The sequence below is a fragment of the Argiope bruennichi genome, chromosome 10 (assembly GCF_947563725.1).
Source record: "Argiope bruennichi chromosome 10, qqArgBrue1.1, whole genome shotgun sequence".
NCBI classification, from domain to species: Eukaryota; Metazoa; Arthropoda; class Arachnida; order Araneae; family Araneidae; genus Argiope; species Argiope bruennichi.
Genome location: NC_079160.1, coordinates 86,349,874 through 86,421,962, shown reverse-complemented (window position 1 = coordinate 86,421,962; position 72,089 = coordinate 86,349,874). Strand labels below are relative to the sequence as shown.

Genomic DNA, 72,089 nt, shown 5'->3' with positions numbered 1-72,089 from the left:
ATTGAGCAAAGCATGGTACAAAAGGATTACCAGACGTGCCACTCATTGGATAGTCTAAAAACAAAATTTATAGTTGCCTAATTGCTTCTGGGATGACCGATACAATGCAGCGATACATTTTAAGAAAAAGAATTCATATTATATGATTTGATTGGCGCAGCGTGGCCAAATATAGGTTTTGTGCCAGAAAACAACCAACCAGCCAGCCAGCCAGCCAGCCAATTATATTAGATGCGGGATTTTTTAATATTAATTATTAAAAATGTTATTTGTTCCTTTGGTTTCGCCTTGGTGTCAAACATTTTCTAACATCTTGAAATTTACGAATATGTTTGCGTTTTACTAAAATTAATGTCCTTACTTATTACTCCTAACGAATAAACTCGTCATAACGCAAAGGGTTGTACATTTTACATGACGAGTATACTCTTTAAAAACAGTTAACCGGTTGAGAATCTTCAGATTTGCAGATAAGAGAAGATATCTAGATTGTTTTATCTTATAATTTCTTATATAAATTACTATATGCACATCCCTTGCTACATAATACAAACCCAGGATGCAATTTTGTAATTTTACTGTCCTGGGATGGGAGTTAAACTTGTATGCAAATATAAAATTTTCAGAGAAGAGCACAAATTTGATTTCCTCAAATCTTTGCGTTTCTTTTATTTGCAGTGCTTATAATCAAATGAATAGTTGGACTGATAAGATATCAATAATGTTAATACCCTCCCCCCCCAAAAAAACCCCTGAAATTTATCTATAGTTTTGGAGACAAAACTAAATATCAATTTTTTTTTCAATCTAGCACTTTATGACTTCGAATTAATATGCACGAAGAGACTAATTCATATTTTCTTTTGGCAGGTTTCTTTCGGCATTGGGTATCAATCCATAACTTTATGCAAGGATCATGTACCAAATTTGATGTTTAGATCATTTTTATTTTTGATTCATGGTCACTGTAAAATTAAATTTATTAAGGGTCATTTTCCAATGCCAAAATGACCCTGATCTTTTGAAAAATGATGATTTGATTCCCAGGATCGGATTATCAAATGGACAGAAAAGGCAACTATTTAGAGGCACTGCAACTTTTAAGGGGGAAGGATATTTTTTATGGTATAAGGGCATTTTTATTTATTTTGAGTAACAGGAAGATTGCATTCAAAAATAATCAAATTAAAATCAGCATTCATCCAAATTTCACAATGTGTATACAGTGGCTCCCAAAATTGAGTATACACCATGCTCTTTCTTCTTTAATTTTATTCTTTTTGATCTTAACATTCCTATTTATGGCTAATATTTATAAGAATGACAAAATATAAATTGGCAAATGTATTAGGCTAAAAAACAAAACGGAGGAATCAATAATATTTTTATTACAGTAATTTTTATGTCAAAGTTGCAAATTCCAAAGTCACAAAATTGAGTATACACTTTATAAAATATGCGACTTGACTACCATTATTTTTTTTTCAAGTGAATAAGTAAAATAGTTTTGTTACTTTAATTGGCAGCCATTGATTTCCAAGCGAAATCAAAAGTTTTGGTTTTCCATAATGAGCTCCAGAAATGAAACAAATGTTGAAATTTGGAAACTTGTTATTCGATTGTCTGAAGTTGGTACATATCTACGAGAAATTGCAAGGAAAATTCAACGCAGTCACGGATGCGTTCAAAAAATTATCCAGAAGTATAAAATGTATGGACAAATTGCTAATAAATTTGGAAAAGGAAGAAAAGAAATCCTCAGTGAAACGACCAAGGGAAGAGTTATTCGAAAGGTAACAAACAATCCTAAGGTGAGTGCTACAAAAATTGCTACATCTACTTCAAGAACAATTGGAAAGTGATTTTCTGCAAAAACAATTCGAAGAGTAATCCAAAAAGCAAATTATAATGGTCGCGTAGCCAGAACAAAACCATTCATTTCCAAAGTAAATTGAGAGAAAAGAATTTCATTTGCTAAAAGTCATATTTCAAAGCTCCCTGACTTTTGGAATCAAGTAATATTCAGTGACGAAAGTAAGTTCAATATTTTTGGTATTGATGGTCAATGTTATGTTTGGAGAAAGCCCAATTCTGAACTTTTTCCTAAAAACACCAATCCTTCTGTCAAGCATGGAGGTAGTTCACTTTTGTATGGGGCTGTATGTCTGCAAAAGGAGTGGGAAATTTAGTTTTCATTGATGGAATGATGGACAAAATTAAATATTTGGATATGTTGAAGAACAATTTAAAACAAAGTGCCCAGAATTTGGGTTTAGGGTCAAGTTTTCTGTTTCAACAAAATGAGGACCCAAAACATACAGCTAAAATAGTTAAGTTATGGTTGTTGCATAAATGTGAAATGCAATTGCACACCCCTTCTCAATCTCCAGATCTCAATGTGATTGAAAGTTTGTTGGTATAATTAGGTTCTTGTTGTTGTATGATGTTTAGTGGCACAAGGGCCATATTTGGCCATACTGCGCCAAGCAAATGGTAAAATAAAACATTCATATATAGGGGTTTTAATACATTAGTTAAAATCTAAAAGGAGGTCAAATAAAATTCTGTATAGTATAATAATGCAATACAATAAGATAAAACTTTTCTGAATGAATGCTAGATAAATGATATGAACATAATGACCATAAAGATAAAACTAAAACTCACAATACTAAATGAATATATAAAAGTTAATTGACTTTAAAAACTTAAAAATACTCAAGTTCCCTCAGGGGCTCACCTACTATAGGTGAGTACGGGTGTCCCAATCCCGAGGTACCCAGGGATCTTTACTCCCTTCAAGTTTACTCTCCCCTATGCCTTTTACTGTCTGCTTGATCCTTCCATCCCTCGACGGCAAGCGAGGGAGCTCTCCATGAGAAGCTGTCGCCGCTCTGTTTGCTTCTCGCTTCTCATGGACAGCCAAAACCCCACGTGTTTGCCGTGCGTGGCGACCCATTTGAAAGACGGGTGGTGCACTGTGGTCCCCTGTGCATCAATCGGCTGGTAGCTAGTCACCTTAGTGGCTAGTCTGCTAGGGATCAAGCGAAGGGGTTACTCCTTGGGCTTGGCGTTAAGGGTGGTCACTGTCCCCGGGGGTAACTCCCAGCGTATAGGTTCCGGCCAGCACTAAGGTGTATGCCGAGGCTGGAAATGACCAGAGCCGGTAATGGCCTTCCCTTGTTGGGCTCCGTGGTGGGTGGTGCCGTCGGGCCCGAATCGTATCCAATATCGTATGGCTCCTCCCAAGAAGGGTCCCTTTAGTGGGCGTCATTTTGTACCTGTATCTTCAAACTTAGATAATCATTTTGATAAATACTTTGTCTTGAAACGTATTTCCGAAAAAAACGAAACATTTGAAAGCGTGTCGCCATTTTTGGTACAGAAAGCGATCGCAGCAACAGTCGGTGATGTAACATCTATTCGCAAGGTGCGTTCTGGTGACTTGCTGGTAGAGGTTAATTCTCGTAAGCAAGCTCTCCAAATTCAAAAATTAAAAGCCTTGTCAACAGTTCCTGTCAGTGTCAGCCCCCATTACTCATTAAATATATCGAAGGGTGTTATCACTTGTGGGGAAATATTTAATCTCCCTGTAGATTTAATTACAGCTGAAATGAAATCCCAAGGTGTCACACATGTACAACGCATTACTATCCGACGAGATGGTAATGTTCTAGAAACCAAACATCATACCTGACTTTCAAATCACCAAAATTACCAGAATTTGTCTATGCAGGGTATATAAAATTGCCTGTCAGACCATATATTCCCAATCCTTTAAGAGGTTTTAATTGTCAGCGTTATGGACACTCTAAAGCAAATTGCCGCGGGACACTCACTTGTGCCCGCTGTGCTGCTAAAGACCACGATAGCCAGCAATGTTCTGCACCCGAAAAGTGCGTGAACTGTGGCGGCAGTCATGCGTCATACTCTAGATTATGCGAACGTTGGCAACTTGAAAAGATCCTTTTGATCCTTTTCGCTTTTATATTTTTAATATGTGTGGTTTTATTGTCGGACTTTTTTTTCCTTACCATTTGCTTGGCGCAGTATGGCCAAACATGGCTTTTGCGCCAAAAAAGCGAAACAACCAACTAAGCAACCATTTAACAGAATGCCCTATTTTTTGCCATTTCTTGCGTTATTTCGGAATGGGACGGACCATTTGTTGCGTTGTTTGGAATTTAAACATCTGTGACTTGGTAGGGGAAAATCCGCTCCCTGAACATTTTACCCCTCAGGGGCTCACCTACTACAGGTGAGTACGGGTGTCCCAATCCCGAGGTACCCAGGGATCTTTACTCCCTTTAGGTTTACTCTACACTGCGCCTTCTGCTGTCTCCTTTTTTCTTCTTTCCCTCGAGGGTAGGCGAGGGAGCTCTCCATGAGAAGCTGTCGCCGCTCTGTTTGCTTCCTGCTTCTCATGGACAGCAAATACCCCCACGTGTTTGCCGTGCGTGGCGACCCATTAGACGGGCGGTGCACTGTGGTCCCCGGTGTATCAATCGGCCGGTAACTAGCTACCTGAGTTACTAGTCTGCTAGGGATCAAGCGAAGGGGTTACTCCTTGGGCTTGGCGTTAAGGGTGGTCACTGTCCCCGGGGGTAACTCCGAGCGTATAGGTTCCGGCTAGCGCTAGGGTAAGCGCCGAGGCTGGGAATGGCCAGAGCCGGTGGCTGCCTTCCCTTGTTGGGCTCCGTGGTGGGCGGTGCCGTCGGACCTGAAATTTTATCAATATCGCATGGGCTCCTCCCGGAAATCTCCCTTCAGTGGGCATCGCAAAATACCTAATCTTTCTACCAACCTTCCACTTTTTGATCGTTATTTTATACTTAAACGAATCAGTGATAAAAACGAAAATTTTAATTCTGTATCACCTTTTCTAGTGCAGAAAGCAATCACTGCAACAATTGGCGAAGTGTCTGCAATACGGAAAATGCGTTCTGGTGACTTGCTGATCGAAGATTCTACGAAAAAACAAGCACAGCAAGTAATAAAAATGAAAGCTATAGCTCACATCCCTGTAACCGCTGCCTCTCACACATCTCTAAATTTTTCCAAGGGTGTAATAACATGTGGTGAATTGTTCAATGTCCCCCTTGAAGAAATCACTGCGGAATTGAAACCCCAAGGAGTGACTCACGTACGCCAAATTTCCATTAGGCGGGATGAACAACTCCTTCCCACAAAGCATTATATCCTTACATTTCATAGACCAACAATCCCAGAATTCATATATGCTGGATATATTAAACTACCGGTCCGACAGTACATCCCAAACCCTTTGAGATGTTTTAAATGCCAGCGATTCGGCCATTCGAAGATTAATTGCCGCGGGACTCTAACATGCGCCCGCTGTGCAGGAAAAGACCACGATAGTGAACAGTGTAACGCCCCCGAAAAATGCGTGAACTGTGGAGGCTGTCATGCGTCGTTTTCTCGAGTCTGCGAACGCTGGAAAATTGAAAAACAAATAACCTCCATTAAATTTAAAGAATCTATTTCGTATCCTGAAGCAAGAAAAAAAGTATTAGCTCAAACACCCAAACCTGGTGTGAGTTATGCTTCCGTTGTAAAAACACCCTTCTGTGCAAACTGTCAATGCACAAACTGTGTGAAATATAACTCCCAAACTACAACTGTCAAAAACTCTTCCGACTCTGAGATTGAAAATTCACCATCCAGTGCACCAGAAACTAGCAAACCAGTCCGATCGAAATCGAAATCAAACTCCAATTCTCAAAGAGCACTAAAGCTAAAGCTGTCAAAACGGGGACTTTCACCAAAAGAACTAAGAACTAAGTTGAAAAAATCTGCAACACAAAATTCTGTCGCTTTGGGACTTGCGACGAAAGGTAATGTCCATAAGGACTTAACGTCCATCTTTGGCTCACCTAAAAGTCCCGATTCCATTTCCCTCCATCCGTCTGACGAGGAGGATGAATTGCAAATGAGTTGCGATGTTTCGCCAACTCTTCATAACACTAGCCGTAATAAACTCAATTCTTCAGTTACTTAATGGGCACTTTCATTTCTTGGAACTGTCGTGGTCTTCGGTCCAAAGTTGTTGACATTAAGCATATTATTAATCAGCTCCATCCTGCTTGTTTTGCTTTTCAGGAAACATTTCTGAAACATGACATTGCTGTGAAAATCCGTGGTTACAACTGTGCTCGGAAAGATGCTAATACTGGAAATAATACTTCCGGTGGTGTTTGCATCTTAACGTCCAACCTGTACCCGAGCTCTCATTTAAATTTACACACCTCTCTACAAGCTGTGGCTGTTCAAGTCCATTTACGAACCCTTGTCACAGTTTGTAACATTTATTTGCCGCCACACACTGTCATCAATCAACATGAATTTAATAGTTTAGTGGACCAATTACCCAAACCTTTCTTGCTTCTTGGCGATTTTAATGCTCATAGTACTTTGTGGGGTTCGGAAAGCACAAATTCTCGTGGGCGACAGATTGAACAGTTTATCACTGATAACTCTCTCTGTCTGCTCAATAATGACGAGAAAACCTATTTCCATGAACCCACACGTACATTTCACAGTCTAGATCTGGCTATTTGCTCTCCCGACCTCTTTCCGTTACTCAATTTTACGGTTGGGAGTGATCTCTATGATAGTGATCACTTCCCCTTAATGGTCTCCTATGCTGATAGAGGTGGAGCGACTTCTTGTCCCCCACGTTTCCTATTCAAGCGGGCAGACTGGACTGCTTTCATGCACCTGGCAAGAATTTCGGAAGATATGGTCAGAACGACTGATATTGCAGAGGCAGTACAAAATGTAGTTGACTGCTTAATTGATGCTGCGAACAATTCCATTCCCAAAAGCTCCCCACGTCCGAGGAAATTCCCGAGACCGTGGTGGAATGAAGCTTGCCGCGACAGTCACCGCGAACAAAAAAAGCGGTGGAATATCTTCAGAAGATATCCCACAACAGATAATTTAATTGCTTTTAAACGTGCTAGAGCTAATGCTCGGCGTATCCGTAGAAAAACCCAGAGAGAATCTTGGATTCATTTCATCTCTTCCATCACAGCCTTTACTTCTTCGAAACTACTCTGGAAGAAGGTTAAAGCAGCTAATGGTATTTACAAAGAGTTTTCTATTCCTGTTCTGGAGACAGAAAATGGAAGTGTATCTTCCCCATTAGATGTCGCCAATGCTCTTGGATATGCATTTGCACAGGTTTCTTCTGATGATTCATATAAGCCTTCATTTGTAGAAATTAAGAATCGCGCACAACAGAAAAAGTTGTGTTTTTCTACTCGAAAATCCTTTCCATACAATTCGGAATTTAAATTGCACGAATTGCTAACGGCTTTATCGAAGACTCATGATACCAGTCCTGGTCCAGATGGAATCACATATAACATGCTTCGCCATTTGTCTGCCACTTCTCTTTCCAATCTGTTAATTTTATTTAATCGTATTTGGATTGAACAGAAGTTTCCATCACAATGGCATGAAGCTATTGTGATTCCAATCCTGAAACCCGGTAAGGACTCCTCTAACCCTCTTCACTATAGGACTATCGCACTCACAAGTTGTCTATGCAAGACACTTGAGCGCATGGTTAATGCCCGTCTTGTATTTGAACTGGAAAGGAAAGAATGCATCCCGTTGCTTCGAAGTGGTTTTCGCAGAGGAAGGTCGACATTTGATAATATTGTGTTACTTGAAACTCAAATTCGCAATGCATTTGTCCGTCGAAATCATCTGGTCTCTGTCTTCTTTGACATTGAAAAGGCCTATGACCGTACGTGGCGGTTTGGTATTCTCTCTGCACTATCAAAATTTGGATTTAAGGGAAATTTACCCATGTTTTTAAAACATTTTTTATCGTTGCGCACATTTCGTGTTCGGGTCGGTAATTTATATTCCGATCCTTTTATTCAAGCTGAGGGTGTTCCACAGGGAAGTATCCTCAGCGTTACACTTTTTATCAGTTATTTTAGTCAAATTCTTAATGTTTTACCCTCATCTATTCAAGCTACGTTATATGTTGACGATCTTCAGATCTCCTGCCAAGGGAGCAATATGCGCTTAATAGAGCGCCAATTGCAGGTTGCCGTTAACAAACTGGTAGGATGGTGCGATAAAAACGGGCATACCATTTCTCCTGAAAAAAGTCAATGCATTCACTTTTGTAGAAGACGAGCCATTCATTTGGATCCTTCAATCCATATTGGGAATGTTGAAATACCTGTGGTCAATGAAATAAAATTTCTAGGAATAATATTTGACCGTAAGCTCACTTTCCTTCCGCATATTCTACATCTGCGGAAGAAGTGTGACAGGTCATTAAATATTCTTAAAGTTCTTTCCAGAACCACTTGGGGAGCAGATCGCACTTCCTTGCTCCGAATTTACGAATCATTGACTTTATCCCGTATTGATTACGGATGTATGGTGTATGGCTCTGCGCGTTCTACGGTCTTGCGTAGACTTGACACTGTACACCATTCAGCTTTGCGAATTTGCTCTGGTGCATTTCGAACCTCACCAATGCAAAGTCTTTATGCTCTCTGCCATCAGTTACCACTTGGTCTAAGACGAAAAAAAGTATCTGCCCAGTACTACCTTCGAGCTTTGTCTATTCCAAAGCACCCCTTGTCCTCTATGACATTTCCGGTTAGTCTTCGAAGACTTCATAATGCTCGACCTTCCCACATTCTCCCATTTTTCGAGAGAGCTAAATCTCTTCTTCGCGATTCCGAGCTCCATGATAAGATGATACAGACTGCTGATCTCTTTTCCTTTCCCCCATGGAATATGCCTCAGTTTTCCTTTCTAAATCCCTTCTCTAGTTTTGAGAAGCAGAATACTGCTCCTATTGTCTACCAGAATCTCTTTAATTCTCATCACTGTCAGTATCTAGATTACTTAAAAGTTTTTACGGATGGTTCAAAGTCAGATGGTCATGTTGGTTGCGGAATTGTTTTCGATACTGATATATTCAGTTACCGCCTAGACACATCTCTTTCAGTTCTATCTGCTGAATTATTGGCAATTTTTTATGCTCTTCAGAGGATTTCACTCTCTTCTGAGCGAAAATTTTGTATCTATACTGACAGTATGAGCTCATTGAAAATACTGTCCAGTATTCAAAATCGGATTCATCCAGTTGCCGTGGAAATCCTAGATCTTCTAAGGATTCTCGAAAACAGGGGGTTTGAGATACTATTTTGCTGGATTCCGAGTCATGTTGGAATCGCTGGTAATGAGCTCGCGGATAATGCTGCAAAGAGTTCGTCTTTGCTTATACAGAGAGACATCCCATTTAATGATGCGAAAAGTGCAATCCAACGTCATTTTTACTCACTCTGGCAGGAGTCGTGGAACAATCAAATTAATAACAAACTTCACACGATAAAACCTTTTATTTCTTTCTGGCCTTGTTTACCAGTGCGAGAGCTAGACGTTAAATTATCTAGACTCCGCATTGGCCACACACGTCTTACACATAAACATCTTTTATTCGGAGATAGAGCTCCATTTTGCACGAGATGCAAAGTAATTTTAACGGTTCATCACCTTTTGGTATTCACTCATAGACATCTTTTGTTGGGTGAAAGATGTCCTTTATGCACATCATGCAATGTTCATTATACGGTTATCCATATTTTAACCGAATGTTACTCTTTTAATCACCATCGATTACTTTTTTTTGGTGCATCGTCACCACATATTTGTGACTTGGTGGGAGAACGTCCCCATTGTAACATTTTTAAATATTTGAAGACCATTGGTTTTTACCCTCACATTTGAAATTTTTTAGCTTTTATATTTGTTCCGATTCTTTTATTCTGGACTTTATGCTTTTAAGAACATTTTTCAATTATGATATTTAAAATTTTACCTTTTATTCACAGCTCTAACCACATGTTTTGGCGCAGCATGGCCATGTGTGGCCCTTGTGCCATAAAAACGGAATTAACAACAACAACAACATCACCTTTTGGTTGAATGTCCTAATTTTAAACATCACCGTCTAAGTTTTTTTCATGCTTCAACAGTGGACATGCAAATGCTAGTGGGGGAACGTCCCCATAAAAATCTTTTTAAATTTTTAAAAGCAGTTGGTTTTTATCATCTTATTTAATATTTCTTCTTATTTTCATTTTTTTTACACCTTGTTGATAATGTTACGAGACATTGCAATGTAATTTTGTCAATTAGTTTCCACTTTTACATTTTTATTTAAGACAAGTATTTAATATTTTAACCATAGGTCTGGCGCAGTATGGCCAGGTATGGCTCTTGCGCCACTAAACCTTACAATCCAATCCAATCCCCCCCCAAAAAAAACCCCTGAAATTTATCTATAGTTTTGGAGACAAAACTAAATATCAATTTTTTTTTCAATCTAGCACTTTATGACTTCGAATTAATATGCACGAAGAGACTAATTCATATTTTCTTTTGGCAGGTTTCTTTCGGCATTGGGTATCAATCCATAACTTTATGCAAGGATCATGTACCAAATTTGATGTTTAGATCATTTTTATTTTTGATTCATGGTCACTGTAAAATTAAATTTATTAAGGGTCATTTTCCAATGCCAAAATGACCCTGATCTTTTGAAAAATGATGATTTGATTCCCAGGATCGGATTATCAAATGGACAGAAAAGGCAACTATTTAGAGGCACTGCAACTTTTAGGGGGGAAGGATATTTTTTATGGTATAAGGGCATTTTTATTTATTTTGAGTAACAGGAAGATTGCATTCAAAAATAATCAAATTAAAATCAGCATTCATCCAAATTTCACAATGTGTATACAGTGGCTCCCAAAATTGAGTATACACCATGCTCTTTCTTCTTTAATTTTATTCTTTTTGATCTTAACATTCCTATTTATGGCTAATATTTATAAGAATGACAAAATATAAATTGGCAAATGTATTAGGCTAAAAAACAAAACGGAGGAATCAATAATATTTTTATTACAGTAATTTTTATGTCAAAGTTGCAAATTCCAAAGTCACAAAATTGAGTATACACTTTATAAAATATGCGACTTGACTACCATTATTTTTTTTTCAAGTGAATAAGTAAAATAGTTTTGTTACTTTAATTGGCAGCCATTGATTTCCAAGCGAAATCAAAAGTTTTGGTTTTCCATAATGAGCTCCAGAAATGAAACAAATGTTGAAATTTGGAAACTTGTTATTCGATTGTCTGAAGTTGGTACATATCTACGAGAAATTGCAAGGAAAATTCAACGCAGTCACGGATGCGTTCAAAAAATTATCCAGAAGTATAAAATGTATGGACAAATTGCTAATAAATTTGGAAAAGGAAGAAAAGAAATCCTCAGTGAAACGACCAAGGGAAGAGTTATTCGAAAGGTAACAAACAATCCTAAGGTGAGTGCTACAAAAATTGCTACATCTACTTCAAGAACAATTGGAAAGTGATTTTCTGCAAAAACAATTCGAAGAGTAATCCAAAAAGCAAATTATAATGGTCGCGTAGCCAGAACAAAACCATTCATTTCCAAAGTAAATTGAGAGAAAAGAATTTCATTTGCTAAAAGTCATATTTCAAAGCTCCCTGACTTTTGGAATCAAGTAATATTCAGTGACGAAAGTAAGTTCAATATTTTTGGTATTGATGGTCAATGTTATGTTTGGAGAAAGCCCAATTCTGAACTTTTTCCTAAAAACACCAATCCTTCTGTCAAGCATGGAGGTAGTTCACTTTTGTATGGGGCTGTATGTCTGCAAAAGGAGTGGGAAATTTAGTTTTCATTGATGGAATGATGGACAAAATTAAATATTTGGATATGTTGAAGAACAATTTAAAACAAAGTGCCCAGAATTTGGGTTTAGGGTCAAGTTTTCTGTTTCAACAAAATGAGGACCCAAAACATACAGCTAAAATAGTTAAGTTATGGTTGTTGCATAAATGTGAAATGCAATTGCACACCCCTTCTCAATCTCCAGATCTCAATGTGATTGAAAGTTTGTTGGTATAATTAGGTTCTTGTTGTTGTATGATGTTTAGTGGCACAAGGGCCATATTTGGCCATACTGCGCCAAGCAAATGGTAAAATAAAACATTCATATATAGGGGTTTTAATACATTAGTTAAAATCTAAAAGGAGGTCAAATAAAATTCTGTATAGTATAATAATGCAATACAATAAGATAAAACTTTTCTGAATGAATGCTAGATAAATGATATGAACATAATGACCATAAAGATAAAACTAAAACTCACAATACTAAATGAATATATAAAAGTTAATTGACTTTAAAAACTTAAAAATACTCAAGTTCCCTCAGGGGCTCACCTACTATAGGTGAGTACGGGTGTCCCAATCCCGAGGTACCCAGGGATCTTTACTCCCTTCAAGTTTACTCTCCCCTATGCCTTTTACTGTCTGCTTGATCCTTCCATCCCTCGACGGCAAGCGAGGGAGCTCTCCATGAGAAGCTGTCGCCGCTCTGTTTGCTTCTCGCTTCTCATGGACAGCCAAAACCCCACGTGTTTGCCGTGCGTGGCGACCCATTTGAAAGACGGGTGGTGCACTGTGGTCCCCTGTGCATCAATCGGCTGGTAGCTAGTCACCTTAGTGGCTAGTCTGCTAGGGATCAAGCGAAGGGGTTACTCCTTGGGCTTGGCGTTAAGGGTGGTCACTGTCCCCGGGGGTAACTCCCAGCGTATAGGTTCCGGCCAGCACTAAGGTGTATGCCGAGGCTGGAAATGACCAGAGCCGGTAATGGCCTTCCCTTGTTGGGCTCCGTGGTGGGTGGTGCCGTCGGGCCCGAATCGTATCCAATATCGTATGGCTCCTCCCAAGAAGGGTCCCTTTAGTGGGCGTCATTTTGTACCTGTATCTTCAAACTTAGATAATCATTTTGATAAATACTTTGTCTTGAAACGTATTTCCGAAAAAAACGAAACATTTGAAAGCGTGTCGCCATTTTTGGTACAGAAAGCGATCGCAGCAACAGTCGGTGATGTAACATCTATTCGCAAGGTGCGTTCTGGTGACTTGCTGGTAGAGGTTAATTCTCGTAAGCAAGCTCTCCAAATTCAAAAATTAAAAGCCTTGTCAACAGTTCCTGTCAGTGTCAGCCCCCATTACTCATTAAATATATCGAAGGGTGTTATCACTTGTGGGGAAATATTTAATCTCCCTGTAGATTTAATTACAGCTGAAATGAAATCCCAAGGTGTCACACATGTACAACGCATTACTATCCGACGAGATGGTAATGTTCTAGAAACCAAACATCATACCTGACTTTCAAATCACCAAAATTACCAGAATTTGTCTATGCAGGGTATATAAAATTGCCTGTCAGACCATATATTCCCAATCCTTTAAGAGGTTTTAATTGTCAGCGTTATGGACACTCTAAAGCAAATTGCCGCGGGACACTCACTTGTGCCCGCTGTGCTGCTAAAGACCACGATAGCCAGCAATGTTCTGCACCCGAAAAGTGCGTGAACTGTGGCGGCAGTCATGCGTCATACTCTAGATTATGCGAACGTTGGCAACTTGAAAAGATCCTTTTGATCCTTTTCGCTTTTATATTTTTAATATGTGTGGTTTTATTGTCGGACTTTTTTTTCCTTACCATTTGCTTGGCGCAGTATGGCCAAACATGGCTTTTGCGCCAAAAAAGCGAAACAACCAACTAAGCAACCATTTAACAGAATGCCCTATTTTTTGCCATTTCTTGCGTTATTTCGGAATGGGACGGACCATTTGTTGCGTTGTTTGGAATTTAAACATCTGTGACTTGGTAGGGGAAAATCCGCTCCCTGAACATTTTACCCCTCAGGGGCTCACCTACTACAGGTGAGTACGGGTGTCCCAATCCCGAGGTACCCAGGGATCTTTACTCCCTTTAGGTTTACTCTACACTGCGCCTTCTGCTGTCTCCTTTTTTCTTCTTTCCCTCGAGGGTAGGCGAGGGAGCTCTCCATGAGAAGCTGTCGCCGCTCTGTTTGCTTCCTGCTTCTCATGGACAGCAAATACCCCCACGTGTTTGCCGTGCGTGGCGACCCATTAGACGGGCGGTGCACTGTGGTCCCCGGTGTATCAATCGGCCGGTAACTAGCTACCTGAGTTACTAGTCTGCTAGGGATCAAGCGAAGGGGTTACTCCTTGGGCTTGGCGTTAAGGGTGGTCACTGTCCCCGGGGGTAACTCCGAGCGTATAGGTTCCGGCTAGCGCTAGGGTAAGCGCCGAGGCTGGGAATGGCCAGAGCCGGTGGCTGCCTTCCCTTGTTGGGCTCCGTGGTGGGCGGTGCCGTCGGACCTGAAACCCTATTCATATCGTATGGGACCTAAACAAATTTCTCAACAAATGAACGGAAAAAAAATTAATTTAAAATATTTTGATCATTTCTTTATAATGAAAAGAATAACAGAAAGTAAAGAAACATTCCACACAGTTTCGCCTTTCCTTGTTGAAAAGGCCGTCGTTAGTACACTTGGTGAAGTTTCTTCTATTCGCAAACTTCGTTCTGGAGACTTGTTGATTGAAGTAAACTCCCGACTACAAGCACAACAGATTCTTAAGTTGAAAGCTTTGGCAACTATTCCTGTATCCGTTACCGCTCACACATCATTAAATACGTCTAAAGGTGTGATAACTTGTGGGGAGTTACTTAATACTTCCAATGAAGATATTATAAAAGAATTCAAATCTGAAGGAGTAATTCATGTACGCCGCATCTCAATTCGGCGAGACGGACAACTCCTTCCCACAAAGCATCTTGTTCTCACCTTTCAGACACCAACATTGCCAGAAAAGGTTAAAGCTGGTTACATGCGTCTTGCTGTCCGACCATTTATTCCAAATCCTCTTAGATGCTACCAATGCCAACGTTTTGGGCATTCAAAGATGGCCTGCCGTGGGACACTCACATGCGCCCGTTGTGCAGAGAAGGGACATGACAGCCAGCAGTGTACGGCACCCGAAAAGTGCGTCAACTGCAATGGCGAACACACTTCTTTTTCAAGATCCTGTCCACGTTGGAAATTGGAAAAAGAAATCATAACTGTGAAAACTAAGGAACAAATCTCATATCCGGAGGCAAAAAGGAAAATCCTTGCGCAAACACCTTCCCCTGGCATAAGTTATGCATCCATTACTAAAAAACCATTTTGTAAAAACTGTAAATGTAAAAATTGTGTACAGATTTTAACTGAGAAACAAACCCCTGATTCCCTTGAAAAACAAACCCCTGTTAAATCATCTGATTCGGATACTGAACCATCTACAAACAGTGCTCCAGAAACTCATGAAACCAGAAAACGGAAACCAAAACCAAAACCCCAACGTTCTCTAAAGCTAAAACTTTCCAAACGCGGTCTTTCGCAAGAAATGATATCAGAGAAACTAAAATCAAAATTGAAATCTAAAACCCAAAATTCTGTAGCTCTAGAACTTGCAAAGCAGGGCATAGCCCACAAAGATTTAATATCTGTTTTCGGTAACCCGCCCAAAACTCCAGATCTCATCACCCTCCATCCATCTGAAGGGGATGAGGATTTTGAAATGAGTTGCGATGTTTCGGCAACTCAAACTATTGTTTCCAAGCATTCTCAACTTGCAAAACTCTCGTAATGGGTACCTTCCTTTCATGGAATTGTCGCGGCATTCGTCCCAAACTCTCAGACATCAAGACAATTTTCAATAAATTTAATCCAGTTTGTTTATGTGTTCAAGAGACCTTCTTGAAACCAAACACCTCGCTTAAATTACGCGGTTATAATTGTGTTCGGAAAGATGCAGACACAGAACCTCGCAGTTCTGGTGGAGTCTGTATCTTCACTTCAAATCTTTATCCGAGCACACCTCTTACTTTACATACATCTCTACAGGCTGTGGCAGTTCAAGTTCACACACGAGCATTAGTCACGGTCTGTAGTATATATTTACCGCCTCATGATGTCGTTAGTCAACAACAACTTGATAACCTAGTGGACCAGCTTCCTAAACCATTTATTATTCTAGGCGATTTCAACGGACATAGTACTTTATGGGGATCGGAAGATACAAATTCTCGTGGACGACAGATAGAGCAATTTATTTCAAATAACTGTCTCTGCCTCCTAAATAATGACGAGAAGACTTATTTCCATCAACCCACGCGCAGCTTCCATAGTATTGATTTGGCTATATGTTCTCCTGAGCTCATGCCCCCCTCAGGGGCTCACCTACTATAGGTGAGTACGGGTGTCCCAATCCCGAGGTACCCAGGGATCTATACTCCCTTTATGCTTATTCTACCCTACGCCTTGTGCTTTTTGCTGTGTTTTTCTTTCCCTCGACGGCAAGCGAGGGAGCTCTCCATGAGAAGCTGTCGCCACTCTGTTTGCTTCTTGCTTCTCATGGACAGCCAAACCCCACGTGTTGGCCGTGCGTGGCGACCCATTAGAAAGACGGGTGGTGCACTGTGGTCCCCTGTGCATCAATCGGCTGGTATGCTAACCATTTGGTGAGTCTGCTAGGGATCAAGCGAAGGGGTTACTCCTTGGGCTTGGCGTTAAGGGTGGTCACTGTCCCCGGGGGTAACTCCGAGCGTATAGGTTCCGGCTAGCACCAAGGTAAGCGCCGAGGCTGGGAATGGCCAGAGCCGGTGGCTGCCTTCCCTTGTTGGGCTCCGTGGTGGGCGGTGCCGTCGGGCCTGAATTTGTACCAATGTCGTATGGGCAAACGGAAATCTGCTCCCTTCAGTGGGCAACAAATCGTTTCAAAAAACTCAATTTCAGTTATCTTTCCAACTTTTTTTCTCATAAAAAGAGTTTCCAAAACGAATGAGTCTTTTCATTCAGTATCTCCTTTCTTAGTTGAAAAAAGCATCACAGGAAATATCGGGGAAGTAAAATGCATCAAGAAGCTTCGTTCCGGAGACTTGCTAGTGGAAGTTCTGTCCCGGAAACAATCGCAACATATAATGAAATTGAAATCATTCGCTGACATCCAAATCACCGTTTCTCCGCATGTTTCTTTAAATTCTTCCAAGGGAGTTATCTCCTGCGGAGAAATGTTCAATGATGAAGAGGAAGAAATTCTCAAAGAATTGAAAAGCCAGGGGGTGAGTCATGTAAGACGTATATCAATACGGAGAAATGGCGAACTCCATAAAACAAAGCATTTGATTTTGACATTTGGGTTTCCAAAACTGCCAGAACATATTAAAGCGGGCTATATGCGTCTTCCAGTAAGGCCGTATATCCCCAGTCCACTGCGTTGTTTCAAATGCCAACGTTTTGGGCATTCTAAAACTTCTTGCCGCGGGACACTGACCTGCGCCCGTTGTGCAGATGTCGGTCATGACAGTTCTCAATGCAACTCTGTCGAAAAGTGTGTAAACTGTAAAGGTGCACACACTTCGTATTCTAGAAATTGCCCAACATGGTTGCTTGAAAAAGAAGTAATAAGTACAAAAATAAAAAATCAGATATCTTACCCCGAAGCTCGGAAACTTGTGAAATCCCAAACCCCCACAGGCACTAGCTATGCTTCCATATCTCAGATAAAGACTAAGCAGTCAAAATCTTTTAATATATCGAATGATTCTTTGGCTTTAGAAAAATCAGTTTCAATTCCCGACGTGCAATCTAGTTCTAATTCAACTAAACTAAGTATTATTCAGAATGAAAGTGTGTCAGTTCCACCCTGTGATGTTGTGTCAGCTTCACATGATTTGCCTGATTTTCAGTTAGTAACAAAGAAAAAGAAATATAAAAAAACTCTGAAGACCGCAATTGGAAACCAACAGGAATCAATATCAGAAAAATCCAAATTTTGGGTAACCTCGCCTATGCAGGTTCCGACTTCTGCTACTATGGAAGTAAACAAATCTGCTTCAACACATGTGACAAATCACTCTAAAGCTGTTCATAAAACTGATTATTTGCCATCTTCTGCGATTTCTGAACACATTTCAATAGACGATGATTGTAATAACAAAAGTGACAATGATATCGGGTCGTCTGTGGCTGAAGACGCTATAGACTATGATCCAAACGAAACTATTGAGGAAACTTCCCCTGTTATTGATCTGCAAGAAAAACCAACGGTAACATTTAAAACCCCTACAACAACTGATAATCTTACTATTAAAGAAAAATTAAAAAATAGCCCATTTCATTGGGTTAATTTTAAAACATTTCAATCTAAGACAATTAGTACCACTGTCCATGACAAGTACAAAAAGAAACATCATGTCAAAAGACTGCAATGATTTTATATCCCTAATTTAGACACTATCATTTGTCTATTGATTTTTTAAAAATATCTTTAACAATTTCTTAAATTTTTATCTTGTTATCTTAATTTGCATATAGTTCTCCATTTTTTAGATTTTAAGTCATTTATATGATTGATCTTTTATTCACGAGTTTCTAAATACTTTCCATTTTTACCATTTGATTGGCGCAGTTTAGCCAAACATGGCTCTTGCGCCATTAAACCTCAAACAAACAACCAACCGAGCGTATAGGTTCCGGCTAGCGCTAGGGCAAGCGCCGAGGCTGGGAATGGCCAGAGCCGGTGGCTGCCTTCCCTTGTTGGGCTCCGTGGTGGGCGGTGCCGTCGGGCCTGAAAATTTAACAATGTCATATGGGTAAATCTAAACGTTCAAACAATGCATCAACTTTTCAAAACAATTTTCCACGATTCTTTATTGTTCATCGAATTTCAGACTCTAAAGAAACATTCCATGGTGTGTCTCCTTTTCTTGTTGAAAAGGGTATTACTGGAAACCTAGGTGAAGTGAAATCTATTAAGAAACTCAGATCTGGCGATCTTTTGGTTGAAGTTGGATATGCCAAACAAGCCAAACAAATTTTAAACATTAAGTCATTGTCAACTATTTCCGTAGAAGTTAATCCTCACCCATCATTAAACTCATGCAAAGGAGTTATATCTTGCGGTGAATTGTGTAATGTTTCGAATGAAGAGATTATTGAAAAACTAAAAGATCAGGGAGTGACCAATGTAAGACGTATTACTGTAAGGAGGGATGGCAAACTCTTAAACACAAAGCATCTTGTGTTAACGTTTAATTCTTCTAATTTACCAGATTATATTAAAGCTGGATATATGCGTCTTTCTGTAAGAACTTATATACCAAACCCTTTGAGATGCTTCAATTGCCAACGTTTTGGACATTCAAAATCTTCTTGCCGCGAGACACTGACATGCGCCCGTTGCGCAGAAGTCGGCCATGACAGCACTAACTGTACTAAAGCAGAGAAATGTGTTAACTGCAAGGAAGATCATGCTTCTTTTTCCCGAAACTGCTTTTCTTGGAAACAAGAAAAGGAAATAATTTCAACAAAGATAAAAAATCAAATATCTTATCAGGAAGCCCGTAAACTTATTAAGTCTAAACTCCCTAAAGTTGGAAATAGTTACGCTTCTGTCGTCCAAAAATTATCCGCAACCATATCCACTCAGTGGGATCCAGCTGATATAACTTCTAGCACAAATACACTTCTATGCACTTCTGCTTCGAAACCATCTCCATCAACTAATGTTAAGAATTCTTCCGCTGAATCTCCTGCCGTAATCTGCGAAGATGCTCCCACTTTACCTGATTTAAGAGGTTTTCAAACTGTTACAAATCGGAAAAAACTTAAAAAAGATTCTCCAGTTAAAGAAAACATTATTTCTAATAACGTTACTTCTAATGTAGAAAAAATTACTAAATTTTACACCACCTCCCCTCGTTTAATACCCAATTCTGTGGTAATTAAAAATGCAGCTTCAACCATGAAGGTTTCTACTAATGTTTGCCCAGTTAAAACTCCTTTACTTGGTACTTCTAATTTTACAACTGTTTTCCCTTCGGATGAAATAAAGAATGTGCAGTTTCAAGAATCTGATGCCGATGCTGATATGAGCTCCACCTCTGCGTCTGAAGAGGATATAATTGAATATAATATGTCCGAGGATTTGGAGGGATCGCCTCCCCCACTCTCTAAAAAACACGAAAAGAGGAAATACATTATTCCCACAAAACACAAAAATATATAGCTTTATCGCTCCTTTTTTCCCGACAGGTTTCATTTTTTAACTGTTAATCTTAATTGAACATATGTATATTGAAAATTCAAATTTTTTCTAGTTATAATTTTGTGTTTTAGCATTTTATCTGCATGGCTTGCATATTTGTTTTATTTATTATTCTTCACACTTGAGATTTTATACATTTTTTGGCATCTTAATATTTTACAACTTGCACTTATTTTTAATAGATTTAATTGGCTCTAACAAGCTATTTTTTGACTTTTAGACTTCAGTTTGAGAAATTTCAAAGTGATTTTAGATTTTAATCCCTGCTACTACTATACCACCATACGTTATAGCACCTTGATCTTGTTTATCTACCATACGTTTGGCGCAGTATAGCCAAATATGGCTCTTGCGCCAATAAAATCAAACCAACCAACCAACCAACCTGAGCTCATGCCACTGCTGACTTTCGCAGTAAGTGAGGATCTTTACAATAGTGATCATTTCCCTATTATAGTCTCCCACGCTGATAGCGGCGGTGCGACATTATGTCCTCCGCGTTTTCTATTCCAGCGGGCAAACTGGGATTCTTTCAAGCATTTGGCAGAAATCACAGAGAATATGGTTAATACTTACGACATCACGGAAGCAGTGCAACATGTCGTTGACAATATAATAAGCGCCGCAAACGCCACCATTCCAAAGAGTTCCCCACATGTAAGAAAATTCCGCAGACCGTGGTGGAATGAAGCCTGCCGCGATAGTTATAAAAATCAGAAAAAACGCTGGAACATATTTAGAAGATACCCTACGACAGAAAATCTTGTCGCTTTTAAAAAAGCCAAAGCCTTAGCTCGACGAATTCGGCGTCATAGTCAAAGAGAATCTTGGATCAAGTTCGTATCCTCGATCACATCCTCAACTCCCACTAAACTTTTGTGGAAAAAGATAAAAGCTGCAAATGGCATTTATAGCGAATCTTCCATTCCCGTTTTAAAAACAGGAAATATGTTGTATTCTGCCCCATTAGACGTAGCTAATATTCTAGGCCAAGCATTCGCACAAGTTTCCGCAGCTGATTCTTATAGTCCTGAGTTTTTGGCAATTAAGAATCCCGCGGAACGGTTGCCTTTGCATTTTAATGATAGTCATACCTTTTCATACAATTGTGAATTTAGGATGTTCGAACTGGAAAGGGCTCTATCTCAAGCCCACGATCCCCTCAGGGGCTCACCTTCTTTAGGTGAGTACGGGTGTCCCAATCCCGAGGTACCCAGGGATCTTTACTCCCTTCATGTTCAAACTCCCCTACGTCTTCTGCTTTCTGCTGTTTTTTCCTTCCCTCGACGGCAAGCGAGGGAGCTCTCCATGAGAAGCTCTCGCCGCTCTGTTTGCTTCTTGCTTCTCATGGACAGCCAAAGTCCCACGTGTTGGCCGTGCGTGGCAACCCATTTGAAAGACGGGTGGTGTACTGTGGTCCCCTGTGCATCAATCGGCTGGTACCTAGTCACCTGAGTGGCTAGTCTGCTAGGGATCAAGCAAAGGGGTTACTCCTTGGGCTTGGCGTTAAGGGTGGTCACTGTCCCCGGGGGTAACTCCGAGCGTATAGGTTCCGGCTAGCACCAAGGTAAGCGCCGAGGCTGGGAATGGCCAGAGCCGGTGGCTGCCTTCCCTTGTTGGGCTCCGTGGTGGGCGGTGCCGTCGGGCCCGAATCATATTTCATATCGCATGGCTCCTCCCAAGAAGGGTCCCTTTAGTGGGCGTCACATAGTTCCTAACACTTTTTCTATTAACCAACATTTTGATCGATTTTTTATAATAAAACGAATTTCTGAAAGTGAGACATTTGAAACAGTTTCCCCTTTTTTGGTACAGAAAGCAATTTGTGCTACAATTGGTGATGCGACGTCAATACGCAAGATGCGTTCTGGCGACTTGCTGATTGAGATTAATTCACGAAAGCAAGCCCAGAACATACAAAAGTTAAAGGCTTTGGCAACTATACCAATCAAGGTATACCCACACACATCTTTAAATACATCAAAAGGTGTTATTACATGTGGAGAGATTTTCAACTTGCCTGTAGATTTAATTACAGAGGAATTAAAATCGCAAGGTGTCACAGATGTCCGCCGTATTACCATCCGGCGAGATGGACAAACTCTTGAGACTAAACATCATATACTTACTTTTATGTCCCCTAAACTCCCGGACTACATATATGCTGGTTACATTAAGCTTCCCGTGAGACCATACATACCGAATCCTCTCAGATGCTTTAAATGTCAGCGTTTTGGGCATTCGAAAGCAAACTGCCGTGGGACAGTCACTTGTGCCCGCTGTGCTGAGAAAGGACATGAGAGCCAGGATTGTTCAGCACCAGAGAAGTGCGTGAATTGTAAAGGCGAACATACGTCCTTCTCCCGCTTATGCCCACGTTGGAAAATCGAAAAACAAATTACAGCAACTAAAATTAAAGAAAATATTCCATATCCTGAGGCTCGAAAGAAAGTTCTTGCACAAACACCCTCCCCTGGCGTAAGTTATGCATCTATAGTAAAGAAAAACTTTTGTGAAAATTGTACCTGTCCCAACTGTGCTCAAAATACCACCCGTATGATCTCTCCTAAGCAGTCATCTGATTCTGATACAGAAAAATCGATTGGCAACACACCTGATATTGAAAAACTAGACAAAAATAAGCGAAAAACAAAGCCGGTAAAATCGCTTAAACTAAAGCTTGCAAAACGTGGACTGTCGAAGAAAGAACTGTCTTCGCAGTTAAAGAAATCAAGCACCAAACATTCTGTTGCATTGGGACTTGCTAGTAGGGGTATAGCCCATAAGGACTTGACGTCCATTTTTGGAGGCTTATCAAATAGTCCCGATTTAAAACTCCATCCTTCTGAGGATGAAGCTGACTTTGACATGAGTTGTGAAGTTTCAGCAACTCCAACCACTGCTCTTAATTCCTCGATTCGCAATAAAATTTCTTAATGGGTACCTTCCTTTCTTGGAATTGTCGCGGCATTCGTTCCAAACTTCATGACATCAAGACTATTCTTAACAAATTTCATCCCATCTGTTTTTGTGTCCAAGAAACTTTCTTGACACCAAACATCCCTTTAAAATTGCGTGGCTTTAATTGTGTTAGAAAAGATGTGGAAACAGGATCTCACAGTTGTGGAGGTGTCTGTATATTTACGTCAAACCTGTATCCAAGCACACCACTCAGTTTACATACTTCCTTGCAAGCTGTGGCAGCACAGGTTCACGCAAGAACGCTGGTCACAGTTTGCTGCATTTATCTTCCGCCTCATGATATCATCAGTCAGCAAGAACTCGACAACTTGGTGGATCAGCTTCCTTCACCTTTTATCCTACTCGGCGATTTCAATGCGCATAGTACCTTGTGGGGTTCGGATAGCACAAACTCTCGTGGGCGACAGATAGAGCAGTTCCTATCAAATAACTGCCTCTGTCTGATAAATAATAACGAGAAAACGTACTTCCACGAACCCACAAGAACCTTCCATAATCTTGATCTGGCCATTTGTTCTCCTGAGATCCTCCCTTTGCTTAATCTCACAGTCGAAAGTGATCTCTATAATAGTGATCACTTTCCTGTAATAGTTTCACAAAATGGCATTAATGAGGTGACACCATGTTCCTCTCGTTTCATATTCCAGGGAGCGAACTGGAATGCTTTCTCGGAACTTGCAAATATTACAGAGACAATGGTCAGAACTGCGGATATCTCGGAAGCAGTGCAAAATGTTATTGATACCATAATGAGCGCCGCTAATGAAACCATACCAAAGAGTTCCCCACGTCTCAGAAAATTTCGAAGACCATGGTGGAATGAAGCTTGTCGCGACAGTTATAAGACTCAAAAAAAACTTTGGAACATATTTAGAAGGTACCCAACGACAAAAAATCTAATTGCTTTTAAACGAGCCAAAGCCTTTTCTCGCAGAGTTCGCCGTCAAAGTCAAAGGGAATCATGGGCATCTTTTGTTTCATCCATAACATACTCCACTTCCAGTAAAACCTTGTGGAACAAAGTTAAGGCCGCCAATGGGATTTATCGTGAATTTACCATCCCTGTTTTGAATACAGGAGAAGTGAAACATTCCGCTCCATTGGACATAGCTAACATTCTTGGCCAAGCATTCGCGAAAGTTTCAGCAATTGATTCTTATAGTCCTGAATTTACGGCAATTAAGAATCGCGCAGAACGATCGCATTTGCGTTTTAATACCAAGAGAACTTTTCCATATAACTGCAAATTTAGAATGTCAGAACTGGACGCAGCGTTATCTCGCACCCGTGATACCAGCCCCGGGCCAGATGGAATCGTATATTGCATGCTTCGCCATTTGAATAGAGTTTCCCTTTCCAATTTATTATTTTTATTCAATAGAATCTGGAATGAGCAGATATACCCTCATCAATGGTGCGAAGCTTTTGTGATTCCAGTGTTAAAACCTGGCAAAGAACCATCAAACCCTTTGAATTATAGACCAATTTCTCTTACGAGTTGTCTCAGCAAGACCTTTGAGCGTATGGTCAATGCTCGCCTTGTGTTTGAATTAGAGAAGCAAGGAAGCATTCCCCTGTTGCAGAGTGGTTTCCGAAAAGGACGATCAACTTTTGATAACCTGATCCTACTGGAGACCCAAATTCGCAATGCTTTTGTCCGGAGGAATCACCTTGTTTCTGTTTTCTTTGATATTGAAAAGGCATATGACCGTACATGGCGATACGGCATACTATCTACGATTTTTAATCTTGGTTTTAGAGGAAACTTGCCCATCTTTTTAATGAATTTTTTAGCTTACCGAACGTTCCGAGTTCGCTTGGGTAATTTTTATTCTAATTATTTTATTCAAACTGAGGGTGTTCCACAAGGAAGTGTCCTCAGTGTTACACTTTTTATTCTTCATTTTAGTCAGATACTTAATCATTTGCCATCCTCTATTCATGGAAGTCTTTACGTAGATGATCTGCAGATCTCTTGCCAAGGAAGTAATATGCGTTTGATTGAGCGTCAGCTACAGAATGCAATTAACAAGATAGTAGCTTGGTGCGATACAAACGGATATAAAATCTCACCTGAGAAATGTCGGTGCATTCACTTCTGTAGAAAACGGAACATTCACTTGGACCCTGTACTATATATACGCACTACTACCATACCTGTCGTAGAGGAAATGAAATTTTTAGGGATCTTCTTTGATAATAAACTAACTTTCCTTCCACATATTCAGTTTTTGAGAAAGAAATGTGAGAAAACCTTAAACATTCTGAAGGTTCTCTCCAAAACAACTTGGGGTGCAGATAGAACTTCCCTCCTCCGTGTGTACCAGGCTGTTATCCTTTCTCGGATTGACTATGGATGTATGGTGTATGGATCTGCTCGCTCTAGCGTTTTACGACGTCTGGACACCATCCACCATTCGGCTTTGCGAATTTGCTCGGGCGCCTTTCGAACATCACCCATAGAAAGCCTCTATAATATCTGCCACCAGTTACCACTCGACTTAAGGCGAAAAAAAATATCTACTTTATACTTCCTACACGCACAAGCTAACTTGAATAATCCATTGGGTGAAATGACACTATCGGCTGGACTGCGGAGACTCTATGATGCGCGTCCCTTTCACATACGCCCTTTTTGTGAGAGAATGAAAATGCTTCTGAACGATTTGGAACTTAATGATATTACTATTAAATCAGTTCCTTCTCTCCAATTCTCTCCTTGGAATGTTCCAAAATTTACCTTTTTGAACCCGTTTTCTGGTTTCAATAAAGACATAACTGCGCCAGTTGTTTTACAGCAGCTTTTCCACTATCATCGCTGCCAATATTCTTCTTTTGCACCAATTTTTACAGATGGTTCGAAATCGGATGGACATGTCGGTAGTGGCATCATACTTCCATCTGAGACACTGAGCTATCGTTTGCACAATTGTTGCTCAGTGTTTACTGCTGAGTTGACTGCAATTTTCTGTGCTCTAGAGAAGATCTCGCCAAACACTCAGGGTAATTTCATAATCTATACTGATAGCATGAGTGCATTGGAGACATTATCCAACTACCATAATCGAATGCATCCGATTGCCATTGAGATATTGTCTCTTTTACGAACTCTTAAGGAAAAGGGATTTAATATTATATTTAGCTGGGTACCAAGTCACGTGGGCATTGTTGGAAATGAAGCAGCAGATGTCGCTGCAAAACATGCTTCCACTTCGCTGTGTCAAAGCATCCCATATAGTGACTTTAAAACAGCCATTTTTTCCCGCCTGCTATCAATATGGCAAGGAAAATGGGATCTGCAGACTGAGAATAAGTTGCATTCAGTCAAACCATCCATTGGTTTATGGCCTACGATTCCTATACGAGAGCTTGATGTTAAGTTGACTCGTCTCCGTATAGGGCACTCCCGCTTTACGCATAAGTATCTTATTTTTGGAGACAGTGCACCGATATGTCCCACATGTCGGGTCGTTTTTAGTATTAAACACATTTTAATAGAATGTTGCTCATTTAGCTCACATAGAATTCGTTTTTTTAAATCTTCATCTTTAACTTTAACAGACTTGGTGGGGGAGACGTACCACCAAAATATTTTCAAATTCTTAAAGGCTATTCGCCTTTTCACGTACATTTAATTCATTTTTTGGCTTGTTTGACAACTAAAAATAACTTTGTGACTTTCACTTTTTATTTCCACATTTAAACCATCATTGCTCATTTTAAATTTCTGAATGTTATATGTTCATTTTAATCTATTCAATTTTCGCCTTCTTTTACAGAGACTAAACTGTTTTATATTTTAATTGATGAAACTATCTTTTATGTAGTATGATTTTAAACCATATGCTTGGCGCAGCATGGCCAGATATGGCCCTTGCGCCAAAAAAATCCAAAACAACAACAACTCAAGCCCACGATACAAGCCCCGGACCAGATGGAGTAACTTATAGCATGCTTCGCCATTTAAATGCGACTTCTCTATCTAATTTGTTACTATTGTTTAACAGGATTTGGACTGAGCAGAAGTACCCTAAACAATGGAGCGAAGCTACTGTAATTCCAATCCTAAAGCCTGGGAAAGACCCATCAAGCCCTTTACACTACAGACCAATTGCTCTTACGAACTGTCTTTGCAAGACTTTTGAACGCATGGTTAATGCTCGTCTAATCTACGAATTGGAGAAAAAAGGCTGCATCTCCCAGTTGCAGAGTGGTTTCCGCAAAGGAAGATCGACTTTTGATAATCTGATTTTGCTGGAAACCCAAATTCGCAATGCATTTGTTAGGAGAAACCACCTTGTGTCCATATTCTTTGATATTGAGAGGGCTTATGACCGTGCGTGGCGCTTTGGCATACTTTCTACACTTTTTAAAATTGGGCTTAGAGGAAACATGCCCATATTTTTACAGAATTTTTAATCATATAGAATTTTTCGAGTTCGTGTTGGTAATTTTTATTCAAATCATTTTATACAAGCTGAGGGTGTTCCTCAGGGAAGTGTCCTCAGTGTCACCCTCTTTATTGTCCCCTCAGGGGCTCACCTACTATAGGTGAGTACGGGTGTCCCAATCCCGAGGTACCCAGGGATCTTTACTCCCTTCATGCTTACTCTCCTCTACGTCTTCTGCTTTTTGCTTGGTACTTCCGTCCCTCGACGGCAAGCGAGGGAGCTCTCCATGAGAAGCTGTTGCCGCTCTGTTTGCTTCTTGCTTCTCATGGACAGCCAAAACCCCACGTGTTTGCCGTGCGTGGCGACCCATTAGAAAGACGGGTGGTGCACTGTGGTCCCCTGTGCATCAATCGGCTGGTAGGTAGTCATCTTAGTGGCTAGTCTGCTAGGGATCAAACGAAGGGGTTACTCCTTGGGCTTGGCGTTAAGGGTGGTCACTGTCCCCGGGGGTAACTCCGAGCGTATAGGTACCGATTAGCACTAGGGTGGATGCCGAGGCTGGGCATGACCAGAGCCGGTAATTGCCTTCCCTTGTTGGGCTCCGTGGTGGGCGGTGCCGTCGGACCCGAATCTTTTCTAATATCGTATGGGCTCCTCCAAACGTGGTCCCTTCAGTGGGCGTAAAGTACATAAAACTTTTACTAATGTTGATAATTTTGATAAATTTTTTGTAATTAAACGAAAATCAGAAAAACAAGATACTTTTAACTCCGTTTCACCTTTTTTAGTTCAGAAAGCCGTCTCTGCTACCGTCGGTGAGGTGCAGTCTATTAAAAAAATGCGTTCTGGTGACTTATTAATTGAAGTCGATTCTAAAAAACAATCACAGCAAATCATGAAACTGAAAGCTCTAGCTTCTATACCCATTTCTGTTAGTCCACACACATCCTTAAACTTCTCCAAAGGTGTAATAACTTGCGGAGAATTATTTAATGTCTCTCTGGAAGAAATAACTTCAGAATTGAAACCTCAAGGAGTGACTCATATTCGCCAGATTGCCATTCGGCGGGATGGTCAACTCCTTCCAACAAAACATTATGTGCTCACCTTCCATAGCCCCAAGCTACCTGAATTTATATATGCCGGTTATATTAAGTTACCTGTGCGGCATTATATACCAAATCCATTGAGGTGTTTCCAATGCCAGCGCTTTGGCCACTCGAAGATTAATTGCCGCGGGACACTTACTTGTGCCCGCTGTGCTGATAAAGGGCATGATAGCCAGCAGTGCTCCGCAACAGAAAAGTGCGTAAACTGTGGTGGCGATCATCCCTCTTATTCTCGAAATTGCTCCCACTGGAAACTGGAAAAAGAAGTCACTATTATCAAAATAAAAGAAAACATAACATACCCAGAAGCTAGACGTAGAGTTCAAATTCAGACACCTACGCCAGGCATTAGCTATGCCTCCGTTGTCCAAAAACCATTTTGTACAAATTGTTCCTGTGAAAACTGCATAAAGCAAACTCCAAAACCAAAACTACCTGTAAAAACATCAGAATCTGATTCTGATAATTCAGTTCAAAGTATTTCAGAATCTCCTAAACCGGATCTATCAGCATCTAAAAAAACTCGTAAGAAAAAACCTCAGTCCTCATTGACATTGAAACTTGCTAAACGTGGCATATCACATAAAGATCTTTCTGTTAGATTACAAAAATCTACTTCTCGGAATTCCGTCGCTTTGGGATTAGCAAGAGATGGTGTAGCCCATAAGGATTTGACATCTATCTTTGGAGGCACACCAAATATCCCTGATTTTAAGCTCCATCCGTCTGAGGATGAAGATGCACTATCTATGAGTTGCGAAGATCAGGCAACTCCTACAGCTGCTCACTCACACTCCCCATCTAAATCTCTCTCTTAATGGGTACCTTCGTTTCTTGGAATTGTCGCGGCATTCGTTCCAAACTTCATGACATGAAATCAATTATTAACAAATTTCATCCTATCTGTTTCGGTGTTCAAGAAACCTTCTTGACACCCAATATTCCCATCAAGTTACGCGGATATAACTGTGTTCGGAAAGATACAGACACTGGATCTCATGGTTCTGGAGGTGTCTGTATTTTCACCTCAAATTTTTATCCGAGCACTCCTCTTATTTTACACACATCTCTTCAGGCTGTGGCTGTGCAGGTCCATATACGATCTTTGGTCACAGTCTGTTGTATTTATCTTCCGCCACACGGTGTCATCCGTCAGCAAGACCTGGACAATCTAGTAGACCAACTTCCCTCACCCTTCATTTTATTTGGCGACTTCAATGGACATAGTATTCTATGGGGCTCGGATAGTACAAACTCTCGAGGGCAGCAGATTGAACAGTTTATTGCTAATAACTGTCTCTGTCTGCTCAATAATGACGAGAAAACGTACTTCCATACGCCCACACGTAGCTTCCACTGTCTTGACCTAGCCATATGCACTCCTGAACTGCTACCATTGATGAATTTGAGAATTGAAGATGATCTGCACAATAGCGATCACTTTCCCCTAATAATCTCCCACGCTGATGGTCGAGGTGCGACTATTTGTCCTCCGCGTTTTCTGTTTCAGCGGGCAGACTGGACTACATTCTCCCAACTAGCAGTTATCAATGAGGCTATGGTCAGTGATGCAGATATTTCAAAATCAGTACAAAATGTCATTGATACAATAATGAACGCCGCGAACACCGCCATTCCAAAAACATCCCCACGTCTAAGAAAATTCCGTAGGCCGTGGTGGAATGAAGCTTGTCGCGACAGTCATAAGAACCAAAAGAAACTCTGGAATACTTTTAGAAGGTACCCTACGACTGAGAATTTGATCGCTTATAAAAGAGCCAAAGCGCTAGCTCGCCGCATACGGCGTCGTAGTCAGAGAGAATCGTGGATTAAATTTGTTTCATCCATCACATCCTCTACTTCGAGTAAACTTTTATGGGAAAGGGTTAAGGCTGCTAATGGGATCTATAATGAAACTTCTATTCCTGTTTTAAAAACTGGTAATATGGTGTATTCAAACCCATTAGACGTTGTTAACATTCTCGGCCATGCGTTTGCACAAGTTTCCGCAACGGATTCTTACAGCCCTGAATTTCTGGCAATTAAGAATCGCGCGGAACGGTTGCCTTTGCGCTTCAATGCCCGAAGTAATCTTCCATATAACTGTGAATTCAGGATGATTGAATTGGAAATGGCCTTGTCTCAAGTTCATGATATCAGTCCCGGGCCAGATGGGATCACATATAATATGCTCCGCCATTTGAATGCAACTTCCCTTTCGAATCTGTTGTTATTATTTAACAGAATATGGATTGAACAGAAGTACCCTTCACAATGGCGCGAAGCTATTGTGATCCCAATATTAAAACCAGGCAAGGAAGCATCAATTCCTCTGAACTATAGACCGATTGCTCTTACAAATTGCCTCTGTAAGACCTTCGAGCGCATGGTCAATGCTCGCCTAATTTTCGAATTAGAGAAACAAGGATGCCTCTCCCCGTTGCAGAGTGGTTTCCGGAGAGGTCGGTCTACTTTTGACAACCTCGTTTTACTGGAAACCCAAATACGCAATGCCTTTGTGAGGAGGAACCACCTAGTTTCCATATTTTTCGACATTGAGAAGGCATACGACCGTACATGGCGCTACGGCATACTTTCAACACTTTTTAATATAGGTTTTAGGGGTAACTTGCCCATTTTTTACAAAACTTTTTATCAAGACGTACTTTTCGTGTTCGCATTGGCAACTTTTACTCTAATCATTTTATTCAAGCTGAGGGAGTTCCACAAGGAAGTGTCCTCAGTGTCACATTGTTTATTATTCATCTGAGCCAGATTTTAAATCATTTGCCTCCATCTATTAATGGAACTCTTTATGTCGACGATCTGCAGATCTCATGTCAAGGTAGCAACATGAATCTCATTGAACGACAATTGCAAAACGCAGTAAATAAGGTGGTAGCTTGGTGCAAGAACAATGGGCACGCAATCTCGCCTGAGAAGAGTAGATGCGTTCACTTCTGCCGGAAGAGAATAATTCACCCGGATCCGAATATTTATATTCGAAATATACCTATCCCAGTGGTGAGCGAAATACGGTTTTTAGGAGTAATATTCGATCGGAAGCTCACCTTCCTTCCGCATATTTTGCATTTGCGAATGAAGTGTGAGAAAAAGTTAAATATTTTGAAAGTACTTTCCAGAACATCCTGGGGTGCCGATCGGACCTCTCTACTCCGTATTTATGATGCAATCATCCTTTCGCGCATTGACTACGGGTGTATGGTATATGGTTCGGCCCGATCATCTGTTTTACGACGGCTGGATACTGTACACCATTCTGCTTTAAGGATCTGCTCCGGTGCGTTCCGTACTTCTCCTATTGAAAGCCTTTATGTTATCTGTCACCAGTTGCCCCTTTATTTAAGACGCCATAAAATTTCGGTTTCATATTATTTCAAAATAAAATCTATTTTTAAACACCCCTTAAGTCAAATGACATTCCCGAGTGGTGTTCGTAGATTGTATAATGCCCGTCCGTCTCACATTCTACCATTCTGTGAGAGAGCCAAAATGCTCATAAGTGACTCGGACCTCAATGCTGTTAGTGTTAAAACTGTTGACTCCTTTATTTTTCCACCTTGGGATGCCCCGAAATTCTCTTTTGTGAATCCATTCAAAGGCTTCGATAAATCCTCAACTGCACCTGTTGTCTTCCAACAGCTATTTTTCTATCATCGCAATCGGTATTCCTCTTTTGATCCAATTTTCACGGATGGCTCGAAATCAGATGGTCATGTCGGTTATGGCATAGTATTTCCATCTGATATAGTGAGCTATCGGGTTCATAATTGTTGTTCAGTATTTACTGCTGAGTTGCTTGCTATATTGTGCGCTCTACAAAAGATCTCATCTTTGCCACATCGAAAATTCATAATATATACCGATAGCATGAGTGCACTGGAAACACTTTCTCACTATCATAATCGCATGCATCCAACAGCAATAGAAATTTTATCCCTTTTGAGCCTCTTGCAGAATGAGGATTTTGAAATTATTTTTTGTTGGGTTCCGAGTCATGTCGGCATACATGGAAATGAAATGGCTGATTCTGCTGCAAAATCTGCATTGTCTTGTTTGAACCAAGGACTTCCTTATAACGATATTAGGCGGTCTTTCATTAATTACATCTGTTCTACCTGGCAAAATAAATGGGATCTGCAGATCCATAACAAACTGCATGAAGTGAAGAGTAACATTGGCCCGTGGCCGGTCCTCCCTGTACGTGAGGTGGATGTCAGGTTGACTCGCCTCCGTATAGGACATACACGTTTCACGCACAAGCACCTAATTTTTGGCGAAAGGGCGCCAAATTGCCCGACTTGCCATGTTGATTTTAGTGTAAAACACATCTTTATTGAATGTCCTACTTTTAATTCACATCGTCTCCAATATTTTCATACATCATCAGTAGTTTTGAAGGACTTGGTGGGTGAGAAATACCACCCAAATATTTTTAACTTTTTGAGAGCCACAGGCTTTTTAAATCACATTTAATGTTTTCATAAATTACTTTTGCCTTATCACTTTAAGATTTTAACAAATTTCCATCATTCGTTTCCTTTTTACTCTTTTTTTCTTCTAAATGATTGTTTGCGTTTTCTTTTTTACATTTTTAAATGCTATATATTTTGGTTTTATGAAACTTTTATCATAGACTGGTGCTGTAGATATTTATAATTATTAATAAAGTCTACTTTAAATTTTGCTTGGCGCAGTATGGCCAGATATGGCTCTTGCGCCATAAAACTTTAAGCAACCAACCAACCCTCTTTATTGTTCATCTCAGTCTAATTTTAAATCATTTGCCCTCATTCGTACACGCCAGTCTGTATGTTGATGATTTACAGATCTCATGTCAGGGTAGTAACATGAATATAATAGAACAGCAATTGCAAAATGCAGTTAATAAGGTGGTAACTTGGTGCAATAAAAATGGTCACACTATCTCTCCTGAAAAGAGTCGATGTGTTCACTTTTGTAGGAAAAGAAATATGCACTTAGATCCGGTTATAAAGATAAGAGGCACACCAATTCCAGTTGTGACTGAAGTACGGTTTTTGGGAGTGATCTTCGATCGAAAGCTCACTTTCCTTCCATATGTCTTAGACTTGCGGAAGAGGTGTGAGAAAAATTTGAACATTTTAAAAGTGCTTTCTAAAACATCTTGGGGTGCCGATCGAACCTCCCTGCTCCGTATCTACCAAGCGATCATTCTCTCGCGCATGGATTATGGCTGTATGGTGTATGGGTCTGCCCGTCCTTCTGTTTTGAGACATCTTGATACTGTTCACCACTCTGCTCTCAGGATCTGCTCTGGTGCATTTCGAACTTCTCCAGTAGAGAGCTTATATGTTATTTGCCACCAGTTGCCACTTCATTTGCGGCGTCAGAAATTGTCTACTTTGTTTTATTTTCGGTCACTATCTGTCCCAAACCATCCCATTCATTGCATGGGTTCTCCTGAAAACCTTCAAAGAATTTATAATGCCCGACCTTATCATATTCTACCTTTTTGTCGGAGAGTCAAAAATGCCTTGCATGACTCGGATCTTAATAACATAGCCATTAAATCTCTTGATCTTTATTCTTTTCCACCTTGGGATATTCCAAATTTGTCTTTTCTGAACCCTTTTTTTGGCTTTGATAAATTTTCAACTAGTTCTGTTATTTTTCAACAGATTTTCCATGACCACCGCTGTCAGTATTCTTCTTTTACCCCAGTGTTTACAGATGGCTCAAAATCAGATGGACATGTTGGTTGTGCCATTATAACTCCATCTGATACACTCAGCTACCGTCTTAACCACGTTTGTTCTGTTTTTACTGCTGAGTTGATGGCAATTTTTTACGCACTAAAGGAAATTTCCCCTTCTACTGAGCGTAGTTTTATTATATATACTGACAGTATGAGTGCTTTGGAAACCCTTGCTCATTTCCAAAAGCACATGCATCCAATCGCTTTAGAAATTTTGTTTAACCTGCGGTTACTACAAAACAGGGGTTTTAATATAATTCTCTGCTGGGTTCCGGCTCACGTGGGTATTGCGGGCAATGAAAGGGCTGATGTTGCAGCTAAATCTGCATCAACATTTCAGTCTCAGGCCCTCCCATATTGTGACTTCAAAAAGTCATTTGTTTATAAACTATTTACAACTTGGCAAGATTCATGGGATACTCGGATCCAGAACAAACTACATTCAATAAAACCAAGAATTGGTTTGTGGCCTGTTCTACCTATACGAGAGGTTGATGTTAAATTGACTCGCCTCCGTATAGGTCATACGCGTTTCACTCACCGTCATCTAATTTTTGGTGATAGAGCGCCAATTTGCCCCACGTGTCATGTGAATTTTAGTGTAAAGCACATCTTTGTTGAATGTCCTTCTTTTAATCATCAGCGTCATTGCCTTTTTAAGTCAACTTCTCTTAAGACTTGATCGGTGAGAAACACCATCCAAATGTTTTTAAATTTTTAAAATCAATTGGGTTTTATATGAGTATTTAACATTTTTCATTTTTCTTAATAATCATTTTTGCGTATTATGTGTCTTGTGTTTTAAAACCTTTATCGCTTTTAATTCAAATGGTCTCTAGAATTGAACTTTAATTCAACAAAAGTCTGGCGCAGTTTAGCCAAGAATGGCTCTTGTGCCAAAAAACTCAACCAACCAACCAACCTGCTGTCTTCTTTTTTTCTTTCCCTCGAGGGTAGGCGAGGGAGCTCTCCATGAGAAGCTGTCGCCGCTCTGTTTGCTTCCTGCTTCTCATGGACAGCAAATACCCCCACGTGTTTGCCGAGCGTGGCAACCCATTAGACGGGTGGTGCACTGTGGTCCCCAGTGTATCAATCGGCTGGTACCTAGCCACCGGAGTGGTTAGTCTGCTAGGGATGAAGCGAAGGGGTTACTCCTTGGGCTTGGCGTTAAGGGTGGTCACTGTCCCCGGGGGTAACTCCCAGCGTATAGGTACCAGTTAGCATTATGGTAAGTGCTGAGGCTAGGAACATCTAGAGCCAGTTACTACCATCCCTTGTAGGGCTCCGTGGTGGGCGATGCCGCTGGGCCTGAATCCCCATCAATATCGTATGGGCCGTAAAAACTTTGCTCCCTTCAGTGGGCAACAAAAGAATCAAACTTCCTTAATACATTTTGACAAATTTTTCATCATAAAGCGCATGTCTACAAACAATGAAACCTTCCATAATGTTTCACCTTTTCTTGTTGAAAAGGCCATCACTGGAACACTTGGTACTGTATCATCGACCCGGAAACTACGATCTGGTGATTTGCTTGTGGAAGTGAGTTCCCGAAAGCAATCACAACAAATACTGAAACTGAAAACATTGGGAACAATATCTGTAAGCGTAAGTGCTCACGCTACATTAAATTCTTCAAAAGGTGTAATAACGTGTGGCGAGTTGTTTAATGATTCCATTGAAAAAATTACTGCAGAACTGAAACCTGAAGGAGTAACTCATGTACGCCGTATAACTATCCGACGGGATGGACAACTCCTTCCTACTAAGCACTTCATTCTCACGTTTAACAATCCTAAATTACCTGAATCTGTGAAAGTCGGCTATATGAAATTGCCTGTTAGGACATATATTCCAAACCCACTTCGATGTTTCCAATGCCAACGCTTTGGGCATTCTAAAGCCAGCTGCCGCGGGACTCTCACCTGTGCCCGCTGTGGAGAAAAAGGCCATGACAACCAACAGTGTTCTGCAGCGGAAAAGTGCGTGAACTGTGATGGTAACCACAGTTCCTTTTCTCGATCTTGCCCCCGTTGGACATTGGAAAAACAGATTGTATCGGTTAAATTGAAGGAAGATATTCCATATCCTGAGGCCAGGCGAAAAGTACTTGCTCAGACGCCAACACCAGGCGTGACTTACGCATCTGTTACCAAAACAAAATTTTGTGCAAATTGCTCCTGTGCAAATTGTGTGCAGAATATGCCCAGAACTAAACCTCTACCAAAAGTATCTGATACAGATTCTGAAATTTCTATAACCAGTGCTTCTGAACCCAGTAAACCGGAAAAGCATCAACGCAAAGTAAAACCGAACAAAGCATTGAAGCTTAAGATTTCGAAACGCGGCATCCCTCAAAATAATCTTCATCAAAAAATGAAAAAGTCAACTTTGAATAACTCAGTCGCTCTGGGACTTGCGAGTCAGGGCATAGTCCACAAGGATTTATCATCCATTTTTAAAGGCGTGCCCAAAAGTCCCGATAGTATTTCGCTTCATCCATCTGAAGAGGATGATAATGACCTCCAAATGAGTTGCGAGTTATCGTCAACTCCATCTAATGTTCCAACTGATTGAATTATACGTGACATTTTTAAAACCATTTGTTTGGCGCAGTATAGCCATATTTGGCTCTTGCGCCATTAAATCTCAAAATACCAAATACCAAATACCATCTAATGTTCCTACCACTGCTTTTAAAACACACGCTTCTTAATGGGTTTTTGTATTTCATGGAACTGTCGCGGCATTCGTCCCAAATTAAATGAAATTAGGACAATGCTTAACAAATTTCATCCCGCTTGTCTCTGCCTTCAAGAAACTTTCTTGAAGACAAACATCCCACTTAAATTACGTGGTTATAATACCGTTCGGAAAAATGCAGAAAACGGCTCCCATAATTCTGGAGGTGTCTGCATTCTAACCTCCAATTCCTTTCCGAGCACACCTCTTTCGCTCCATACTGATTTGCAAGCTGTGGCTGTTCAAGTGCATGCACGAGCATTAATTACAGTCTGTTGTATCTATTTGCCACCTAATGCTTCTGTTAGTCAACAAGATCTTGACAGTTTAGTGGATCAACTTCCAGCTCCGTTTATTCTACTTGGTGACTTTAATGGCCATTCTACTTTGTGGGGTTCAGATAGAACAAATTCTCGTGGGCGGCATATCGAACAGTTTATTTCTAATAACTGTCTCTGTTTGCTCAATAATGACGAGAAAACTTATTTTCACGAACCAACACGCTCCTTTCACAATCTAGATCTTGCAATATGTTCGCCAGTTCTCTTTCCGCTTTTGAATTTTACAGTTGAAAATGATCTTCACAGTAGTGATCATTTCCCTATAATAATTTCCCATGCTGACAGTGGCGGTATAATTCAAGGTCCGCCTTATTTTCTATTTCAGCGAGCGGATTGGTCTGCATTCACAAAACAGGCAAAAATCACTGAAGCTATGGTTTATACAGCAGATATATCGGCAGCGGTACAACAAGTCCTTGACAGCATTATTAATGCTGCAAATAATAGTATTCCCAAGCGTTCCCCACTTCTAAGAAAATTTCGTAGACCGTGGTGGAATAAAGATTGCCACGATAGTTACAAAAAGCAAAAGCAACTTTGGAACAAATTCCGTAGGTGTCCTACTACGGAAAATCTCATTGCTTTTAAACGAGCTAGAGCTTACGCTCGCAGTATCCGTCGGCGTAGTCAGAGGGAATCCTGGCTTAGATATGTTTCTACTATTACTTATTCTACTCCTAGCAAACAATTGTGGAAGAAAGTTAAAGCAGCCAATGGAATATATCCCGATTTTTCCTTCCCTGTGTTAAAATCGGGAAATGTGGTATACTCTTCGCCTCTTGAAGTTGCCAATAATCTCGGGCATACTTTTCAAAAAGTTTCCGCTGTAGATTCATACAGTCCATCATTTCTGGTGGCTAAGAAGCGAGCGGAAGGAAGTAAATTACAATTTATTTCCCGTAGATCTCTTCCATATAATTGCGAATTTAGTTTGTTTGAGTTGAAAAGTGCACTGGCTTGCTCTAATGATAGTAGCCCTGGTCCTGATGGTATAACTTACAATATGCTTCGCCATTTGGACGAGGTCTCTCTTTCCAATTTATTAAAGCTATTTAATCGAATATGGACTGAGCATGAGTTTCCATTACAATGGCGTGAAGCTATAGTTATCCCAATCCTTAAACCTGGAAAGGATCCTGCAAACCCTCTAAACTATAGGCCAATCGCTTTAACTAGCTCGATGTGTAAAACTTTCGAACGCATGGTCAATGCGCGCCTGGTATTTGAATTAGAAAAACATGATTACATTTCGCCACTACAGAGTGGTTTCCGCCGTAGACGTTCAACTTACGATAACATCGTCCTCCTGGAAACACAAATTCGTAATGCTTTTGTACGAAGAAACCACCTTGTTTCTATCTTTTTCGATATAGAAAAAGCTTATGACCGTGCGTGGCGCTATGGTATTTTACGAACTCTCTTTAACCTAGATTTTAGAGGAAATCTCCCTATTTTTATTCAAAACTTTTTAACCTCACGAACTTTTCGAGTACGTCTTGGTAATTTTTATTCCGATATTTTTAATCAAGCTGAGGGTGTTCCGCAAGGGTGTGTTCTCAGTGTCACTCTTTTCATAACCTTTTCAAGGGTGCTACCATTCTTCACTTTAACAGTTAGCAATGATCTTTACGGCAGTGATCACTTCCCAGTTATTGTCTCGTATACTGAAGGAGATGGTGCAACTCTGCACCATCCTCGTTTCTTATTCCAGCGAGCACATTGGGATGGATTTGCACTGTTGGCAGATATCACTCAAACTATGGTCACTACATCAGACATCTCGGAAGCTGTTCAATGTGTCCTTGAAACCATTATGAACGCCGCTAATTATACTATACCGAAATCTTCCCCACGTCTAAGAAAATATCGCAGACCGTGGTGGAATGAAGCCTGCCGCGACAGTCATAAGAAACAAAAGAAGATGTGGAATATATTTAGAAGGTACCCAACAACAGAGAACTTGGTTGCTTTTAAGAAAGCCAAAGCGCTTGCTCGTCGCATTCGCCGCCGCAGTCAGAGAGAATCGTGGATATCATTTGTTTCCTCAATAACATCCAATACTTCCAGTAAAACTTTGTGGAGGAAAGTAAAGGCTGCCAATGGGATATATAGTGAATCTTCCATTCCTGTTTTAAATACAGGAAATGAAATACATTCCGCCCCATTAGACGTAGCCAATATTCTGGGTCAAACCTTCGCACATGTTTCTGCTATAGATTCTTATAGTCCCGCGTTTCTGGCAATCAAGAATCCCGCAGAACAGATGCATTTGCGTTTTAATGATCAAAGTACTTTTTCATACAACTGTGAATTTAGGATGCATGAACTGGAAGCAGCTTTATCTAATACCCATGATACTAGTCCCGGTCCAGATGGAATCGCATATAACATGCTTCGTCATCTGAATAAAACTTCACTTTCCAATCTACTGTTTCTATATAACAGAATATGGACGGAGCAAAAATACCCAACACAGTGGTGCGAAGCTATTGTGATTCCCATCTTAAAACCTGGTAGAGAACCATCAAATCCTCTGAGCTACAGGCCAATTGCTCTGACGAGTTGTCTTTGTAAGACCTTCGAGCGCATGGTCAATGCTCGCTTGATATATGAACTGGAGAAACAAGGATATATATCCCCATTGCAGAGTGGTTTCCGTAGGGGTCGAACTACCTTCGACAATCTCGTATTACTGGAAACACAAATCCGCAATGCATTTGTCAGGAGGAATCACCTTGTCTCCGTATTCTTCGACATTGAAAAAGCATATGACCGTGCTTGGCGCTTTGGCATACTTTCTACACTTTTTAACTTTGGTTTTAGGGGAAACTTACCCATCTTTTTAAGGAACTTTTTGTCTCATCGTACATTTCGCGTTCGTGTAGGAAACGTTTATTCAAATCATTTTATTCAAGCTGAGGGAGTTCCCCAAGGAAGTGTCCTCAGTGTCACACTTTTTATTGTTCATCTCAGTCAAATTTTGAATCATTTTCCTTCATCTGTTAATTGAACACTTTATGTTGACGATCTGCAGATCTCATGCCAGGGTAGTGATATGAATGTAATAGAGCAATTAATGCAAAATGCTGTGGACAAATTGGTGGCTTGGTGCAATAGCAATGGACACAAAATGTCGCCGGAGAAGTGTCGCTGTGTGCATTTCTGTCGCAAAAGAAACTTTCACCAGGATCCTAACATTCAAATACAAAATGTTCAAATTCCTGTTGTAAATGAAATACGTTTTCTGGGTGTGATTTTCGATCGGAAACTCACCTTTCTTCCGCACATCTTACACCTCCGGAAGAAGTGTGAGAAATTATTGAATATTTTAAAAGTACTTGCCAGAACATCTTGGGGTGCCGATCGAACCTCCCTTCTTCGTATTTATGAGACAATAATTCTCTCTCGAATCGATTATGGTTGTATGGTATATGGCTCCGCCCGCTCAACTGTTTTGCGGCGACTGGATACCGTCCATCACTCCGCTTTACGCATTTGCTCTGGTGCTTTCCGCACTTCTCCAATAGAAAGCCTCTACGTTATTTGCCATCAGCTGCCACTTTGTTTAAGACGTAAGAAATTGTCCGCTATGTTTTATTTCAGAATCCAATCCCTTCTAAAACACCCATTAAGAGAAATATCACTATCAGTTGGACTTCATCGCCTTTATAATGCCCGTCCTTTTCATATTCTACCATTTTGTGAGAGAACCAAAATACTCTTACTCGACTCGGGTCTTGACACAGTTCATGTTAAAGCTATTGACTCATTTAGTTTCCCACCCTGGGATATTCCTCAATTTACCTATTTGAATCCTTTCAGAGAATTCGATAAATTTTCAACCTCTCATATTATTTTCCAACAGTTTTTTCTACTACATCGTTATCGATATTCTTCTTTTGTGCCAATTTTCACGGATGGCTCGAAATCAGAAGGTCATGTTGGTTGCGGCATAATATTTCCTTCTGATACACTGAGCCACCGTCTACACAATTGTTGCTCCATTTTTACTGCTGAGTTGGTGGCTATTTTCTTTGCCCTTCAGAAAATTTCAACCTCCACTCAGCGTAAATTTGCCATCTATACCGATAGCATGAGTGCTTTAGAGACCCTTTCACACTACCACAATCGGATGCATCCGATTGCTTTTAGAATTTTATTCACTTTACGTCTTTTACAAAATGATGGCTTTCAGATTATTTTCTGCTGGGTTCCGAGTCACGTAGGCATTCATGGAAATGAAAAAGCGGATTCAGCTGCAAAATCTGCTACGACATTTTTGAGCTTTGGACTTCCCTTTCATGACATTAAAACGTCCATCTCTTGTCACATTGTTTCTGACTGGCAAAAGTCATGGGATCTGCAGATCCAAAATAAGTTACATTCTGTGAAAACTGACATTAATTTGTGGCCTGTACATCCTATACGTGAGATGGATGTTAAATTGACACGTCTCCGTATAGGACATACTCGCTTCACCCACAGGCATTTGATATTTGGTGAAAATGCGCCTATATGCAACAGATGCCGAGTACATTTTACTATTAACCATATTTTGATTGACTGTCCTGTTTTCAGTTCTTATCGAGTTCGTTTTTTTACCTCGTCTTCCTTGACTTTACAAGACTTGGTGGGTGAAACACACCACCCAAATATTTTTAAATTCTTAAGAGCGATTTGTTTTTATACTTGTATTTGGTATCGGACTACTTTGTTTGGACTTCGCATTAGTTTTTTTAAATTTGGGAGAATAATAAATTTTTTGTTATAATTTGAATAACAAAAGGTGGCTTTAGAATTTTATTGTCATATTTTAGGCTATTTTATCTTCACATGTATACTTCATAAAAAAATAAATGTGCTTTTAAACCTGTTCTAATTTTACCATATGATTGGCGCAGTATGGCCAAGTGTGGCTCTTGCGCCAATAAATAATACAAACCAACCAACCAACCAACCTTGTTAAATACAAGTGACCATATTATACATATTGTGAAATATTAAGAAAAGAATTCTATAGAAATTAGATTTCATTTTTTTTTAAATTGTAACTCTTTGTTTATATTTATATATATATATAAATAAAAATTATTACAAGCCAAGATGAATTTTCAGACTGAAACATTCTAGAATTCTGATACGAAATCCTGGCTAAGCGGATGAATGGTGATATTGACAAAATCCAATAAATAAATAAAACAAAAGAAAAGAAAAAATCATTCAATTAATGGTTTAAAAATTTCGAAAACCAGGAGAAACTTAATCTAATATATGCATTTTACAATTTATTTTTTTCTTCCAATTTATGCACAATATCATATTAAGTTGGTTATATTCCACGTTTAGAAAAGCTAATTAATAGAATTTATCCTAACATTATTTTCAAAATAACTATATTTTTTCTTTTTAATATGGTACAAATGAGTCATTTAATTAAAATTTAGGATATTCTCCTTTTTGCGGAAATCAGGCAGAAATAGGAACATCCCAGCTACACAGAAACACCATATCATATCAAATACGTCTCATGAGTTGAAAAATTCACCTTAATTTTGTTCGTTTCCTTCCTCATTTAAGCTTATTTAATATTTTTTTAAATAAATAATTTACTAATAAAATTTTAAAGAAAATTTATGGACATTTTATTAAAATTCGCTTTAAGTACTAAAACTATTGAGAGGCAGGATTGAAGCCATTCTTTGGGGATGAGTTCATAGATCTTGCCCGATCCTCCTGGACTGAAAAATTAATGAACGTAATTATTGTTAAAAATGAAGTCGCGTCAAACGAAATACTATAAATATTAAATTATTCAATTACTCCTTCTAAATTTCAGGATTCTCCAATATTAATTAACAGAATTATGAAGAGCAATTAAATGTCCCAAAATCGAAGTACTTCAATAATTAATCAGTGCTGAGTTCTGTGTTCCAAGAGTCCTTTTAACATTCACGCTGCCCTCGGTACGATTTTCTGTGCAAGCAGAGAAAATCAGAGAAGCTCTTTGATGAAATCTGTTTCATTCAGCGCTACACCACAGATGAGAAACTTGGGCATTGGAAACAAAATTGTGTTTCGGTAACAGATAGGCGGATTGAAATTTTTAAAGCCTTTAAAGAAAATGATGTGTCCAATAATATTGGCAAATTGGTAGAGTATTGCCTCTGTATGCCAGGAACTAATGCACCGACCGAACGGGTTTTTTTCTTTATTAAACAACATCTGGACTAGCGAGAAAACCCAATTGAAAGTGGAAACTTTGAAATCCTTGTTGATTGTCAAAAATAATTTAAATGCTATCTGTATGGAATTCTATAAAAATATACAGGAAAACAAAAATTTGTTAAAAGCAATTCACTCCTCAGAAAAATATAAAAAAACAAACTAAATTAAATAACTCCTTATGTTATTATATTAGGTATGGCTTATCATGTTATGTTTATTATGTTTTATTTTTATATTGTAAAATCATATTTTAGTTTTCGCATTTCTTGTGTTTAAATAAACGCACCATTTTTTGATATCTAAAAGTTTTTTTATTTACTTAGGTATACAGGTTGGCCGTTGGGTGAATTTTTGATAAAAATTTATAAAATTTGAGCGTGGCTGGTCAAAATTCATGTTGTCCTGGTTTCAGGTTAAAAAAAAAATGGTCACCTTAGGGTGGTCTTACATTTTCATAGGCACATAGATCTTGCCCGATCCTCCGGGATTGAAAAATTAATGAACGCAATTTTTGTTAAAAATGAAGTCGCGTCAAACGAAATACTATAAATATTAAATTATTCAATTACTCCTTCTAAATTTCAGGATTCTCCAATATTAACAGAATTATGAAGAGCAACTAAATGTCCCAAAATCGAAGTACTTCAATAATTAATCAGTGCTGAGTTCTGTGTTCCAAGAGTCCTTCTAACATTCACGCTGCCCTCAGTACGATTTTCTGTGAAAGCAGAGAAAATCTAAAATATCCAACTCAAAGAGTATCTTTTCCAAACAAGTTTGGGTGGGTCATGAACCCCACTAAACCCCTCTCGTGATGTACAAAGACAGTGTCGGGTTTCGAAAAAGAGTAAGGGAAAGTTTTATTGGGGCCAGTTCGGTGGATCGGTTGACCTTCTGAGTGTCACTCTCTTCACACAGCAATATCTCCTGGGGACTATAGGAATTCTTTTTTTTTGTTTGGTGTTATTCGGCTTGTCAATCAAACCTTTTAAGCCTCTTCCGCCATTAGTTTGGTCACCGCCTTATCGATAGGTGGCGCTTTCGTCGTCATCGGGTTTCTTTCTCTGTATATGGCACTCTTAAGCAAAATACTAACAAAGTATGTGTCATTTTTATTTATTTCTATTTTCGGCAATCTGGTGCCATGAACTTAAACGAACGAATTGTTTTGCTTTAGGGAGTGAGAGCCAAAAGAATGCAGATTCACAATACAAGCTTTTCATACATAATTTATTAAACATTTCAAAAATTGTATTTACACATAACACAGCATATATATATAAAAAATTATTTAGAAAATAAAAGAAAAAAAGAATTCTCAAAAATAAGAATTATTTACAATTATAAAATGACTCGAAAATCAACCGCATTATTTCGGGGGATAAAAATACTTACCATAAACATGACTATCAATTTTAATAAAAATGGCATATATCTGGCGCAGAATAGCCTATTCTGGCTCTTGTGCCATTAAAAGACAACTAATCAACTTAATAAAATAGATTAATTATTTAAGAGTTAATATAGATTCTTATTTACAATCTAACAATATACAATTACATATTATATTATTTACACATTGCATACATATTAATTCTAATTACATTATTTGCACTAAAAAATACTAGTAAAAAGAAAATGTCAAGTTTAGTTTAATAATACCCGGTGAAAATAATGGCATTTCTTTTCTTTCAATATTTGAAAGGAAAGGTTTCTTAAAAGGGAAAGCCATATGTGCGGCTAAAGTTATTAGAATCATGTGTTTAGAAGGCTGTGTCAAGTCAATATGGAATAAAAAATTATCTATAGGACAAGATGATTAAAAAAAAAAAAAAAGCTTGAAAACCTTATTTAAAATGATGCCAATAAATGTATAATACAGTGAAGATGAAAAACATTTCTAAAAATAATTCAACAGTTGTCGAAGCTTGAGATTTGTCATAAATTGGCAAGCCTCAACATTTGCAAAACATTTGAATCATTCTCGTAAAACTTGGTCTTAGTCAATAGTGTCCTCCATAGAATGAAAGATTCCAAACAAATTTTGATGATTATTCATTGGTGTTTTTCCAATATTTGTGTGATATCTTCTAGATCATCACAAAATTTCCAGAGTTCTTGATACATGATGACATTGGTACTCCTGATCACTTGGATTGGCATATCAAGTCTAAAGAAGTTACTTTGAACAAATACTGGTAACTTCTTCCAAAGAAGAGGTACATCATCCTCGAAACTGTATTCACAAGCAAGTATCAATCGAAAAACCGCACTCAGTCTCTGGTAACGGATGAGTCCTTTAACGATATTCAGTTCAACCAAGGGGCTATCTGATGTCCAAAAGGCCCAAAATTGGACACTTTTCAAAATTTCTTTTAAACATTGACATCGGTAGCATAAGTGTGTTGAAGATGTCTGATGTATTGCATAGAATTTCTTCAACATCGAGCAAGTTCTTCTGACTGTTGTAGCCAGTTCCTTCTCAACTGGAGCAGGCAGGGACAATTGTGATAAATGAAAGTCTACGAATCCTCCATATACCATGGGTAATTGCCTCTCCCAAACATTGCAAAGAAGTGCTATTACTTTCATCATTGCAATGTTTTTGAGAGTTGGAAGGGAGTTGCAATCCATAATTGCTGCTTTTTTTCTTTCTACTGAAAGAAAATTGGGGATTCTTGTGGAATTATTTTTGTGTGTATGGAAATTGCTTCAGAGCACGAAGATGGCGTAGAGTGATTTGTACACTGTTCAAGTACAAGGGAAACAAGCAAAACAGTGGATTCAAACCGATGACCTCTGGGGATGCTTGAGATGTAAAGTTGAAGATAACTAAAATGATGAAAAGAAGAAAAATTGAAAGAGTAATTTGTATATACAGTACACTCCCGAGTATTCGGCATTTTAAATGTCCCAGACCTGGTGGGTGAGAAACCTCACTCAAAACTTTGACTTTATAAAAGCCATTGGTGTTTTTTTCATAGCATTTCAAATTTTAGTCTTTTTACCATACCACACCCGAGTATCCGGCCTAATGTGGTAGAAGGACAGGCCGGATAACAAAAAGCCAGATAAACCGGATTCTGTGAACCCATTTCTTTGCCCACCAATACTAGAAGACTAAGTTTTTATACCGAAATTCACTGCTATAATTATATTTTCTCGCTTTTTACTACGCCCTCCATTTATCTCAAGCCACGCAGAATGTGAATGCGGCCGCTGCCCGGTGAATGTCAGAAGCAGTTGCCGGTAATGTATCGAGTTAAAATAGAAGGATCTGTACTGATAGTTTGCATATATATATTTATATACTGCGTTGCACATTTCAAGAATTTATAAGATGGAAAGTAAGTTAAAGGATATGAACCGCTCACATTTTAACATAAATTTGGTAATGTCTAAATTAAATGCTGGAAACGTAAACAAAACGTTAACGTACATCGTAAGCCAAGATCTTAAGAAAATTGATTAAAACTGATTTTATTTTTCGCTGGTAACTTATACACAGATATGAAAAGGTAACCTTAAAATAAATGTCAGAACTTAACAATTTTTAGTTTTTGAAAAACCAGGCCGGAACCGGATACTCGAGAGCTTACTGTAAATGTAAATTAAAGTACATTTCATAATTTGCATTGAGTACATGATGCAGAGAATTTCATATGCAAAAGATTTTTAAGTAATTTTAATTCAAAAGTTTCAATAATAAGATTTTTTTTCAGAACTCGTGAATTTACTAAGAATTTAATTCATTACGAGGTCTCGCATATCTTACACCTGCGAAGAAAGTGTGAGAAAGCGTTAAAAATTTTGAAAGTACTCTCCAGAACATCTTGGGGTGCCGATCGAATCTCCCTTCTTCGTATTTATGAGGCAATAGTCCTCTCCCGAATTGATTACGGGTGCATGGTATATGGTTCCGCCCGTTCTGAGGCGTCTAGATCCCGTCCACCATTCAGCTTTGCGTATTTGTTCTGGTGCATTTCGTACCTCTCCGGTTGAAAGCCTCTATGTCATATGTCATCAGCGACCCCTTTGCTTAAGGCGGCAGAAATTGTCTGCTCAGTTTTATTTCAGAACTAAATCTGTTCCGGAACACCCCTTAAGCAATATGGCACTACCAGTTGGTCTGCGTCGATTGTATAATGCTCGTCCTTCGCACATACTTCCCTTTTATGATAGAGTCAAATTGCTACTGCATGACTCGGATCTCAAAGACGTTCATATTAAAACAGTTGACTCCTTTTGCTTCCCTCCCTGCGATATCCCGCATTTTTCCTTTTTGAATCCCTTTGCAGGATTTGATAAATCTTTAACTGCACATGTTGTTTTTCAGCAGCTGTTTTTATATCACCGTCATCAGTATTCATCTTTTGTGCCTATTTTCACGGACGGCTCGAAATCAGATGGACATGTTGGATGTGGCATCGTGTTTCCATCTGAGACATTGAGTCACCGTCTTCATAATTGTTGTTCCGTTTATACTGCTGAGTTAATGGCAATTTTCTGTGCTCTTCAGAAAATTTCGGCTGCTACTCAGCATAATATCATTATTTATTCTGATAGCATGAGTGCTTTAAACGCACTTTCTAATTATCACAACGGAATGCATCCAATTGCTAATCGAATTTTGTTTATGTTGCGTGTATTAGAACGAGCCGGTCTATATATCTTATTTTGTTGGGTTCCTAGTCACGTGGGCATTTTAGGGAAAGAGAAAGCAAATTCAGCTGCAAAATCTGCTTCGACATTTATGATCAAAGGACTTCCGTTTTGCGACGTTAAACTGTCTCTTAACTGCAGCATTTTATCTTCCTGGCAAAAGTCATGGGATCTTCAGATCCATAATAAATTACATTTAATCAAACCGAAAATTAATTTGTGGCCAGTTAACACTATACGAGAGGTTGATGTCAAATTGACTCGCCTCCGTATAGGACATACTCGTTACACGCACAGGCACCTCATTTTTGGCGAGACGGCGCCAAAGTGTCCCACGTGTGGTGTAGATTTTACAATAAATCACATTTTAATTGAATGCCCATCTTTTAATCCCTTCCGTCTACACTTTTTTAAGTCTTCGTCATTAACTTTACAAGACCTGGTGGGAGAGAAATTCCACCCAAACATTTTTAAATTTTTAAAAACTATTGGTTTTTATATTTATATCTAGTGCTTTTTAACTACTGCCAATGCTTGTTTTTTTTTTACATCGTTCTATTGTAGCGTTTTTATAGAATTAGTGTTTCATATAGAACTATTACCATGCTTGCACATTTATTTTCTGCATGTGTATTTAAATACCTTTCGATTTATATTTTAATACGAGTGCTTTTACTGTCTGCCCTGTCTTCTTACCATTTGCTTGGCGCAGCATGGTCAAAAATGGCTTTTGCGCCAAAAAAACCAAACAAACCAATCATTACGAGTTCCTATTAAAATATTACATATTAAAAATAATGAATGCTTGTAGAGAATTGTATCCTCAACCATCCCCAAAAAATCTAAGCATCCTTTGATTTGGGATATACTTCACCTTTTACGAACATTGAATTCCAGGAATATCAGATTTTATTTTGTTGGATTCCTGGTGACGTCGGTGTAATTGGAAACGAAATTGCTGATGATGCGGCAAAAGCAGCATCTCCTGTATTGCGGTGGCAAATTCCTTATTGCGATATAAAGAAGAATTTTTTCTCGAATATAGGCCTACAGTGCCATTTTGGGATTTTCAAATCTCAAATAAATTGCATAGCATTAAACCCACATAAAACCATGGCCAATTGTTCCGGTTCGCGAACTCGATGTCAAATTGACACGACTTCACATCGGCCACTCCCCTTTTACACAGAAACATCTATTGTTCGGCGAAAAATGTCCTTTATGCGCATCATGCAATTATTATACGGTCATCCATATTTTAACCGAATGCCATTCTTTTAATCACCATCGATTACGTTTTTTTTGGTGCATCGTCCCTGCATATTTGTGACTTGATGGGAGAAAATCTCCATTGTAATCTTTTTAGATATTTGATGGGTTTTTACCCTCACATTCGAAATGTTTCAGCTTTTACTATGTATATTCTGTCTTCTTTTATACTAGTCTTTATGCTGTTGGGACAATTTTTCAATTCTCATATTTAAATTTTACTTTTTATTCATATCTCTAACCACATGTTTGGCGCAGCATCGCCAGATATGGCCCTTGTGCCTTTTAACCGGAAATAATCTAATCTAATCTAGAGAATGGTAACCGAGCAAAGCATGGTACAAAAAGATCCTCATTCCGGTTTTTATTACCAGACGTGAATAGTCTTAAAAAAAATTGATAGTTGCCTAATTGCTTCTGGGATGACTGATACAATGCAGCGTTACATTTTAAGAAAAAGAATTCATATTATATGATTTGATTGGCGCAGCGTGGCCAGATATGTTTTGTGCCAGAAAACAACCAACCAACCAATCATGTTATATGCGGGCTTTTTTAATATTAATTATTAATAATTTTATTTGTTCCTATGATTTCGACGTGGTGTCAAAATTTTTCAAACATCTTGAAATTTACGAGTATGTTTGCGTTTTACTAAAATGCATATCATTACTTATTACCCCTAACGAATAAATTCGTCATAACGCAAAGGGTTTGTACATTTTCCATGACGAGTATCCTCTTTAAAAACAGTTAACCGGTTGAGAATCTTCAGATTTGCAGATAAGAGAAAATATCTAGATTGTTTTATCTTCTAATTTCTTATATAAAATTATTATATGCACATCATGTGCTACATAGTACAAACTCAGGATGCAATTTCGTAATTTTACTGTCTTCGGATTGGCGTTAAACTTGTATGCAAATATAAAATTTTCAGAGAAGAGCACAAATTTGATTTCTTCAAATCTTTGCGTTTCTTTTATTTGCAGTGCTTATAATCAAATGAATAGTTGGACTGATAAGATATCAATAATGTTAATGCCCCCCCCCCAAAAAAACTGAAATGTATCTACAGTTTTGGAGACAAAACTAAATATCATTTTTTTTTTTCAATCTAGCACTTTGACTTCGAATTCATATGCACGAAAAGACAAATTAATATTTCCTCTTGGCAAGTTTCTTTCGGCATTGGGCATCAATCGATAACTTTATGCAAGGACTATGTACCAAATTTGATGTTTAGATCATTTTTATTTTTGATTCATGGTCATTGTAAAATTAAGTTTATTAAGGGTCATTATCCAATACAAATTTCTTTCCTAATTTCCAGGATCAGATTATCAAATAGTCAGAAAAGGCAACTATCTGGAGGCACTGCAACTTTTAGGGGGGGGGATATTTTTTATGGTATAAGGGCATTTTTATTTATTTTGAGTAACAGGAAGATTGTATTCAAAAATAATCTAACTAAAATTAGCATTCATCTAAATTTCAGAATGTACATATTTTTTAAGAATTTAGTTGAAGTTTTCAAATTTGTTTGCTGACCAGTGGGGTCTTTTTAATTGAATGACTTTGATAGATTGACTGACTCCACAATTTCCCTTTTACCTTAGCTGGAAAGATGCTTTCTTTAGTTTATCATAATATCGCCCCCTTTTATTTTATGGCAGTTTGAGAGTAGGATTCGACACTTTTACAAGAAATTCTTCACGGGAAAAACGGGAGTGACATTGACTCTTCCCCTTGATCCTATGCCGAGATGTTGACATTGTGTTGCAGAGATTTCAGCGTTTTTTCATTCCCTGTCTTTCCGCATATATTAAATCACTAGCCTATTATGTCTGCGTAGTTTGGAATAAACCCTAAAATACCCGACTTTAAATTTTTTTTACAAAAAAAAAATGTGCATTTTGTATAGCTGCATATAATTTCGGAATATTAAAATTATTTATAAAATTATTTTTTTCAAGAAATTTAAATGTTTCAAATGGTTCAATTATGAATTCAAGAATATGCCAGTGACACGAATCACATTATATCAATTCTGCAATAAAAATAAAAGTCCTTTTCACCAATTTATTTTTTACAGTGAAAAATTATTTTGATAGTATTTTTAGTGGTAGAAGTAACAGCCATCTCTATATATATTTCTAAATATCGGGTTTTAATTTAATTCTAGTACCGCCATTGCCATATATCAGTCTTGTTTTACAAATGTTTATCAAAAAGCATTTTTTTTTTTTTTTTTGAAAAAATAATTCACTGTTAACATTTAGAACAGTCATGTGGAGTTTATAAATGGAAATGAAAACGTGTAGCCAAATGGCAACGCAATGCAACTCAACGTAGGATTAAAATACTCTCACGTGTAATATATTTAATATTAAAATTACATCTTTATGAATATTATAACACACGTAATCCTTTTATCGTCTGAAATGTTTCTAATTAAGATTGGAAATGCTAACTAAACCAGACGATTTTAAAAACGATCAATAAATTTCTTTATTTCAAAATCGTCTGCATCTGCTTTATTATTAAATTCGGGGGGGGGACGAAAGAAAAGCTGCTTAGAAGCAAAAAGTGAAATCGTTGAAAAGGGAATGATTTTATTATTAAGATAGCATAAAAATATTTCTTGTAAAATAATTTTCCACGAAGTTACTAAAAAGAAACGGCAAAAAACTTAACTTTTGATTAACAGCATATTTAACTAAATTTTGCACTTTATTTAATTTCTAATTCATTTAATAATTTTAAATATGAAATAACCTTTAAGATTTTTTTTAGAAGAAAGAAAAAAAAAAAAAAGGGTGAGTGAGTTAAAGAAGAGACCTTGAGACATTTTTAGTATATATTTCATGTATTTTAATATTATTTTCAATATAACGGAAAACATTAAGAACATTCGTATACGGTTTGTTTCAGGATCCTGAAATTTGAACTTTTCGAAGATTGTGCTTCTCTGTGGGATGGTTCTGTGGCAATTATCTTGGGATCAGTAGATTTCCAATCAACTACATTCTCTCCAACCAATGATTCGCTTATGGCCTACCATCCCAATGCGTGGGCGTGATGTAAAATTAACTCGGTTCCGCATTGATCATATCCGCTTCAGCCATAAACGCCTTTTATTTGGTCCAACATGTACGACATGCCATACAGTTTTAAATATATAGCATGTTTTAATCGATTATCGTGTTTTTAATCATCATCGGTTACGGTTTTTTAGTGCAGTTTCTATAGACATGCATGAACTAGTGGGTAAGAAGCCTCACTCTAATAATTTTAAATTTTTACAGATCATTGGATTGTTGCATTTTATTTACGTTTTGGTCAATTTGAAATCTTTTTTTCGAGTGTCAGTAATGAATAAACTTTTGCTTTTTTCATGGATGTTTTTTAAATACCGTTTTAATGCGTTGGCTTGCGATTGGAATTTTTAGCCTTGTCTAGTTTTGATCAGGAATAACTTTTTTTTTTTTTTAATATCATTGAAATGCTTCTTACCATTTGATTGGCTCAGTATGGCAAGATATGGCTTTTGCGCCAGAAAACCTAAACAACCAACGGTTCCAGAAGGGGATTATTACTCCTTAATTCCTCATATAAACCGAGTTCACCCTATTGCTAAATGTAAGCATCTCCTCCTTTCATCTTTCCTCTTACCTCTTTTCTGATGAAATAAATGCCTCCTACCATATGCGCAAAAGTGAAGAAGATTTTGATCCGAGAACGAAGAGTTGAGCTTTCATCATACTACCGGCTTACAGTCGATTAGTTTGAAGTCAATACCCAGATATTCTTTTTATAGAATGCTTTATCGTAATTTGTAAGTTTAGAGGGTGGTTCAAAGTACAATGCATACTTGACAAACAAAGCCCTGTAGAGTCCCATAATCAAGGCAATTTTGACCCTGCCCAAGATCATCTTAACAAATTTGCGCAAGAATAATTTGACGTTGCCCCACAATCATAAATAAATAAAAACAAGTATGATTGGACGAAAAAATCTAACCAATAAAATAGTGAACGATAAAAAGGCTTTTTTTGGGGGGGGGGGTGGACACTTTACTTATAATGTTATATAATTTTCGCAAAACAGTATCATTTTAAAATATTTTTTTTATAACAGTTTCCGCAATCGCTGTACGTTTGGTAATTATAACGTTTAGATTTTTAAAAAAAATAAACCTTATTTTCTTTAAATATTTTTAGAATTAACATACATGTTTATATAACGTTGCAAATTCTATAGCTGTTAAGTTGCATGCTCTTATGATTTTATTTTCAACATATTTAAATTTAGATTTTTTTTGCTCAAAATTAAAAATCATTTTAATACATCTTAGATTCTTTTGAATTAGTGTCTCCCTTTTTCTCATTTCATCGTCGCGAACCAGATGTTTTTAAATAATAAATATCATTAATTAATTAGTACGAAAATTATGCAATATTAGGGCTTAAATTTGTTTAAATTTAAAAGTAATTTCAAACTAATGCAAAATGAATTAACAAAGTCATTTTAATACAATTCAAATTATCGGATGCAAAGTTAATCAGTGAGTTAGTCAATATAGTAATTTTTTCCCCGTCAATTATTTTATTTTCATTCGACTGTAAGCGATTTAAATTCCTAGTTACAATTCTGTTGAAGCATCAAACTACTGAATGGTTCCAAATTCGAAACCAAAGAATCTTCTTACAATTATATACAAACACACACTAAGATTTAATTCTGATTTATAAGATTTACAACTTACATTGCAATTCAAATCTGGCTTCGGAGAGCTAAATGTGCATCATCTGATGAGTATTAGAAATTTGGAGTGAGTGCTGTCGTCTAAATTGTCTCGTATCATCTCATCTCATTCAAAGCACAGGGGTGTTTCCCAAGATAATCACAGACCTGTTTTAAAATTCAAAAACATGAAAAGATGTTTTAATATAATTAACTTCTGAAAATTATTTTAAATTCTGATATTAAAATATTATTAAATCAAATTATGTACTGGTAATTAAGTTCATGAAACATTAAAACGATGTATTGTCGTCGAGAGTATACAGATACATTAAATTTCAAAGCATTAATGAAATAATATGTAAATGAAATATCTGCTACAAAATTTAATCTTTATAGCCATAAAAATTTAAACTAAAGCATGTGAAGTAATATTTACTTGTAGTTAAATATCGAACTTTAAGGTCAAATAAAATTTAATAAAGATATTCCGAATCATACAACAGAAAATTATTTGAATTACAATAATATATGCCTTGATTCAGTAAGATACAAAGGAAATTTGTATCCTGCATCGAAATCACAAAAATTACTGTATCTTTTGGAGAGCTTTCGTTTAAGGAGTACTTTGTGACAAGACTTTTCAATAAAATATACAAGGAATCCACTCGAATCATGCTAAATTTTTAGAGATGGTTGCTAAACTATTAGAGATGAGTACATAAATCTAATTGAAAAAAGTCACAGTATTACGTAAAAAATTATACTTTGTTTGTTCTTATAAAAAAAATACTACTAAAAATTCCCAATTTTTAGTACAATTCCCATGTCCTGTTGGGTATCTTAGTGAAATACAATATATTTAGCAGAATAATAATTTTTAAAAAATGAATTCCACTCCTCATTAACTTTTGAATAAAATTTCATTAAGTTTTTGATTTTTAATTCAATTAATGGCTCGAGTAAATTTTGTCCATTAACTGATAGATCTTTTTCTAAGATCTTAGATTGTAGATCTTTTTCTAAAATACCAATAAAATGACCAAAAACAAAATTTTCAAAGCTTCATAGTTCGTTCGGTTTCGGTAGTAAAAAAAATAATAATTGATTTAAATTTTATAGAATTAAAAGTTTTTCATAAAACATGATTAATAAAAAACCGAAAGAAAATATAAAACGTTAGACAAAGTAATTTTTTTAAAAAGTACATTCAGCGATTGAAATAACAAAATATAATTCTTTACGTCATTCAGAATATTTTTAACAACTGCAAATATAGACTTATTTATATTGTTGAAAATTATCTATTCGGCAATTATTAATGTTAGAAAATAGTTATATTAAAGCAAATGCCATCTGCAAACATACTTCAAAACGATATATGCATACCTTTTGACAAAATGAAAGGAATATTTAAAGACAATGTAAATTGTAATAATCGTTTTACCTTTTAAATGAAGCTACTTTCTTCGTTTAGAAAAAAATCTATTGAATCAACATGGCGCCAAAGAGTCCACAAATATAACTCAATCATTCAGCCTTTATCGTCTGAAGCGTCCGGTTTCTTTTCATCAACTGAAGTCCAAACACAACTACTCCCCCTAACCCCTGCGAAAATGGACCCTGATCTTGAAGATACACTTCAAGCATACAGTAGCAGAGTGGACTTAGTGGGCGGCACCTCCAGGATGGGTCAGAAGATGTCAAGGTCGCTTTCATCCCCCGTTGACCTCTAAAATTCTTTGAGGGATTGCAAGAAATTCTACCAGAATGATCGGAGAAACAGTGCAATATTTTTTTCTATTTTAACTATACAAATATTTATCTTGGGCACTTTCCCGAAAATGCGCAATGCCTACATGTTTGATAAAATGATCTCATTTGAAGGTCATTTATTATATTCTGAGTTGATGAAAACGGAAGCATCAAAAAAAAAAAATTAGAATTATTAATTAAAGAAATTATCTTTCAATAATAAAGTATTCTAACGCTTCATATTTATAAATTCAAAGGCCGACATGCCATCATTTGCATTTAAAAATCCAGCCATCATCTGATTTCTCATTTTGAAGACCAATAATTAAATTTTAAGTTAATGAAGACGAAAGCATCAAAAGAAATTTTTACGATTATTATTATTAATTCATAAAATTATTTTTTTAACAATAAACTATGCTAACTCGTCACACTTCAAATTATTTATAAATTCAAATAGTCTACTTTCGGATTTCAAATTTGTCATTTTTATGTACTTTCATAATTTTCTTTATTATTTTTATTTGTTTAATAAATTGTCTTCTACTAACTTACAAAATCAATAAATAAGTATTTTTCAGGATCAACAAATTTTATTTTGTGATAATCTGAAGCAAATCAATTTAACTCAATTACAATTATTTCTGTTAGGACACATAAATGTCCTTGTTGAAGCTAGCAGAATTAGCGGTAATCCTTTAAGGTTTGATGAACAATTTACTGAGGATTATTTATATAATCAATAAACACTGTGTAAAGTACCTTAATTTGAAATGAATAGTTATTTACAATAACTGTATTTCATTAATGTATAATCATTAATGAATGAATAATTTGCAAGTTCTATAACAACAAAAAGAACTTTGTTTAATCCTTTATACGGTATAAATCCGGAACATCGACAAATACATTTTCTTGAGGTTATATCATGAAAAATTGATGATGTAAATACTAAAACTTCAAAAGTTCGTTGATTTGAAGCCTAATTTTTATGAAATAAGGGGTTATAATTATACTTACAAGAAATTGTTCAGGGGAAACTGAAAGGGGTAACTTTCATAACTATACTTACTATTTAATTTAGATTATTTAAAACAACTTTATACAGTTTTCTTTGTTAGAAATCATGGTATTGCTAGGAATTCAAATTAAGTAATGTCTCATATTAAAGTTTGAAATTCATTTTGCATTCTATAGGACGACTAGACAGATCGCTACATTGCATAAAAATAAAAATGTTGCTATCAGATGCAATTTCATTAACAACATCTTAACTACGTTTTGCGTTAAGAAATAAACTAAATGTCACAAACTATAGTATTCAAATAATGAACACACTAAAAATAAAGTCAAAGTATGCATAAAATAATTAACAGGAAGGTTCCGAATTTTAAAGGGGGGGGGCACAGTGGCTTGGTGGTAAGGTCTCGGCGTTGGAATCGCAGAGCCTCAAGCTCGAGACCCGATTAAGCAGAAGAACCATCGTGTCTGGTGCACGCTAAATCCGTTGGAGCCAAATGTCCTCCCATTGGTGTGGTGTGGAAGCTTGGAGATGGGAGTGCAATATTAGGTGAAGTCCTCGTTATCTGACCGCTTTTCAAAATGACGAGGTCCGTAGCAAAATAGCCCTAGTGTTGCTTTAAAACGGGACGTTAATATAACTAAACTAAAAACGGATTTTAAGAAACGCCAATTGCATCCAACTGGACAGATTTTGTTTATTTTTAAAAAATGAATATTGGATTTAAATTCAATAAATTCAATAGCATATATTGATAGATAAATATAAGAATATCTTAGACATAAGGAACACAACAGAATGGTGTTTCATTTCTGAAAAACTTTCTGAGAGTTAAAATTTAATGACAAGCGCTGGAATGTTACGAAAACCCTCGCTCCGAGAACGTGCTGGGGTAAGCATATTTATTATTTCTGAATTTAAATGATATTTAACTACAGATTTAATATATTACTGAACTAGTAAGGTAGCTCAATCGAATGTCAAGCATCTAATTAGTCTATTTATCATTTTAAAATACTTTGAGCCCCTATAAAAAATCTTTTGCAGATGATAAGTATATATACCAGAGAATTATAAATAAGATACTACAGGGTTAAACATACTTTTTATAATAAGTAAAACACTAATGTCAGATCATGTAACAGTGGCATAGTGATTAACGAACATTGAGGATTCGGTCACGTCATTTCAGTAGGGAATTGGCTTCATCCCATTAAAACATGCATGGAATGCCATTTTAATGACAATGATCGCTTAGCATATGTTACTTTCAAATTCACCAAAACTTGCCAAATCATACCGATATCGATAATAATCAAATTGATACACCACCACCAAAACTTGTCCAAAAAATTAAAAAGAAGTAGGAATGAGAATATTTACCTTTTTTTAACCTTAACTTTTAAAGGTTAAATAAAGAGAAGAGGCGAAAAAATGCCTTTTTCAAACTTTTACTCTTGATGAGCCACTGAAATTATGTTATACCATAGGTAATTATTACTATAACGATGATGTCTTATATTTCCAACTTTAAATTTTCAAAAAGTTTTTCGTTTCAAGCCGGAGAAAATTTACAGTGTTATTACATTATAATTAAGTCTTGTATGATCTTTTCAACTTTAATTTAGTATTTTAAAATTTACTATCAATTTGTAAATTTTTTCTTTTCATCATTGGTGCACTTTGTTTTCATTTACGATTGTTTTTTGAACTGATTTAAGTTCAATTTTCTTCCACTTCATTGGGGAAATGTATTTACTGCAGTATTGATTAGTTTTATGGCTTAATAATAATTTGATGCAACATGAAAGCTATTTTGATACGAACTTCACAACTTTGAAACGCGATCGCATGAATATGATTACTGCCAAATTTCTAATAGCCACACTGCGTTTGATCATCTACATTATATTTTGCTCATACCATACTCGCATTCTCAGCAGGTTTTGGCTGCAACCGACTTAAATTTCGAACCTAATTCCGAAATGGATATCTTACAGCCAGGATATCATGACTTCATTTACTGAAAGTGTTCAGTAACTCAAAAATACTTTGTAAGACTTCACCTACATGTTACCGCATCCACGATAAGTTTGGCAATCGCAATAATCGCCAATAGAGGATTTTATAAAGACTTGTGCAGCGAGACTTGGCTTATTCGAATCTATAGGCATCACAATAAAAATCTCGATTTACTTAGTAATTGTAATGTAGTAAAACCGGATCTAAAAACATGATCAGAGTAAGAAAAAAAAAAATGACTAAATTTAAAATAAGATGGCGTTAAATATATATTTTTAATTCGCTGACTTTGAGGACTAGCCAGGATTGCTGGTTGATTAAAACTTAATAGTTTGCTAGTAAAAAGGTATTTTAATTTCAAATTTGGATAGGCATGTAATTACATATCTAGTCATTGCACTATTTTATTTAATTTCCCAACTTCTAACTTGTTCCAAGTTTGTTCAAATTTCAAGAGATTTTTAATTGAATGTATTTTACAATACTAAGGTCTGTGAAGGAATGAAGAGTTAAAAATCATTTATATTCATTGAAGGTACAAGGTATGGACATATTCAATTAATGGAATCAATTAAAAAATAAATTATTTTTGGCAATTTCTAGTTTTGACAAATAAACAAAAATAAAATTACAGACTATATCATAATTTTAACTTAATAAGAAATTCAATAAACAGGAAAATTTAAATTAAATATGAATTAGATAGCCACGTTCCACTCTATTTTATTTTTAACATTCAAGTATGATTTCAGTTGTTTGCTTTTTTAAGACTTGAAACTGCATAAACTTTACTTGGAAATTGAATTAACCTCTTCGCATACAATGATGAGCATGATTCGCCCATCGATTTCTGAATTCTTAATTTAAAATTTCCTATTAAGTGAAAGTATTAAATAAATTAAAATGCAAAATTCAGAAAAGCTTCAATATCTCAAATGCTCCTTTTGTTATTATTGGAATTAAAATAACAGTAAATGTCCCACATAAGATGTACCATCTAATTAGGAAGCTAAGTAAGATAAGCCATTTTCTCCTCTAATTTCATTAAGACTTGAGGGTTATTAGGATAAAAAAAGAAGTATAGTAGAGAAAGCAGTTGATAACAATTTTTTAGTAATCGCAAAGGTTAAATTACAAAGAAGTTTAAATTTGAAGGCTAAAAATTATTTACCTATTTCCTCCAATATAAACCATACTGGATAAAATCCAATCAAAATTACTCGAATATTTATTTTACTTAAATTTTACCCTTGATAGGGCCGTGGGAAGTATGCTTCCCACCAAATTTATCAATCTTTGTATGAATTTATGTAGGTTGGTATAAGTTCTGACAACATTTTTTAGAAAAGCAGAAACTTAGATGCTTCAGCTCTTTATCTTACACAGAATGATATGTCTTGATTTGTTACTTCATTACTAATTAACCAAATTAATTAATTAATCAAATTTAATTTATATAATAAGTTAAATGAATCCCTTTCCTTATTCTAATTTCAAGCCTGAAAATATTTTAACATACGATTAGAAAAAATTGGCCCTTTAAAGGGTTAAGATGAAAGTTTTTTAGAAATCTTGTCACGAGAGACATTGAACTAAACAATATTCTTACATAACATCTGCCAAAAAAAAAAAAAATAGCGCCAAAATTTAGCAAGGATATTATTATAGTCTTTAGCATACAAAGTATTTCATTTTTCCCCTGAAAATGTTGCTTAAATATTATTGTAGGTGGACCTTTCACTAATGAAATGATATTTCAATCAAAGTTATTTACTTTAATCAAAAAGATTTTTTGTTTTACTCTCAAATACAGATCATGTAGATGTTGTCCATAATATTCAGTTTAATAACTAGTGTAAAAAATAACATTTTTATTTAACGGAAACATTAAGAAGAATCTTTCACTATTTAATGGAATACATATAGATCTCGGAAAGAAAAATAAAGGAAAGGAAAATACAGTTCGCTCGTTGCATCGCATCATTAATCCGCTGCTTTCGCGAGTACGTAGCTTAAACTGCGACGCCATCTTGAAGAAAGCAGGATCACCACACTTAGCAACAAATTCGACAGTTTTTTTGAAAATGTTTCAATTCAGTTGTTGTAGAAGCGGTATATATAAATATTTGCTAGTTTCTTTTAGCGGAAATTGCATTATGAAGTTTTGATTTTTTAAATCCTTCCCTTCAAATTTCACAAAAGTTAAACTAATAATTTAATTTCATTATTAAAATTTGAATTTCAGTAAAGTCTTTCTTCTTTGGAGTGGTTTAAATTTTTCTAAAGTAGTTTGAAAGCTTATGTATCCTCATCCACTTATAATTCAAAATAAATTGCATTACAAAGAAAAACCAGCTGCAGTGGGTTCCCCAAAATTTTCTGGCATAGTCTCTAATAAAACTGTTATCCCAGAGGACACCTTATATGGCAATAGTTATGAAATATTAACCTTAATGAATTTTGCAGAATCTATCGTGTCAGCCTTGACGTTAACCCCTGACATGTGGTAAATATTATCTGGAAATCACATTTGAGTTTTGGAAGTGTTTTTTCCAACTTATTGAATAAAAATTTGACCCAAAATTACATTTCCAGTCATAAAATCCAATTCCGAATTTGATAAGTCATTGTGACTTTGAGTTATGTTGCTGTTGTTGTGTATGGTTTACTGGCCCAAGAGCCATATTTGGCTATACTGCACCAAGCATATGGCTCTTGCGCCAAAAAATGTAACAACAACAACAGCGCCAAGCATACGGTAAAATCAGAATAGACATTAAAAACAACACATTTTAAAAACAAGTGTAAGTAATAAAAAACCAAGTAAAATGCGTCGATAGAAATATTAAAATACCGTTTTAACGTAAGACAATGATTAACGTAAATGTAAAATAATCATATAAAAAAGAAATTTAACATAAAGACGTTGAGTTATCGAGTTTACCTGTTTCCGAAACTACAGACCGACAGACAGTTGAATCTTATTGGATTTGGTTCAAAATTGGACTGGTATCTAAACTATAGATATGACTATGTTTATCTAACCCTCTTCGCTTTGTAGTTATGTTAAATTACAATCGAACAACCGGACAGATAGATTTCCGAGCGGATTTTGCTCATAATTTGATAGAAATCTACGAATTTTGTATAAAAAAACCATATACCAAATTTCATCCGTCTAGATCAAAGCGCTTTTGAGTTATCTTTGCCACAGATAGACAGACGGATATTTTTCAAGAATGTGATATCGAACTCGTGGATGTCTAAAACGTGAAAATTCGTCAAAATCTCCAGTTCGAATTTTTCGACGATTACCATGCTTTTTTTATACTATGCACACGAAAGAATAAAAATTTCTGCAAGATTTGAGAAACTTGAAACAACACAAAAACTTAAATACACAAACAAGCATAATTGTTTATAATAAGAACTATGAAGGGATAAGAGAACTTTTAATATATATTTAAAAATGTTGAATAAACCCTTCTTAGATATCACCAGAGACATCACAATTTATCTCACAAGGAAGTACCATCTTTGTCCCCATAAATAAGCTGTCCAGCAAAATTGTATATTCATTAAATGTTCAGTTTTACGCATCCATTTATTTATAAATTTAACTCCTAACGTATACAGAAACAAATTTATGAATAACCTTACAAGCGATTAAAGAATCATTACTTTTAAAACGAATTTGGCTATTTTTAAATGGACATACGAAGCTTTATAATCGCTGCTCTTCTACTCGTATTTTCTATCCGTTTCTCAAGCATTTTACCATATGCTTGGCGCAGTATAGCCAAACTTGGCTCTTGAGCCATAAACATCAAACTCAAACTGTTTCTCAAGATTCAGAGGTCCGGATTGAAAGTATCAATCAGGATAAGGTTAGACTTTGGCACCTAAAAGAGTCACAAATATCACACAAAGAGAGCAAGTTCCGTATCTATGTCTATCAGGAACTTAAAAAGAATCGGGCTTTGTGTTTCTTAGTAGTCTATCTGAGGGCAAGAAGAAAGTCGATTCTGGAACACGGCACGTCTTCAGAATTCCACGAATCTTATCACTGAATCAATGGGGAAACCGCACTGCAATTCTCAAAAAGAAACTACGATTTTATCTCTTGCAGTTGTTTGTTTTCAGATTTATGCTTGCTGTTTGATCGCTTTGTATCAAATTTTCTTGCCTTTCTTAATTGCATTAGGCAAACAGATTACAGTAGGAAGTAGAAATGGTATATTTCAATAGTCTGGATGATTCGATGAGAGATGAATATTCTTTGTTGTTTAAAAGCTTTGTTCATAGCAAAAAATAACCAGCAGGAGTGCGCTTCCGAAAACTTTCTCGCATACTCTCTAATAAACTTATCATTTGATTGGCGCAGCATGGCCATATATGGCTTTTGCGCCAGAAAATCTAAACAACCAACTAATAAACTTATCGTGCCAGAGAACGCCTTTCACGACATTGGCGTACAATAGTTACGAAATATTAACTTTTGGTGTTAATTTAACATTTTTATTGAATCTAACAAGTCATCCTTGGCGAATTATTTGGCGAAAAATTACTGGCATGCCGTTAATAATATTCGAAAATCGAATGGTGCTTTACACATGTTTTTCTCAAGTGATTGAAACAAAACTGCACTTGTAGTCACAAAATTTCAAACCCAATTTGATAAATTTCAGTCACTGCATGTCTGAATTATCTCATTTACATATTTCTGGAAGTACGGACCGACAGACATTAACACGTTGTTTGTTTGGACCCAACCTTTGACAGGTGTCTACACTACAGATGCTAAACCTATGTACCGAATTTTATCTATCTTGTTCTCTTCGTTTTTCCATTTAACGTGTTAACTTATATTTGAAACACCCGGGCAGATAGATTTCTTCTAAATTGATTTTATTCAAAATTTGATAGAAATCAGCAAATTTTGTGTAAAGATCGGATACCAAATTTCAGCCACCCAGCTTAAAGCGTTTTTGAGTTATTTTTGTCATAGACAGTTGGATAAAAAGACAATTTCCAAAAATGTGCTTCTCAGAAAGATTTAAAAAATGGAGATTCGTCAAAATCTCGATTTCGAGTTTTGACGTTTACTATACTTTCTTTTAGTGGTAAAGCTTCGCGCTCCCAACTCAGGTCCAAGGTTTGATCCTCGGGCTGGGCAAGGTCGATGCAGCCTTTCATCCCTTCAGTAGGTCGATAAACTGCGGATCAAGCATATTTGGGAACTAAACACTGGGGGTTCCGCTTTAGGCGAACCACCTAACTGGGATATATATATATATATATATATATAAATCCACCTCACTATTGTTGGCGCTCGACGGTAGAGTCGAAAACATCGAATTAGCAGGTAATGTGGAGGGCCATAAAAGCAAGTGGCAAATCAAGGTTTCTATAGTTGGCGCATTAGCGGGGGGATTTGTTTCGAGCATTCAGTTAAAAAAATTTTCAGCTTCTAGGACACGATATTTGTGAAAATAAAAAGTCGTGGCGAATGATATAATACTACAGTTATATGGCTGAATCAATCATTTATCTTATGATTAAATTAATTAATTATCATGTGATTAAGTTAATTAAGCATTACTATAATGAATCAAGATAGCTGGCATTTATATATACAATTTCAGACTTTATATAGATTCCCAGGAACTTAGTGAGAGGAGGGGATGAAGGGTGACACCACTCCCCCTAGATTTTTGGCTTCAAATCGGTAATATTTAAAAGGAATTCGAACGTGATATTTTATTCTGCAATATCGATGACATTTGGATAAATACGATTACATTGTTAACAGAAAATAGGAAAATACTCAAGTACTCCGTGAAATACTCAAGTAATTCAAGATTTTTTTGTTTTCTTTTTTTAAGAAATATGTGTTGCAATTTTATTGAAATAATTTAATCGAAAGAAAAAGCTGTTGCTTCTCTAATTTTTAGTACATAAATGTCTTTTCTATTGTCTTTAAACTATACAAATTTTCGATTTGTATAAGCTTAAATTGATTGCATCAAAATAAGAAAAATTGGATACATTTTCGATTACTAAACATCGGCTAGAAAATAATACACATATTAGCTTCGCTGATTCAATGCAAGTTACGAATGCAATGAAATGTTAATCCTGAAATTAAGAGGAAAGATCGCATAGCGTTCTTGAAACATGTCATGGTATGGGAAATGCTTACTTATTATTTATTATCATGCCATTAAAAAAATTTCAATACTATATCCCTCAGATTGTAAAAATTACTCGGGTATTTTTCAGTTTTCTTAAATTTTCCAGGCATTTAATTTACAGTTACATTTAGCTAATTAAATTAATTGGTAATTCAAATTTTTTTCTCTTTATCCTTTTATCATCATGTCAATACCTCGCCAATAGTTTGAATATATTTTGGTTTTTCGATGTATAAATTAAAACTTGTATTCACTTCTGAATTGTTTCTATTATTTAAATATATCCAATCACTGAGTCTTTAATGATTTTAACACAATAACTTAAAAAGTGCTAATTTCATTCAAAAGTTCGAAGAATGCTTTGCAAGCAGTTAGCGAGAACAAATTTTCAGCAATGCAAACTTCCAATTTTTGAAAAATTCCAAAGCTTTTTTTCTCTACACCTTCAATTTTTCGACTTCCGTGATTCGTGAATGGGAATTAATTCAGAGTTGCTATAAATCTGTAAATTTAATATTAAAACCACATACTAAAATTCACACATTCAGATTCATAGATAAAAAGTTATAAGAAAAATCTTTATTGCCTTATATAATAGTATTCAATATTATTTAATCAAGTTTTATATTAGCCAGATGAAATTTCATGTTATTACGCATTGGCTTTCAAACCAAATCATTTTTTCAGACATATTTTTGTCTTAATTCTATCAAAAACAAAGAATTTCTAATTTGAATATTAACAATCTATAATATTGAAGCATCAAAAATATTTAAGCATAATAAGAACCGTCAATAGAAAAAGTTATATATTCTGAAAAACCAGGATACAAATCATGCAGAAAAAAAAAAGCCACAAAGCAGATGAATAACAAAAAGTTAAAAACATGTAAATTGAATGCTAAAATAAAAAACTAACATTAATGCAGGAGTTATGATTTGAAAATAAAAGGAAAATCTCTGAAGAATTTATGGAATTCATGACTAGTTGGATTCCTTACCAACAAGATTACTGAAGAGCTCAAAGAAATTGTGTTTAGAATATTATTTCAGTGCCGCTTAAAGTGGACTCGCTGTTATATTCGAAATCAGATTCGGCAGAGGTAGTTGCTTTTGAATCGTCTGAATCATCCCCTACAACGAAATTAATCTCATCGATAGTTTGTTCAACTAGATTGTCAATCTCCCAATATTTCTTTTCAACCTTTTTAACATGGTCACAAAAACTCTTCCATTCATTTTTTGTCACGTTTAAAAGTCCATTTATGGTCAGATCTCTTAGCGTTGTTATATTGAGCTCGCCATTAATATTTCTATCCCGCACGTATCTTTTTGTGGATGACCATGCCATTTCGATGGCATTTAAATCACAATGATATGGCGGAATTCTTAAGACATCATGACCATTTGCTTTTAAAATTTCATCCACACAAGACATCTTGAATGGAGGGGCGTGGGATACAACTAAATCGTATAAGTCAGGCTTACGCATATTAACATCAAATGGAATAAGGCGTTCTTCTAACCATTCTGATAACTTTTTCTTTGTGGAATATTTTGAAGGTACAGGATTTAACACTTTTGTGTGATAAGAAGCATTGTCCATGCAAATCACACAATGTGGAGGAATATTAGGAAGAAGTTTTTCTTGCAGCCGCTTGGAAAAGTTATCATAGTTCATTTGGCCATGATAATCTCCTTTGGCTGTTCCGGACTGAAAAACTAAGCTTGCTCCTTCTATAAAACCATCCTGGCTTCCTGCATGAACAACGATCAAGTCTTTCCCAGCAGTTTGTTTGGTGACAGCTCCAATCTTGTCGAGCTGCCAACACTTCCCAAATGACAAGTTTCTATCTATCCAAGTTTCATCTAAATAGACAATAGCTCGTTTGCTATCCCTGTATTTTTTAATATCTCTTAAACACCTGTACCTCCATTGCACGATGTCGGGCCTTTCCATGACAATTTTCCTTTTATCTACAGATCGCTTCCATTTGAATCCAATTTTCTGTTGAACACGTCTTAGTGTTTCCACTTTCCAGGGAAAATTGATCTTTTCCTTAACAGCTGGCAGAAAAGTTCGTAAAGAAGGCACTTCATTTCTGGCATAAAATTCGCTGCCAGTTTGTTTTATAACACAAAAGTCAAAATCATCCAAACGGGTAAAAGAACAAATTAATTTTCCGATGCGTCTTCGTTTCGAGGGAGACTTTACATCGCCAGTATTCGTTACTTCCCGCTTTATACGATTTACAGTTCTAGTCGAAACACCGGTCGCTTCCGCAGCTCTTTTGATCGGTTGACAAAGTGGGATACTTAATTGGTTTTGAGAAAATTCATTTTTAAAATACCTTAAAACATTCATAACTATTTTTCGTTCTTTGGAAACAATGAGATTCCCAGGCATTATGGCACTGATATTTAGATGGATTTAGATTAGAAATATAAGAAGTCGGAAAAGCAACAATAAACGCAAGGCACTCGCAAAGCCAGTCGTAAACAAATAATGACGCTTCACGAAGGAAACTTCTTTCACCAACGCATGATTATAGCAACCTTGCCTCCTCTTGTTTCCAACTGGTTTTGAAGTGGACTCGTCTGAAGACGAACGCCAACAATCGTGAGGTGGACTTATATCTGCCTTGCTCCCCAGGGTCCCCAACCACCGATAGAAGAGGCCGGAACACTTACGTGACAGAAAGTCATGATGTCGCACCGAGTGGTGACACGAGTGGATGTGAGTTTGGAGATCGAGGGAAGAATTTCCCCTTCATCAAGTTTACTGACAACAAAAGAACTCTCCCCTTCTCCCGCCATTAGCCAGTGGTCATTCTCGTGTTTAAGGAGACAGGAAGCGTGTTTTGTTGTTTGTAAGCTTTCGGTGGTTATAAGTTAAAAGTCTAAAGCATTTTCATTTTTAATATAAACAGCTAACCAGTGATTTTTCCTGATCCTCTGTATCACTACTTACCACAAACAACCCTTTTTCCTAACTTGTAGTAATTGATCTGAAGGAAGCATTCGAATAAGATGTCTTAATGTATCGTTATTTTTAAATAAAATGCGATTTATTTCTAAGGCAAACATCAGTTCACAAAATCTTAAATGACGTTTTGTATTTCATTAATCTCAATTATCGATTCAAACTCAGCAAAAATTACCAGTGAAACTGTTCAAAAACTTTGCACAATTTCGGTTAAGCTCTATGACTTATGAAAGGCAATTTTCCTTCTCCGTTGCAGATAATCGAATAACAACAGAGATTTTTTTTAGAAAATTGTGTTTTAAATCTGTAGGATTAAAAAAAATAAATTAAGTTCTAGTAAATTTTTTCTTTCTTCAAGTCAACTTCAAGAATTTGATGTGTTTGTTATCAACTGCCCGCCCATAGAGCCACTGACAAAGCTCATATCATAATAGTAAAATTCAAACGGTAATATTTTTATAGTTTTCATTGAATGCGTCGTTGACAATGCGAGCTGAAACTAATCTTTTCTTTATCAATCCCCAGAAAAAATTAGCTTAAACAAAGAAATGATTAAGGCATTGAAAATCTTGGTAGGTAACTATTTAGAAGTTGCTTTGTCTAAGGCTTCTGAATTTCTAACTATAGTCCCTGGATCCATACAAACTTTTCAGACATAAAGATGTATGATTAAAAGAAATTTTATATCCTTCATCTGCCAAATAGAAATTCAGGTTTTCTTCGAATTCATTTGATTTTCAGACTAGATTACATAAAGTATCTCGATTGAATTTATCAATATGAAATCGTCCAATCATGTCAACATTTGCGTTGTTTTTAAACAGAGTAGTTCCTTATTAGCATTTTCATCAATTATATCGACATCGAAAATATTGAAACGAAAAATCGTGAAATCATGAATAATGAAATTGTGAAATTATGTTAACATTTGTGCTGCTTTGAAACGGCAGTTCCTTATTAATTATATTGAACATCGAAAATATTGAAACGAACCTGTAGTATCATATGATAATTGTATTTTGAGATAAGAAGTTTAACTTTCGAACCGATGGTTTAAAAACATTTCTAGTATTGTGCAATATGAAATATTTTATGCGCAATATTTGCAGAAACGTACCTCCCATTCAAACTAATATCGGTTTAAAAAAAATAAAGAAATATAATAATCCTCCAGCTGCTTAACCTCCCGATTTCCGCGGATTGGCAATCAGTCCATTTTCTATTGCATCCCGCGGTTTAAAGTGTTTATTTTCATAACAGATTTTTATTGTATAATATTATTATCGTGTAACATATAATATCAGTTCACTTTGTTTGAAAAATATTTGAACTTATTTAAAAACATCGCATTTAAATAGTGATTTAAAAAAAATTACGCAGTCAAAGGATTAAAGAAGATTGTCTTTTGTAGTTAATAACTTACCATCATAGCTCAAAATTTTTGCCTTGGCTCGCTGCATAGTCTGAGATAAATCGAGATATTCTTCACTACTTCCAGAGACAAAAAGTATCGATAAGTGCTCCATCTGAAATATTAGCTATTGGATGAAATTGAATTCAGTGTCCTTTCTCCATAACCGTTTGAAAAGCTAGGAATGTAAATAAACTGTGTTCTGATTTTGCGCATTAGGGAGAATCTTTCAAAAGAAATGCATCTCTTACTTAATCATTACTGCATTTTAATCCCTTACTACATCATTTCGATTTCTCTTTCGTAGCTAGACGAACTCTTGGCTCAACCAATAGGAGAAAATACTCTCTAAATGTGTTAAATTAATGCGGGGCAAAGTGACAGTAGAATAATGCCGGTTTTGCACTCGGCAAGTAGACAGTGCATGCGCAGAAAGGGTCTGATTTATGTTTGCCACAATTTTATAAGATAGATTCAGGCATTCCATGCTTGGCTATAAATTACCGTTTTGGCGTCCCTGAATTTTTTTTCACTGCGCATCGTATTAAAATTATGGATATTTATGCAAAGAAATAAAGTAAAATTTAAAAAAAAAAAGGTCAGCATACCTAAATTTGGAAAATAATAAAAAATGGCAAAGAAAATGGGGAAAAAAAAGCACAACCTCGCATCAGAAAGAACAAAGTGCAAAAAATGTCGAAATTAATCTATGATACGTGAAAAAAAAAATTTCACGCCAAAGAAACTTCCAAATTCTACAAACGCGTGCGCAGTAAGAAAAAATACAATACAGCGGCTTGTTGTTATCTCGTTGGGACAATTACTTGCCATCGACCGAACAGCATTTCAGCCTTTCTACGCATACTCTGCATACTTGCCGTTTTATAACTGGAGTGTAAACCCGGCATAAAATCATGTTTGTAATTAGCAATGAATACTTTCTTCAAACTATTTAATGTGTCATTATGCCAACAGTTACATGGACGATTGAACGTTGTATGATTAAACGGCACGTAAAGATTCGAAGACACCGCTTAAGCCTGAGCAGTATATATGGCCAGTCGCTCATTCGACGAATCGTGATGTCCATGTTTTGCCTGATCACTATTCCATGAACTTCTTCTTTGTGAAGATTTTTAGTTAATTTAGTTATATTAACGTCATGTTTTTAAGGCAACACTAAGGCTAATTTGGGACAGACCTTGTCATTTTGAATCGCGGTCAGAGGACGAGGACGGCACCTGGGCTGGTACCTTCTCCCCAAGCTTCCACACCACACCAGTGGGAAAGCATTTGGTCTAGACGGATTTGGTGTGCACTAGGACCGTTTACATGGCGGTTCTTCGATGGAATCATTTCTCGAACCTGAAATCCTCCGCTTCCGAAGGCGAGACTTTACCACAAGATCATTGCGGCTCCCTTTTAGTGAAGAAAAAGGTGGATTAATTGATTTTGAAGTTTTCTAAAGGTATGTTTACACTCGGTCAGTTTTAAGATTCCAGTAAGTCACGCATTGCCTCAAGGAAGATTGCGCATGGGTTGAAAGAGTAGATAATAGCCAGTTCTTGTCTCTATAGAACAAGTGCTTGCTGTTGTACAATATCTGCGCATGCCTAGTCTTATTGGATGGATTGTAGTTGGCTGAATGTAAACCCTACTGAAGAGGTGAAAGAATTCATGAGAAAAACATATATTGTGATGGAATGAAGTTCATCATGATCCGTGCAATGGAAGCAAGAGGACGTATGTTTTCGGGAACATTTCTTTAATGATCACATTTCACACAAAACACGAAAACAAGACAAAACATTCACGCGTGCATGGCAACAGAACTGTTGGCGATGTTATTTAATCATGTAGAATTATCTGTGTTAACGGCTAACCTCCCCTCAGGGGCTCACCTACTTTAGGTGAGTACGGGTGTCCCAATCCCGAGGTACCCAGGGATATTTACTCCCTTTCTGTTCGCACTCCTCTACGCCTTCTGCTTTTTGCTGTATTTTTTCTTTCCCTCGACGGCAGGCGAGGGAGCTCTCCATGAGAAGCTGTCGCCGCTCTGTTTGCTTCTTGCTTCTCATGGACAGCCAAAACCCCACGTGTTGGCCGTGCGTGGCGACCCATTAGAAAGACGGGTGGTGCACTGTGGTCCCCTGTGCATCAATCGGCTGGTATGCTAACCATTTGGTGAGTCTGCTAGGGATCAAGCGAAGGGGTTACTCCTTGGGCTTGGCGTTAAGGGTGGTCACTGTCCCCGGGGGTAACTCCGAGCGTATAGGTTCCGGCTAGCACCAATCCCCTCAGGGGCTCACCTACTATAGGTGAGTACGGGTGTCCCAATCCCGAGGTACCCAGGGATCTTTACTCCCTTTCGGTTCGTTCTCCTCTACACCTTCTGCTTTCTGCT

The 72,089-nt window shown here is 37.1% G+C and overlaps 4 protein-coding genes across 4 annotated transcripts; 2 read left to right on the top strand and 2 right to left on the bottom strand.

Annotated features, from left to right (window-relative positions):
- Window positions 1–3,802: 3,802 nt before the first annotated feature.
- LOC129987635 (uncharacterized) lies at window positions 3,803–6,019 on the top strand. The gene is made up of 2 exons (XM_056095594.1): window positions 3,803–3,896; window positions 4,887–6,019. Exons 1-2 carry the CDS (start codon window positions 3,803–3,805, stop codon window positions 6,017–6,019), a joined length of 1,227 nt encoding a protein of 408 aa, XP_055951569.1.
- A 29,712-nt stretch (window positions 6,020–35,731) lies between these two features.
- On the top strand, window positions 35,732–36,889 carry LOC129987634 (uncharacterized). The gene has a single exon (XM_056095593.1). It carries the CDS (start codon window positions 35,732–35,734, stop codon window positions 36,887–36,889), a length of 1,158 nt encoding a protein of 385 aa, XP_055951568.1.
- Window positions 36,890–45,244: 8,355 nt separating this feature from the next.
- On the bottom strand, window positions 45,245–55,858 carry LOC129988496 (uncharacterized). The gene is made up of 3 exons (XM_056096743.1): window positions 55,745–55,858; window positions 54,320–54,465; window positions 45,245–46,452 (listed from the first exon to the last, which is right to left on the bottom strand). The coding sequence occupies exon 3, from the start codon at window positions 46,252–46,254 to the stop codon at window positions 45,676–45,678; it is 579 nt and encodes a 192-aa protein (XP_055952718.1). The 5' UTR covers window positions 46,255–46,452; window positions 54,320–54,465; window positions 55,745–55,858; the 3' UTR covers window positions 45,245–45,675.
- A 10,466-nt stretch (window positions 55,859–66,324) lies between these two features.
- On the bottom strand, window positions 66,325–67,695 carry LOC129987633 (uncharacterized). Its single transcript, XM_056095592.1, has one exon. It carries the CDS (start codon window positions 67,693–67,695, stop codon window positions 66,325–66,327), a length of 1,371 nt encoding a protein of 456 aa, XP_055951567.1.
- Between the last annotated feature and the right edge of the window lie 4,394 nt (window positions 67,696–72,089).

What these genes read in the sequence shown, in the direction of transcription:
- LOC129988496 (XM_056096743.1), bottom strand. Translation starts at nt 46,254, where the DNA reads ATGGATTGCAACTCCCTTCCAACTCTCAAAAACATTGCAATGATGAAA.
- LOC129987635 (XM_056095594.1), top strand. Translation starts at nt 3,803, where the DNA reads ATGGACACTCTAAAGCAAATTGCCGCGGGACACTCACTTGTGCCCGCT. An exon ending in CAATGTTCTGCACCCGAAAA is followed by an intron (nt 3,897 to 4,886) that starts GTGCGTGAACTG and finishes CACCTTTTCTAG; the next exon opens with TGCAGAAAGCAATCACTGCA.
- LOC129987634 (XM_056095593.1), top strand. Translation starts at nt 35,732, where the DNA reads ATGTCTACAAACAATGAAACCTTCCATAATGTTTCACCTTTTCTTGTT.
- LOC129987633 (XM_056095592.1), bottom strand. Translation starts at nt 67,695, where the DNA reads ATGCCTGGGAATCTCATTGTTTCCAAAGAACGAAAAATAGTTATGAAT.